The sequence below is a fragment of the Dendrobates tinctorius genome, unplaced genomic scaffold, assembly GCF_039654945.1.
Source record: "Dendrobates tinctorius isolate UK_male_01 unplaced genomic scaffold, ASM3965494v1 ptg000126l, whole genome shotgun sequence".
In the NCBI taxonomy this organism is placed as follows: domain Eukaryota; kingdom Metazoa; phylum Chordata; class Amphibia; order Anura; family Dendrobatidae; genus Dendrobates; species Dendrobates tinctorius.
The window spans coordinates 10,895,434-10,967,522 of record NW_027361794.1 but is presented as its reverse complement, the minus strand read 5'-3'; the positions used below and the strand labels follow the sequence as shown (position 1 = coordinate 10,967,522).

General features: G+C 44.0%; 1 protein-coding gene across 1 annotated transcript; it reads right to left on the bottom strand.

The window, feature by feature from the left end:
• Window positions 1–14,777: 14,777 nt before the first annotated feature.
• On the bottom strand, window positions 14,778–50,806 carry LOC141047276 (uncharacterized). The gene is made up of 10 exons (XM_073542302.1): window positions 50,661–50,806; window positions 50,352–50,531; window positions 50,146–50,269; window positions 49,965–50,062; window positions 42,524–42,673; window positions 42,215–42,394; window positions 42,007–42,130; window positions 41,826–41,923; window positions 41,532–41,622; window positions 14,778–16,588 (listed from the first exon to the last, which is right to left on the bottom strand). The coding sequence occupies exons 1-10, from the start codon at window positions 50,736–50,738 to the stop codon at window positions 14,979–14,981; spliced, it is 2,733 nt and encodes a 910-aa protein (XP_073398403.1). The 5' UTR covers window positions 50,739–50,806; the 3' UTR covers window positions 14,778–14,978.
• Window positions 50,807–72,089: the final 21,283 nt, after the last annotated feature.

The window sequence follows — 72,089 nt, the reverse complement described above, 5'->3', positions numbered from 1 at the left end:
GATATACGCGTTTCTAACATACAATGCGACACCCCCTCCTCGTTTATCAAGTCTGTTTCTTGCAAATAAGTTGTATCCTTCTAGTCTTGTATTCCAATCATGTGTATTGTCCCACCAAGTTTCAGTGATTCCAATGACATCATATTTCTTTTCCTGTGTTAGTAGTTCCAATTCTCCTTGTTTGTTGCCCATGCTTTGTGCATTAGTATAGAAACATTTCAGTTTGTGATTGGTTTCTCTTTCTCCAATATTTTTATTAATTAGATTCTTTCGTCTTTGTTCTTCCTTTCCACTTCTAATAGCAGAGTTCTCAATAGCATTTGTCAGGTGTATGGCTTTTTCTGGTCTTTTGCTTCCCTTCCCATGTTGTTCTAGTTTAAAGCTCTCCTTACAAGTGTAGCAAGGCGACTTCCAAATACATGCTTACCAGTCTTCGTAAGGTGCACCCCATCTCTAGCAAGTAGTCCATCGTATAAGTAGTTCACTCCGTGATCCAGAAATCCAAATCGTTGCTGACGGCACCATCGACGTAGCCAGTTGTTCACCTGCAGAATCTTATTCCACCTCCTTGTTCCATGGCCATCCACTGGGAGGATGGAAGAGAAGACCACCTGCGCTCCCAGTTCTTTCACTTTCTTGCCTAAGTCTTCAAAGTCTCTGCAGATGGTTTCCAGGTCGTTTCTTGCAGTGTCATTTGTCCCCACATGTAGTAGCAGGAATGGGTAGTCATCTGTAGGTCTGAAGAGTCCTGATATCCTGTCAGACACATCTTTAATTTTTGCACCTGGAAGACAACACATTTCTCTTGAAGTTATATCCGGTCTGCAGATAGCGGCCTCAGTTCCTCTCAACAGGGAATCCCCCATGACCACCACTCTCCGTTTCTTCTTCACAACATTTTTCTTTCTCCATCCAGGAGGACTCTGAAGGCGTACAAGGTTGCTGCTTGTTGGCAAAGTCTTATCCTGATGTATTTCTTCATTGTTTTCCTGCGTGAGAGCCTGGTACTGGTTTCTGAGCAGTATGGGTGCTGACTGCCTCCTGATCCTCCTGCTTCTCTGGGTCACATGTCTCCATTCCTCTGTTTCTTCAGGTGCACTTCGAATTTCTTCTCTTTCTGTAACATGAAGAGATAATTCTGCTCTGTCCAAGAACTCTTCACCTTCCTTAATGATCTTCAACGTAGCTAACCTCTCTTCGAGATTTTGCAACTTTTCCTCCAACAGGGACACAAGCTTGCATTTGTGGCATGTGAAGTTTGGCTTTTCCACTGGTAAGTCTGTGAACATGTAGCAAGAAATGCAGCTCACCAAATGGCTCCTGGCCTCTTCCATCTTGAGATTTCTTAAAAACGATGAAAGATGAGCCCAAATTCGGTTTTTCCGATTTCCTCTTTTCAGCTGCAACGGCCAAAACCCAGTGATTGTTGAGCTCGCGGAGACTCTTCACTTATCCCAGAAGGCACTGGGAATATGCAAATGATCTCCTCAAGAACTCTTCACCTTCCTTAATGATCTTCAACGTAGCTAACCTCTCTTCGAGATTTTGCAACTTTTCCTCCAACAGGGACACAAGCTTGCATTTGTGGCATGTGAAGTTTGGCTTTTCCACTGGTAAGTCTGTGAACATGTAGCAAGAAATGCAGCTCACCAAATGGCTCCTGGCCTCTTCCATCTTGAGATTTCTTAAAAACGATGAAAGATGAGCCCAAATTCGGTTTTTCCGATTTCCTCTTTTCAGCTGCAACGGCCAAAACCCAGTGATTGTTGAGCTCGCGGAGACTCTTCACTTATCCCAGAAGGCACTGGGAATATGCAAATGATCTCCTCAAGACTCTTCCCCTGGTTTTCCGATTTCCTCTTTTCAGCTGCAACGGCCAAAACCCAGTGATTGTTGAGCTCGCGGAGACTCTTCACTTATCCCAGAAGGCACTGGGAATATGCAAATGATCTCCTCAAGACTCTTCCCCTGGTTTTCCGATTTCCTCTTTTCAGCTGCAACGGCCAAAACCCAGTGATTGTTGAGCTCGCGGAGACTCTTCACTTATCCCAGAAGGCACTGGGAATATGCAAATGATCTCCTCAAGACTCTTCCCCTGGTTTTCCGATTTCCTCTTTTCAGCTGCAACGGCCAAAACCCAGTGATTGTTGAGCTCGCGGAGACTCTTCACTTATCCCAGAAGGCACTGGGAATATGCAAATGATCTCCTCAAGACTCTTCCCCTGGTTTTCCGATTTCCTCTTTTCAGCTGCAACGGCCAAAACCCAGTGATTGTTGAGCTCGCGGAGACTCTTCACTTATCCCAGAAGGCACTGGGAATATGCAAATGATCTCCTCAAGACTCTTCCCCTGGTTTTCCGATTTCCTCTTTTCAGCTGCAACGGCCAAAACCCAGTGATTGTTGAGCTCGCGGAGACTCTTCACTTATCCCAGAAGGCACTGGGAATATGCAAATGATCTCCTCAAGATTCTTCACCACCAATTGTGGAATATGATGAGAAATCAAACAATTATTACATAGTGAAGGTCATACAGCAAATATCAATATAAAATATATGTTTTGGCCAATATAAACCACACCCATGAATGACGCCCACAGGTGTCACTTATAATGTACATTTCACAAAGTGGCCATGTTAGGAGTTTGTTTGTGGGGCCTACTACTTGATTGCTTGTAATAATACATATCCAAAGTGTATGGTGGCCTTTATTTCCAGGTAAACAAAGACATGTATGGCAGTTACGATTATGGCCATTGTCTTAGGCCTGTTTCACACTTCCGTTTTTTCAAATCCGTCAAAATCCGTTGGTTTCCGTAAAAAAACGGATCCGCCATTTTTTGCAGGATCCGTTTTTTTTGTCCCATAGACTTCCATTAGTGGTTACCGCGGATCCGTCAAAAAAACGGATCCGTTTTTTTAAAAACGGATCCGTTTGCATCAGTTTCCGTCAAAAAAACGGAAACGGATCCGTTTGGCGGACACAAAAACTGAAGTGTGAAACAGGCCTAAGCTAGTGAACTGTAACAGTACACAATAGAATATTAACCCCTTAAACCCCAAGGGTGGTTTGCACGTTAATGACCAGAATATAAAAAGCATTTTAGGCACTCTTTTAAGCCCTAATCACTTATGGATCACACCTTTGCCATTTCCAAAGCCTTTAATTAATGCCTTAACCCTTCATTTGGTCATCAAAACCTTTGGGTGTGATACATATTCACACGGACAGCACACGGATGACACATGGATGTGCCACATGCACACACGGACATCTCCAGTATCGTTTCTTCACCTACCGGAATAATCTGAACGTGTGAGACTACCCTTAGTGCGCATGCGTGGGAAATATCTTTTAGATGTTAGATCTTTTTGATTGGCTAAGCGGCTAGTGACAGGAAGATTGTGCGCAGTCACATCCCAAACACGCCGACTATCGTGTGAATTCAAAGAAAATAGCGATGATGGCAATGCACACCGGGGTGAGTGATAAGATATTAATGCGATGCACATGATATCAGTTATGCAGTCACTTTGCACTTTATAGCACAGGCACTTTTGCGATATGACTAGACAGCATGTATTGTATGAAAATGTGAAAATATTCATTTGTAAAATGATCTTTTATGATTATTATGTTAATTGTACCTCGTTACCATGCACCTATTTATATTAACCCCACTTGCCACCGCTACAGGGCAAGTGGGAAGAACCCGACAGAGTTCCAGAATAGGCGCATTTAATAGATGCGCCTTTTCTGGGCGGCTTCAGACTGCTGTTTTTAGGCTGGGGGGCAAGATCAATGGCCCCATACCAGCCTGAGAATAGCAGCCCGCACCTGTATAGTTTTGCTGGGTTGGTTAAAAAAATAAGGGGACCCCACGTCAGTTTTGTTTCATTCTTCCCTGCTCGCACTGTTGCCGGCAGAGCAGGGAAGAATGACAGCCGCATTCAGCACAAGCAGGGGACCAGCGCTTACTGTAGCGTTACTTCCTCTGCAGCCGTCCATGTAGTACTGATACAGCATACGGGCGGCACACGGTTGCCACACATGTGCCAAGTGTGCACACGGACACGGATATCTCCAGTACCGGAAATATCTGGAGGTGTGAAACCGCCCTTAAGTACACCGTCTACCCAAGATATAAAACGCAAGTATGAAAGCAACATGAAACATTTGGTGACTTTGGAATTACATTTAAATAATTGTAAAAATATTTTAAAAAATAATAAAAAATCTAAATTTTTATTCTATCAAATAAATATTTGAATGAAAAAAAATCTAAACAATAAAAGTACACATATTTGGTATCCCCGTCTGTAATGACCCGCCCTATAAAACTGTACCACTAGTTAACCCCTTTAGTGAGCCCCATTTAAAAAAAACCAAGGCAAAAAACAATGCTTTATCATCATACTGCCGAACAAAAAGTGGAATAACACACGATCAAAAAGACGGATATAAATAAACATAGTACCGCTGAAAACGTGATCTTGTCCCGCAAAAAAAAAGCCGACATACAGCTCCATCACTGGAAAAATAAAAAAATTATAGCTCTCAGAATAAAATGATGCAAAAATAATTATTTCTTACTGTATATAAGTTTTTTTTTGTATAAAAGCGCCAAAACATAAAAAATATAAATAAGGTATTGCTGTGATCATACTGACCCGAAGAATAAAACCCCTTTATCAATCTTGCCACACGCGGAATGGTATAAACGCCCCCCCAAAAGAAATTCATGAATTGCTGGATTTTGTTTATTCTGCCTTCCGAAAATCAAAATAAAAAGCGATCAAAAAATGTCATGTGCACGGAAATGATACCAATAAAAACGTCAACTCGTCCCACAAAAAACAAGACCTCACATGACTCTATGGGCCAAAATATGGAAAAATTATAGCTCTCAAAATGTGGTGATGCAAAAACTATTTTTGCAATAAAAAGCGTCTTTTAGTGTGTGACAGCAGCCAAATATAAAAACCCTGCTATAACGTCTCTTTCACATGTCTTGATATTTCCGGTACCCGAGATGTCAGTGTCTGTGTCTGTAATACTTGCAACAAACGTGTGGCATGCGTGGGCCCCATCAGTACCACAAGGACGGGCGCCAGGGAAGAAGCCTAACAGTAAGTCAGGGCAGGGGAGAATGATGAGTCTTGTTCATCACCTGGCGCCGGGGAGCAGCGCTTACTGTAACGCTTCTTCCCCGGCACCAATGCGTGTCACATGGATGACATCCATGTGTGTTATGCATATGCACGTCTGCTGGATATTTTGTGGCCCGTGCTGACATTAAAAAAACAGACATGTCAGCATGTTTTGCCCACGGACACACGGTCTGTGGAAACACACTGACATTGGGACAGACCCATTCACTTGAATGGCAAATAGCACTCCGTTCCTCCCAAGTCTCTCTGCATGACTGCCCAATTGTATACAAATTTGTGACACACCTATGGTGTCAATATGATCACTGCACCCTTAGATGAGTTTATTGAGAGGTGTAATTCATAAAATGGGGTCAATTATTGCGGATTCTGCTGTTTTAGCACCTCATGGGTTCTCCAAGTGGGTCATGGCACCTGCAAACCATAACAGTAAAATCTGGCGCTCCTTCGTTCTGAGCTCTGCCATGTGCACAAACAGTGGTTTACCTCCATATATTGGGTATCAGCGTAATCATGACAAATTGCAGAATAACTCTTGGGGTCCAATTTCTACTGTTATTCTTGAGAAAATAAAAAATTGGGGGCAAAAATTTCATTTTTGTGGAAAAAAACTTCTGTGAAGCACTTGGGGGCTTAAAGCGATCACCACACATCTACAGAAGTTCCTTGGTGGGTCTAGTTTCCAAAATGGGGTCACTTTGGGGGGGGGTTCACTGTGTAGGCACATCAGGCGTCCGATCTCAATTCCAGCCAATTTTGCGCTGAAAAAGTCAAACGGCGCTCCTTCCCTTCCAAGCTCTGCCATGCGCCCAAACAGTGGTTCCCCCCACATATGGGATATCAGCATACTCAGGACAAATTGCACAAACCTTTTGGTGTCCAATTACTCCTGTTACCCTTGAGAAAATAAAAAAAATTTGGATCTGAAGTAATTTTTTTGTGAAAAAAGTTAAACAATAATCATTTTTTTAAACATTCCAACAATTCCTGTGAAGCACCAGAAGGGTTAATAAACTTTTTGAATGTGGTTTTGAGCACATTGAGGGGTGCAATTTTTAGAATGGTGTCACTTTTGGGTATCTTCTATCATATAGACCCCTCAAAGGGACTTAAAATGTGATGCGGTCCGTAAAAATAATGGTGTTGTAAAAATGAGAAATCGCTGTTTAAATTTTAACCCTTATAATTTCCTAAGAAAACAAATTTGGTTCCAAAAGTATACATGTGGGAAAAGTTACTTATTAAATATTTTGTGTAACATACAGTGCCTTGCAAAAGTATTTCGCCCCCTGGAACTTTTCAACCTTTTCCCACATATCATGCTTCAAACATAAACATAAAGATACCAAAATGTAAATTTTTGGTGAAGAATCAACAACAAATGGGACACAATTGTGAAGTTGAATGAAATTTATTGATTATTTTAAATATTTGTGGAAATTCAAAAACTGAAAAGTGTGGCGTGCAATATTATTCGGCCCCTTTACTTTCAGTGCAGCAAACTCACTCCAGAAGTTCCTTGTGGATCTCTGAATGATCCAATGTTGTCCTAAATGACTAATGATAAATATAATCCACCTGTGTGTAACCAAGTCTCCGTATAAATGCAATTGCTCTGTGATAGTGTCAGGGTTCTGTTTGATGCACAGAGAGCATCATGAAGACCAAGGAACACAACAGGCAGGTCCGTGACACTGTTGTGGCGAAGATTAAAGCCGGATTTGGATACAAAATGATTTCCAAAACTTTAACCATCCCAAGGAGCACTGTGCAAGCAATCATATTGAAATGGAAGGAGTATCATACCACTGCAAATCTACCAAGACCCGGTCGTCCCTCTAAACTTTCATCTCAAACAAGGAGAAGACTGGTCAGAGATGCAGCCAAGAGGCCCATGATCACTCTGGATGAACTGCAGAGATCTACAGCTGAGGGGGAACAGTCTGTCCATAGGACAACAATCAGTCGTACACTGCACAAATCTGGTCTTTATAGAAGAGTGGCAATAAGAAAGCCATTTCTCAAAGATATCTAAATAAAGTGTTGTATAAAGTTTGCAACAAGCCACCTGGGAGACACACCAAACATGTGAAAGAAGGTGCTCTGGTCAGATGAAACCAAAATCGAACTTTTTGGCAACAATGCCAAACGATATGTTTTGCGTAAAGGCAACACAGCTCATCACCCTGAACACACCATCCCCACTGTCAAACATGGTGGTGGCAGCATCATGGTTTGGGCCTGCTTTTCTTCAGCAGGGACAGGGAAGATAGTTAAAATTGATGGGAAAATGAATGGCGCCAAATACAGGACCATTCTTGAAGAAAACCTGTTGGAGTCTGCAAAAGACCTGAGACTGGTACGGAGATTTGTCTTCCAACAAGACAATGATCCCAAACATAAAGCAAAATCTACAATGGAATGGTTCACAAATAAACATATCAAGGTGTTAGAATGGCCAAATCAAAGTCCAGACCTGAATCCAATCGAGAATCTGTGGAAAGAGCTGAAAACTGCTGTTCACAAACGATCTCCATCAAACCTCACTGAGCTAGAGCTGTTTGCCAAGGAACAATGGGCAAGAATTTCAGTCTCTCGATGTACAAAACTGATAGAGACATACCCCAAGCGACTTGCAGCTATAATCGCAGCAAAAGGTGGTGCAACAAAGTATTAAGTTAAAGGGGCCGAATAATATTGCACGCCCCACTTTGCAGTTTTTGAATTTCCACAAAAATTTCAAATAACCAATACATTTCGTACAACTTCACAATTGTGTCCCACTTGTTGTTGATTCATCACCAAAAATTTACATTTGATATATTTATGTTTGAAGCATGATATGTGGGAAAAGGTTGAAAAGTTCCAGGGGGCCGAATACTTTCGCAATGTACCGTATCTGAGATTTAAGGGCATGAAATTTCAAAGTTGGAAAATTGCAAAATTTTCGCCAAATTTCCATTTTTTCACAAATAAATGTAAGTCATATCAAATAAATTTTACCACTATCATGATGAAAAATATGTCACGAGAAAAAATTGTCAGAATTACAGGGATCCATGGAATCATTCCAGAGTTACCTCATAAAGGGACAGTGGTCAGAATTGTAAAAAATTGGCCTGGTCATTAACATGCAAACCACCCTTGGTGTAAAGGGGTTAATGGCTAACTGAAAAGATGGTAACAAATTGCAAGCTTTCGAGACTACTCAATTCTCTTCATCAGGCATTGCATTGACTTATACAAAATCTGAATCAACACAGCACAGAAATAATGCAATAGATAAGACAAGTGATGTGAAGCAGAACAATCATTATGGGAGAGTGATAAGCAGTTGTGGTCATAAATATTGGAACAGTTCATAGATTAGGAGTGTGAAAGTTTTATTGTCCTCTGATAGTGATCTGGTTCTGTGTTGTGATGACCCCACAAGATCTGAGGAGCAAATTCCTTAATTGATGTAAAAAGATATGAAGCCATGTGACACATTCATTCCTACACTGAGTGTGTCAAAGGTTGTCATGAGTTTATACTCCCAGATCCTTCTGTCTCTCTGAGATTTGAAGTTACCTTTTTAATACAAGCAATTTCATGTCCATGATGCTGTGATCAGGGCTACAAAAATGTTTGCCACAGGTAGGCCCATTCTTTTTTCTTATTGTGTAATGGTGAGAATTCATCATTGTTCTAAGCTTTTGCCCTGTCTCCCGCACGTACTGACCACAAGTTGGACATTTGGTACAAATAATTAAGTACACCACACTTACATACCTTACACCACACTTAATTATTTGTGGAGCTACATTTGCCTAAATTTTTATATCTACACATGGTTTACACAAATTATATTTTCTTGTCTTAACTATATACTATTTAACATTGTAATCTGTGTATTTTTGTAATTATGTGTATATATACATGAGTGATTAGCACTTCTGTCTCTGTAAATAATCACCTTGAACCATTTTCCGACATCGGGAGTAAATGTACACCGATGTCGGACTCACTCACTTTGATGTGGGCTCAGACGCTGAGCCCACATATTTTCCAGTACGTCAGCTGTTTTGAACAGCTGACATGTGCCCCCAATAGCGGCATTGACTGTGCACCTCCGGCAAGCATGCTGGAAATCTCGGGCATCAGTGACCCTGTCACGTGAGCGTGAGTCACCGATGGATTGGCATGACAACCAGAGGTCTCCAGCAGACCTCTATGGTTGTCACTGCCGGATTGCTATGAGCGTTGCCCGGTAGCGAAAACCGCATGGACCAGGGATCGTCCCGCTGAACTCTCGCTCTCCTTTTAACATGGTCAAAACGCTACTCAGACAACACAGGGTGAGGGTAAAACATTGTAGCAATGCTTTATTGAACCAAAAAACAGGCAGATAACACATAGAGCAGTACCAGCAAAATACTCAAGATGGTGCACATTACAGAGTCTCACCCTTCCGCTGACTGGCTGGGATAATAGCAGCCATGACTTCAGATCTTCCAGGGTCACTAGCCCACCTGTGGCACGCACACAGAGAGGAGGTAACGACAAGTGTAGGAAGATGACAGTCCATTCAGTCTATACAAAGGCCAGATGATCTGATGATCACAACCTGGCTTCATATTCCAGGGTTGGTTACTCCACCTGTGGCGCGCACAAAGAGACGGGGTAACAAGTGTAGTAAGATGACAGTCCATTGAGTCCATAAAAGGTGCAAGGCCAGTTGATCCGAGGATCACAACCTGGCTTCATCTTCCAGGGTTGACTACTCCACCTGTGGCACATACATAGAAAGGAGGTAAAAAGTGTAGGATGATGACAGTCCATTGAGTCCATACAAGGTCCAAGGTCAGTTGATCCGAGGATCACAACCTGACTTCTCCAAACATATCCATGGTTAACGATGGTCAATCAAGATCTGTATTATTCCAACCGAGGCTGAAAACCCCATAGATTGTTTCCTATAGAATAATAGATCTGTGTCTCTCGTAATGGAGCCATGATGTAAAATGGCTGCTGTTCTTTCTCATGTCCTTTTGGGATGTATGGATGTCTTGGCAGAATCTCTCTGGCTGTTTCTCTCTCACAGTCTCTTTATACAGAGAGGTAACCTATTTTTAGACTTAACAAGTGTCCCTCATTCAGTATTTACATAAAAGATAAGAATGGAGATGAGATCAAGTAGCATTACTTGATTATGTAAACTATTTGCATAGTTTTTGCCTTTCTGCTTTAGAGGTCAACAAACTGGCTCCATAATACAATGCATAATGAGCATATCAGTAGTGATTAAGGATAAGCGCACAATAAAAGTCAATATTACAGGCTTAAACAAACAAAAGGCTGTTTTTTTGACCAACCAGAAATCAACACTTAAAATTAAAAGCCAACATACAGATAACATTCTATTATTCTTTGTTTGCTAAACATAGTCATCTGGTTAATTAAGATACAATGCTGTATGTCTTCACAATGCCAAAAGTACAAAAAAAAAGTTTTTAAAAAGATAAAAAAAAAAATTAAAATTACCCCCCGTTTGCCTCATTCAAAATAAACAATAACAAATCAAAAATACACATTTGGGATCACTGCATTCAGAATCGCTCAATCAATATAAAAAAAATTAACCCGATTGCTAAACAGCGTAATGAGAAAAAAAGTGAATACGCCAGAATTACGTTTTTTTGGTCTCCGCAACATTACAATAAAATGCAATAACAGGTAATCAAACGATCGTATCTGCACCAAAATGGTATTCATTGAAAATGTCAGCTCGACACACAAAAAAATAAGCCCTCACCCAACCAGAGACCATGAAAAATTGAGACGCTACGGGAATCGAAAATGGTGCAATTCTTTTAGACTTTACCTAATAAAGATGTTATTTTTACTGATAAATGTTTGTTTTGGGTCGTTTTTTTCTGATGGTATTTAGCTTATTCTATAAAACTCCCATATAATATTCTCAATTTGAATTTAGTCTATAAAACTCCCATATAATATTCCATCCTTGAGCGCACGCTGCACACCATGTTTTTGTCAATAATATATATAGGTTTTCCCTGTCTTGTCTGAGTTATTTTTGATGGTCAACAAAATACGATTTTCCTGTAATTCATTTCTCACACTCTAGATATGATAATGACTTCTCTCTGTGGGATTTTTGATGTTTGAAAAGGTTGTCCACTAGTTGGAAAACCCCTTCTCATTCCTCATGTTTGGTCCTATTAAAATAAAAATACTTATACAAACCATCCATGCCGGCACCACTTCACCGGTGTCGGTACTTGCGTTCTTTGGTCTCTTTTGAGGTTTTTACGTTATGTGAGCCCTGTGCCCAATGAGCGCTGGTCTCACTGTCCCCACTTTCAGACAAAAAATAATTTTATTTCTATAGCGCCAACATATTCCGCAGCACTTTACATTATATAGGAGACTTCTACAGACAATAGACATTACAGCATACCAAAAAACACATAGATCAAAACCGATACCAAGAGGAATGAGAGCTTTCAATCTATAAGAAAAAAGGGGAGACACGAAAGGTGGATGGTAACAATTGTTTTTATTGTTCGGACCAGCCATAGTGTAAGAAAGAATCGGGTGTTCGTGTTGCTACATGAACCAGTTAACAGTCTAAATATTTAGTAGTACAGACACAGAGGGCTATTAAATGCATAAATCTTGTGAGAACATGATGCGAGGAACCTGGTTATGGTAAAAAATTTTGAATGAGCCACACAGGGATATTTAGGTTAATGTGTTGAGGCGGTAGGCCAGTCTGAACAAATGCATTTTTAAGGCACGCTTAAAACTGTGGGGATTGGGGATTAATCGTATTAACCTGGGTAGTGCATTCCAAAGAATTGGCGCAGCACATGAAAAGTCTTTGAGACGGGAGTAAGAGGTTCTGATTGAGGATGTAAACCTCAGGTCATTAGCAGAACGGAGGCATGGGTAGGGTGGTAGGTTGAGACGAGGGAGATGTAGGGTGGTGCTGAGCCATGGAGTGCTTTGTGGATGAGGGTAATAAGTTTATACAGAATTCTGGAGTGGATGGGTAACCAGTGTGAGGACCGGCCCAAGGTAGAGGCATTGGTATAACGATTGGTGAGTAATATAATCCTAGCTACAGCATTCAGGACAGATTAGAGAGGTGAGAGTTTGGTTAGAGGGAGACCGATTAGTAGAGAGTTACAATAGTCCAGTATGAATAAGAGAAACAGTAAGAGTTCTTGCAGAGTCGAAAGTAAGAAAGGGTCGAATTCTAGAAATGTTTTTGAGGTGCAGATAACAAGAGTGAGCCAGTGATCGGATGTGGAGGGTGAATGAAAGCTCGGAATCAAGTATGACCCCAAGACAGTGGGCATGCTGCTGGAGAGTAATGGTGTACCACACGAAAATGGCAATGTCAGGCATGGGTAGGTCAGTAGAGGGAGGAAACACGAGATCAGTTTTTGACAGGTTCCGTTTCAGATAGAGGGAGGACATGATGTTAGAGACAGCGTTAAGACAATCACTGGTGTTTTCCAAAAAGGTAGGCGTGATAGCAGAAGTGTATAATTGGGTGTCATCAGCAAAGAGATGGTACTGGAACCCAAATCTACTGATTGCTTGACCAATAGGGGCAGTATACAAAGATAAGAAGACGGGGCTTAGAACTGATCCTTGAGGAACCCCAACAGGAAGGGGAAGATGAGAAGGAGCCAGCAAAAGATACAGTAAAGGAGCGGTCTGAGAGATAGGAGGAGAACCAAGAGAGAACGGTGTCCTTGAGGCCGATGGATTGGAGCATAGTGAGAAGGAGCTGATGATCCAGTGTCGAATGCTGCAGAGAGATCCAAGAGAATTAGCATGGAGTAGAGACCATTACATTTAGCTGTTAGAAGATCATTAGAGACTTTAGTGAGGGAAGTTTCAGTAGAGTGAAGAGAGCGGAAACCGGATTGTAGAGGGTCAAGGAGAGAGTTATCTGAGAGATATCGGATAAGTCAGGCGTGAACCAGGCATTCCAGGAGTTTAGAGATGGAGGGAAGATTAGAGGCAGGTCTATGTTAGCGGCACAGTTTTGGTCGAGGGATGGTTTTTTAAGTAATGGCTGTATGATGGCATGCTTAAATGAGGAAGGAAAGATACCAGAAGACAGAGAGAGAGGTTAAATATTTTTGTTAGGCGAGTGGTAACAGCAGGGGAAAGGGACTGGAGGAGATGTGATGGAATGGGGGGACTGGAGATTTGATGGAATGGGGTCACTGGTGCAAGTGGTAGGGCGAGCATCATGAGGTAGTCAGAAAGCAGCCACAGTCCTGACTTCCTGTTGATGTTCAATACATCTGAAAGAAGGAACAGTGAAGCTGCCGCTGATTGGGCGCAGGGCTTATGTGATGTAACAACCTCACATAAGCCCCGGGACAGTGAGTCTCGACACCACTAAAGCAGAGGCCAGAAGCTAGTATGAGTGTTTTTTATTTTAAATGAGGCCAAACATAAGGAAGGAGTTCACTGAGGGAAACAAAAAAATGTATATAATTATCCCTTGATTAGAAGATTCACTGACAAAAGGATAAGACTAAGCTTTATGAATTCCATATGTAAAACTATACCCATAAATCACACCCTGAAGGTCAGAAGGTGACTAATAGAAAAAACATATACCCCACATCTCAGTATATAGGGTGAGGTGACGTATACACACTCACTCTCCAAGCCTCTCATTTCTACGGGTTTCGTTGTCCTCACCAAAGGCGACTCATCAGGAGGCTATTTAATATTGACCTATATTCAAGCGACAAGAGACTAGACAAAGAAAACCCTAAAATCATGTATCATGTTATCTGAAACAGAAAACTAGTAACATATTGGCAGATCCCAGACTTCATACTATATACATAGTAAGTTTATAAGCCACTCCAGTGTCAGGAATAGATAGTATGTGAAAATACAGTATATACCGCTCAGGGAACACAACTTCCAGAGATCAAATCCATATTCATACTAAATAATTGCACAGATCTCCCAGACATTATGATTGCCCATATCCCTAGTTTTTATAATGATATTGCACTCATTCCCTGACGGACCACAGCATGGCCATTAGTTAGAAGCTGCTAATGATCTTTGCAGCAGGGTAAGGTTTCCCTGAGTGGTATAAATAGGGCAGTCTGAAAACTGAGTCTAGTCTAGGACAATTTGTCTGCACTACTAATTGACACCTGTTAAAATAACACAGTAGGGCAGTCCCTATAAGAAAAAAAAACTATAATTATACTGTATTTTCACATATTTTCTAATCCTGACTGACCGCCACTGGAGTGGATTATAAACTTACAAAGTATATAGTTCGAGGTCTGGGGCCTACCTATATATGGCTAGTTTTCTGACTGTTTTGGACATGATTTTACTTTTTTTGTCTCGTCTCGTTTGAATATAGGACAAAATTTAAAAAAAAGTCTCCCGATGAGTCACCTTTGGTGAGGATGAAGAAACCCGTAGAAATGAGAGGCTTGGAGAGTGAGTGTGTATACGTCACCTCACCCTATATAATGAAATTTGGGGTATATGTTTTTTCTATTAGTCACCTTCTGATTAACCTTCAAGGGGTGAATTATTTGTATAGTTTTAAATTTGGAATTAATAAACTTTAGCTTTATTTTTTTGTCAGCAAACATGAGGAATGACAAGAGACAAGTCATTTAAGAAGATCCAATTTTGGTTAAAACTATTCCAACATTACAAATATAGAAAAGGCTTTTGCCCTATGTGACATCACTGATATTTAACAACAGTTGATTTCCAAGTAAAATATTTCCCACATTAAGAAAATGAAAAAGGTTTCTCCCCTGTGTGACTGCTCTGATGTCTAACAAGAAGCTCTTTCCGGTTAAAACATTTCCCACATTCTGAACAGGAAAAAGGCTTCTCTCCTGTGTGACTCCTCTGATGTCTAACAAGAGCTGATTTCTGGATAAAACATTTCCCACATTCTGAACAGGAAAAAGGCTTCTCCCCTGTGTGAGTTCTCTGGTGGTTAACAAAATTTGATTTATGTGCAAAACATCTCCCACATTCTGAACAGTAAAAAGGCTTCTCCCCTGTATGAGTTCTTTGGTGAGAAACAAGATCTGATTTCTGGATAAAATATTTCCCACATTCTGAACAGGAAAAAAGCTTCTCCCCTGTGTGAGTTCTCTGGTGGTTAACAAAATGTGATTTATGTGCAAAACATCTACCACATGCTGAACAGGAAAAAGGTTTCTCCCCTGTGTGGATTCTCTGGTGCTTAACACAATCTGATTTATTGTTAAAACATTTCCCACATTCTGAACAGGGAAAAGGCTTCTCCCCTGTGTGAGTTCTCTGGTGCTTAACACAATCTGATTTATTGTTAAAACATTTCCCACATTCTGAACAGGAAAAAGGCTTCTCCCCTGTGTGGATTCTCTGGTGACTAACACAAACTGATTTATTGCTAAAACATTTCCCACATTCTGAACAGGAAAAAGGCTTCTCCCCTGTGTGAGTTCTCTGGTGATTAACAAAATCTGATTTATTGTTAAAACATTTCTCACATTCTGAACAGGAAAAAGGCTTCTCCACTGTGTGGATTCTCTGGTGCTTAACACAAGCTAATTTATTGTTAAAACATTTCCCACATTCTGAACATGAAAAAGGCTTCTCCCCTGTGTGAGTTCTCTGGTGGGTAACAAAATGTGATATATTGTTAAAACATTTCTCACATTCTGAACAGGAAAAAGGCTTCTCTACTGTGTGGATTCTCTGGTGCTTAACACAATTTGATTTATTGTTAAAACATTTCCCACATTCTGAACATGAAAAAGGCTTCTCCCCTGTGTGAGTTCTCTGGTGGGTAACAAAATGTGATTTATTGTTAAAACATTTCCCACATGCTGAACAGGAAAAAGGCTTCTCCCCTGTGTGGATTCTCTGGTGAATAACAAGAGCATTTTTCCAGTTAAAACATTTCTCACATTCTGAACATGAAAAAGGCTTCTCCCCTGTGTGAGTTCTCTGGTGACTAACAAAATGTGATTTACGTGCAAAACATTTACCACATTCTGAACAGGAAAAAGGCTTCTCCCCTGTGTGGATTCTCTGGTGAATAACAAGAGCATTTTTCCAGTTAAAACATTTCCCACATTCTGAACATGAAAAAGGCTTCTTTGCTTTTGGAGCAGATTGTTTTTTAATGCCTCTTTTGTGACTTTGATTTTCCTTAGTAGTCGGTAATGAATCAGAAGATGGCAACAGTTTCATAGGATCAGATGACAGATCTTTACTGTGAATGGATGATGGTATATCTGGAGTAATAGCAATCACTTCATTTGTATCTTGTATGATCTCAAGATCATCAGATTTAAAAACTGAAGATGTCAGCTGTTCCTCTGATCTCCTGGTACAGTCATCTGCTAAGATAAAAAAATTATTTTTTTAAAAAATATCCTTGAGTTTTATATTTTTGAACATTTCTACTTAAACTGTCCATAAAAATAGCAAGCTAGGTAAAAAAACATTAATTATTTTCCAAGACAATGACAGTTCACAGTCTAATAGAAAACTTTGTTGGATGAACCAGTAGTGCGTGGTGTGCAACTGTTTGTTCATTCTGCCTACCAAATATCGAATAAAAAGAAACCAATCAATGTTATGTAGGCAAAAATAATACCAATTCTCATGTCACAAAAAACAAGTCCCCACTCAGGTCCATCATCTGTCAATGGAAAAACAGAGGTTACCACACTATTAGTGGCTCAAAGGCTATTGAAATACAAACAGGGTTTCTATAAACCAATCCAGCAAAATCCGCTCTCACTTGAGTCTTGCAGTGTGCTCAAACAACATTTAGGATCCATGTATTTAGCAATATTATAGTGAGAAGAATCCACTTAATTTATGGTGTGTGTCTCCTGGAGCACAATCTGGGCACTATGTGATGGGTTATAAAATGGCAAATGTGTGATTTTCATTCTCCAACATCCACTGCGTGTTAATTTCCGGAAACTGGCTGTGCAGTCAAAATATTCACTCCTCCTACACTCGTGATCAAAATTGTTGGTACCCCTCGGTTAATGACAGAAAAACCCACAATGGCCACACAAATAACTTGAATCTGACACAATAATAATTAAAAAATCTATGAAAATGAACAAATGAAAGTCACACATTGCTTTTCAACCATGCTTGCACAGAATTTAAAAAACATAAAACTCATTCATAAAATAGGCCTGGACAGAAATGATGGTATCCTTAACTTAATATTTTGGTGCACAACTTTTTGAGGCAATAACTGCAATTAAATGATTCCTGTAACTGTCAATGAGACTTCTGCACCTCTCGAGAGGTATTTTTGCCCACTCCTCAAGAGAAAACTGCTCCAGTTGTCTTTTGTTTGAAGGTTCCCTTTTCCAGATGGCATGTTTCAGCTCTTTCCAAAGATGCTCAGTAGCTTTTTGGTCAGTGCTTATAGAAGGCCACTTCAGAATCGTCCAATGTTTTCCTCTTAGCCATTCTTGAGTGTTTTTAGCTGTGTGTTTTGGGTCATTATCCTGTTGCAAGACCCATGACCTGCAACTGAGACCAAGCTTTCCGACACTGGCCAGCACATTTCTCTTTAGAATCCCTTGATAGTCTTGAGAATTCATTGTACCCTGCACAGATTCTAGACATCCTGTGCCAGATGCAGCAAAGCAGCCCCAGAACATCAGAGCCTAATCCATGTTTCACAGTAGGGACAATGTTCTTTTCTTGATATGCTTCATTTTTCCATCTGTGAACATAGAGCCTTGCCAAAAGTTTTTTTTTTATCAAATAGATTTTTATTAAACAGAATTCAAAATACAGAATATATAGTAAATCTTCCACAAACAATAGATTTACAAATTGAACATCCCTGTTCCCCCCTCCCCTCCCCCCCATGTAGACAGCATATATAACTGGTTTATCCACAACACCAGCATTGTAAAATATAGCACCTTTCCATCAGTTAACTGTACCGTATTGTAACCAGGGATTCCACAACCTCTCATAGGTTTTAGAATTGCCTCTTTTAACATATATCTTTTCCTCCAGCTGGATGATACAAGACACCTGTTTCACAAACTCTCTCCCAGAAGGTGGTTCTTTCCTGATCCAGTTCCTCACAATCAGCTTCCTTGCTACATATAGTAGTCTGGCTATAGCAAGCTTTGCACTATTAACTATTTCAATTTCCTCCACATATCCCAGTATGCAGACCAGTGGTTTTTTGGGTATAACACTTCCGTAAGCCCCTTCTATTCTGTTAATGACATTAAACCAGAACGCAGATAGCCTGGGACAAGTCCACATCATATGAAGGATTCCGGCATCAGACCCCCCACATCTTGGACATTCAGAGTTGTCCCTCAGCCCCATTTTAAACATCAGAAGGGGGGTACGGCACACACGATGGATCACATAAAGATGGGACAACCTAGCTGGTTCACTCATAGTGAGTTTGGGGACATATTCTAGGACGCTGTCCCATACCTCGTCAGTCATCACCCCAATCTCTCCCTCCCATTTGGATCTTGCTTTAAGTGGGAACCCCATTAAATGTGTACGCAATATATCTTTGTAGGTGTTAGAAATTACCCCTTTCGTAAGTCCAGCACCACCACATATACAGTCCAACACTATGTCAGATTGTATCTGCAGGTTTCTGGAAAGTTTTTGAGCCGTAATGGCATGCCGTACCTGACAGTAGTGGTATCATTCAGAATCCGGCAACTGAAACTCACTGTGTAATTGTAAAAACGGTCTCAGCTCCCCGTTATCCATAATTTGAGACATTAATGTCAGCCCCCTAAGTTTCCAGCCTTCCAGTCTCCCAAGTTTCCGAATCTCTGGGAGGTTACTATTATCCCATATAACTGTGAATCTAGTCAACCCGGTCACCCCTCTCACCCTCTTTAGTCTGTTCCACAGGTCTTGCAAGAGTCGCAGAGTGGGACACCCATCTCCCCATTACACCCATCTTCCCATCCTCTAGGCCAAGTATCAACGGGCTTCTATATAGTACGTATTCCAGCACTCCTCTGATGACGCCTGCCTTCTCTTGATTAGACCACCCTCTGAGATGTTGACTTTGGGCAGCTAAAAAATACAGTTCCGGATTTGGTAGTGCCAGTCCCCCCTCATCCTTTGGTCTTTGCAAGGTTTCAAGCCTTATTCTAGGTTGTTTCTTACCCCATACCAAGGCCCTAAACAGTGAATTCACCACTCCGAACCTTTTCCGCGGTATCCAGATTGGGGAGTTGTGTAATATATATAAAAGCTTGGGCATTAAAACCATTTTAAGTAGATTAATCCTTCCCACCACCGACAAGTGTAATTTGTTCCAAGTATCCACTTTAGTTCTTAGAATTGCCAGTAGGGCTACTAGATTAGTTTTAAGGTACTCAGTCACCGGTAGGGAAACCTGTATCCCCAAATATTTAAACATTTCCACACATTGTAGTTTGTTGGCCCCTATGTCTTCCTGAGTCCAAACCACCTACTTGTCCACTTTAAATAGGCTTGATTTAGACCAATTTATGGTCAGTCCTGAGATCTCACCGAACCTCTAAATGGTCAGGACAGCATGATCCAATGAAGCCAAGGGGTCCCCTAGGAATAATAAAAGGTCATCCACATACATGGCCACCTTTTCCTCCAAATGGCCATATGGAAACCCCTTTATTGCCTTGTTGCGTCTAATAGCAGCCGCCAATGGCTCTATCGCAATAGCGAACAGGAGCGGCGACAGTGGATAGCCTTGCCTCGTTCCTCTATGCAGCTGTATTCCCATGGACATTACCCCATTAATCTTAACTCTAGCTGTGGGTTGAGTATACAATAGCTGAATCCACGCTGTAAATTGAGGACCAAAGCCCATACTATGCAGCACTCTCCACAGGTTTTGACCATTCTACAGAGTCAAAGGCTTTATGGGCATCAAGTGAGGCTATCACCCTCCCACCTGGGTTATCGACTGGCAACTGCAGATTGAGATATAGTCTCCGTATATTGGCTGCTGTTGATCTGTTGGGCATAAAACCAGATTGATCCATATGGATCAATGTATCAACAACACCAGTTAGTCGGTTCGCCAGCACTTTAGCCAGTATTTTCACATCAGCTGTCAGCAAGGATATTGGGCTGTATGAATCTGGAATTCCTGGATTTTTACCGTCCTTAGGAATCACCACTATCACCGCCTCCCGCATAGACGCAGGCAAAATCCCTTCTTTCATAGCCTCCTCAAACACTATTAATAGCTTGGGTAGCAGAATTTCTTCTAGGTGTTTGTATATTTCCGCAGGAAGACCGTCTGCTCCCGGGGCACTCTCATTAGTCATGCCATGCAGAGCCATCTCCAACTCCACTACTGTGATAGGAGACTCCAACTTATCCCTATCTTCCATAGATAGTGTCGGAAGCAGTCCCGCTCCTAGAAATGCCTCCGCCCCTTCCCCTCCCATTCTACTCGATGAATAGAGGTTCTGGTAAAAACCTGCGAAGACCACCAGAATTTCGGGCGTCTCAGTAACCCTTGTCCCCTTTGCAGTATCCATACTATGTATAAATGAGCTGCCTCTCTGGGCTGCAGCTATAATCGACAATAGATGACCAACTTTTTCCCCTTCTTCGTAGAATCTAATCTTCTGAAAAGCCTGCTTCTTATTTGCTTTATCTAGTAGTAACCTATTGACCCTTTCATGTGCCTGCCTAAGTGTCAGTTGAGTGTCAGGTGTAGCGTGCTGTGCCATTTCTATTTCCGCCCTAGTTAGGGCTTCCAGACTATGCACCTCATCTCGCTTAGTTTGTGTCTTTCTCCTACATATATCCCTGTATAGAATTCCCTGGAGATATGCCTTCATGGCGTCCCATACCACCAGAGGATGAGCACTATCATCATTATGGACAAAGAATTCCCCAATCTCGCGCATGATGCCCTGCATATTTATATGTTGTATCCAGGCCGGATGTAACTTCTACTCTCCCCTTATCCCCCCCTCTCAAACGCTCCCGTTTAATGGACACAAGGATGGGACTGTGGTCCGAGATCACACTCGGTAAGTACTGCACATCCCCCACCATTGCATTCATCAACTCATTAGCTAATGCCATGTCGATGCGAGATAGGGTATTATAAGAAGCTGAATAGCAGGAGAAGCACTGTTTCCCGTCATTTCTTACCCTCCAAATGTCCATCAAACCCATTTCCCGAACTAAATTGCCAAATGGGGTTATAGTGTCACTCAATACTCCCAACGGCCTCCTATTCCTGTCCAAATAAGAGTCTATTACATTAATATAGTAACCCACTATCAAAAGAGGCAATACTCCCCCTCTTCCTGAGAATTCCCAAGTCTCCCTCAGCTTAGTACTCGAGTAGGGGGGTGGAATATAAATAGCGGCAATGCACATAAGGTGGCCAAATAATTTACATTTGATGAATACACACTGCCCATCCGGGTCAATATGCACCTCTATTTCCTCATATTGTATTGAAGTATGAATTAGCACAGCTACCCCCCTTGCGTAGCTAGAAAAAGTAGAGTGATAGGCCCTCTGTATCCATCACCTATTCTAGAGTCTCGTTGTGTCCGGTAAAAGATGAGTCTCCAGGAGGCATACCACCGATGGGCCCTGGTCTTGTATATATTTGAATATAGCTGCCCTCTTAGTTTTGTCAGATAAACCCCTAACATTCCAACTTAGTACCTTAATTTTCCCCCCCTCCAGTGTTAATAACTGGAATTATTAATCGGTGTAGTTTTGCCCCTTGCTGTCTGAACCCATCCCTCCTCCCTCACCCTCCCCTTCACCCATCCCCCCCTCCTGTCCCCTCCTCTTCTCCCCCTTCCTAGTGCATATACTCTCAAAGAGAGCTGGGTAATCTGGTCCCTGGCCCCCCTCTCCTCCCGCCTCCCCCACCACTATGCTTCTACATTCATCTAATTGCATACGTAGAGCAACTATCTTCCCAGCTCCCCCCCAGTCCTGTTGTGCAGGACAGAAGATCCCATTGTATAACATCATCAATAATATAATAAAACATATAAACAATTCAAATTTTGGAAACTATAACAATAGACACCCCCGCTGTGCCCAACATTGGGCAACCACCAAATCTCAATCATTTCGCCCGGCCAAAGCCTCAATCTCAACCATATGCCAGTGGATCTAAAGAAGATCATATTCAGGAGATCAAGAGGCGTATAATAAAAGGGCCAAAGAACCGATGGCAAAAAAAAAAAGAAAAAAAAACCAGAAAGGAAAACCAGGAACAAGGCCGAAGCCTACCAAAAATCAGTTCTTCGACAGGAAAAAAAACGGTTAAGAATTCCTTGCGAGCCACTGAAAGATGTAATATGTCCTCAGCCGACCATGTCAGGCATAGTCCTCTTGACTAATCAATCAATTCCAGCTCATGTCTTCCCCCGGAGTTTATGCGCATTAATGCCAATCCATTGGTTAGCTTCTATCGGATCGATGAAAAATTGAACTTTATCAAGCGCCACCACCCTTAGTTTAGCCGGGAAAATCATGGAGTACTGCACTCCCAGCTCTCTAAGACGCTTCTTCACTCCTCCAAATTGCATACGCTGTTTTTGGACTGCAATAGAAAAGTTTGGGTAGATAGCTACTTTTTCACCATTCATGGCAAGATCCCCCATCTCTCTCGCCCTCTTTAGAATTATGTCTCTATCCCTATAATGGAGAAGCTTAGCAAGCATAGTGCGTGGTCCCCTACCCGGTGGTTGTGGCTGCATGGGAACTCTGTGTGCACGCTCCACGGCAAAAAACTTGGTCAGAGTATCTGTGACAAATTTCTCCCTGAGCCTCTCTTCCATAAATTCTGTGGGGTTTCTCCCTTCGGATTTTTCTGGGAGGCCAACAATCCTTATATTATTACGTCTAGAGCAATTCTCTAGATCATCATTTTTGCCCACTACTTCAGAGATTTGCTGAGCGAATCTTTTTTCTGCTTTCTGGAGTTTTAGTGATGTGGTCCTCTGCTTGCCCCACTCTCTTTTCTACCTCTTCTGTTCTGGTATCAGCTTTTTTCATATCTTTTTTTAAACCAGCCACTTCAGCTTGAATTCCCAGAACCTGCTGTGTCAGCGTGGTTAAGGCATTCTTACAGAAGGAGACAGTGGCAAATATGTCCTTCAGTGTGGGATTCTCATGATCCTCCGCCTTGCCAAAAGTTACATTTTTGTCTCATCTGTCCATAGGACATTCTCCCAGAAGCTTTGTGGCTTGTCAACATGTAGTTTGACAAATTCCAGTCTGGCTTTTTATGATTTTTTTCTTCAACAATGGTGTCCTCCTTGGTCGTCTCCCAAGTCCACATTGGTTCATACAACGAAGGATGGTGCGATCTGACACTGATGTTCCTTGATCTTGAAGTTACCCTTTAATCTGTTTAGAAGTTTTTCTGTGCTCTTTTGTTACCATTCGAATTATCCATCTCTTTGTTTTGTCATCAATTTTCCTCCTGCGGCCATGTCCAGGGAGGTTGGCTACAGTCACATGGATATTAAATATCTGAATAATATGTGCAACTGTAGTCACAGGAACATCAAGCTGCTGGGAGATGGTCTAATAACTTATCTTTAATATGTTTGTCTGTAATTTTCTTTCTAATCTCCTGAGACACCTCTTTCCTTCGCTTCCTCTGGTCCATGTTGAGTGTGATACACACCCTGCCACCAAACAGCACAGTGAGTATCTGTAGCCCTCTATACAGGCCACTCACTGATTCCAAGATTGTAGACACCTGTGATGCTAATCAGTGGACATACCTTAATTTAACATGTCCCTTTTGTCAAATTATTTTAGGGGTACCATCATTTCTGTCCAGGCCTATTTCATGAGTTTTATTTTCTTAACAATTCTGTGGAAGCATGGTTGAAAAGCAATGTCTGACTTTCATTTGTTCGTTTTCAAAGATTCTTTATTTGTTACTTTTGTCAGATTCAAGTTATTTCTGTGACCATTGTGGGTTTTTCTGTCACTAAACGAGGGGTACCAACAATTTTGACCACGTGTATAGATTATAACCCTCAGTGAATTAATTTATAAAATGGAATCGCTTTATGGGGATTTCGACTATTCTGGTCTTCTATCATTTAGTTATATTAGGGCTTCTGCATATAGTGTGTCCAATCTCATCTGGGATCTGATCCGGCTGTACAGCTGGAGTAATCTGCTCCCTACTTCAGCCAATTGGAAAGTACCACACCCTACTAAAGCTCAAAGGATATGGCCGGAATCTGCCAGTTACACCGTTGTTCTCCTCTGGTTCAGTCCTCTGTGCTCAGCTCGCGGCTTGTGTATTTGTTTCCTGTTGTGACCCCGGCCCGTTCACTGACCACTCTTGTCTCTTCTCCTTCTGTATTCTGTCCTTCTGGTTCTGACCCAGGTACCTGACTCTTCTTCTTGCTATCTAATACCACATAATAGCAGGTAACACCATGGTCCAAGCCTAGGGGTACGAGTGTAAGTCCAGATCCATGTAAGTTTGTTAAAGTGCGATGAGCAAGGCAATCCTTGGGATATGGAAAGCAGAGAAGAAAGTGCCAAGCATATTCATGGCGAACGTCTTTTGAGCTGTCAGGTGACCCAATACATTGTGTCTGCAAACTATTCCAGCTAGATCTGCATTCAAATAGCTATATGGCGCTCCTTCCCTTCTGAATACTGCCATGTGCCCAGACAGTAGTGTACAATCGTATATAGAGTATTGTGCGAAGTTGGAAAATAATTTGTAAGATCCAATTGTTTTCTATTATCCTTTGTGAATAATTCCAAAGTTGTCACCACATAAAGTGACACGTCAGATTTTAAAAATGGGGCCTGATTAGGAACACAAAACTCGCTGCGGGAAGAGGTTAAATTGAGTATTTTGGACACTACTGTAGTCAAAAACTGTGAGTATAGACAATAGCACATCTACGGAAATGATCAAACTCAACAGTCTTCATCAGTAATAAATGAGTAACTAGTGGTGAAACCTCTCTGGGGTCAGATGAGTTTCAATTAGAAATATTACACATTTAAAGAGAACTGTGTATAATAGCGCAGAGCTGAGATGTCTTAAAGGGAACCTGTCAGCAGGATTGTGCACAGTAACCTACAGACGTTGTCAGGTAGGCACCATTATACCGATTACAATGATACTTTGGTTTTTGAAATCCATCTTGTGGTTAATGTTCAATCTGTATTTGTAGTTTTCAGTTAATGAGATTCTCATGCTCCGAGGCATGGCTGTGGGTGGGGCTTATGTGGTGCTCTGATTACATATGCATCTCTATTGGCTTATAACAGGTCACTGATCCCGCAGTGACCTGCCCCCCATTTTTTCAAAATGCATATAATAGCATTGATATTATTGTTGATAATGCCTATAATATTGTGGCTATTGTGAGGCTTAAAAAAAAAAAAAAAAAATTACATCCAGTAAAATGTCACCAGCAATGGCAGCACCTGCCCTGCACAGTAGAATCTATAAGTAAGAGATACTACTGGAGAGGGGCCGCCAGTGTCATTTTGCGGGATTAAATTTTTTTTAAGCCTCACAATAGACACAATATTATAGGCGTAAGCAGAGCAGCACATAGAACCCCACCCCAAAGCAAGAGAATCTCATTAACTGAAAACTGCTGATAAAGATTAAACAACAACCACAAGATGGATTTCATCACCAGGTATCAATGTAATCAGTATACAAACGTGGTCAAAATTGATCCCTAACTCACATACTGTGACGACTCCTGGAGTGGACCCTCTGGGTCGTGGCACCTCTGGGTCGTGGCACCAACCCTCCCAGGGCGAGCTGACCTAGTAAGGACCACCCCCCCTATACAGGGAGTGTCAGGGGCAAGCCCAAGGGGGTAAGGTACCATGACTGTTGGCACCAGGTGGCCGTGTCACAGGAGACATGAGCGAGTGTGTCTTCAGAAACGTGCAAAGCATGGACCCAGGGACACGCAGGGTACAGGGCGAGTGTACGGAGGCACAGAGAGTACAGGAAAATACGAGGCGTGTACACGAGAGTGCGCTAGATACAGGATAGTGCAAGGCGGGTACACAAGAGCACGTATGGCGTGCACAGACAGGCACTCCCGGGTGCGAGCAAAGAAGGGCGCATGCAAAGGAGCACGTCAGAGTACAGAGTTAGACAGAACGTGCCCAGAGAAGTATGTCAGAGTGCAAGGCTAGGCAGAAGGTGTGCCAGGAGGCACAACAGAGTACCGGAACAGAGCATGTGCCAGGAGGCACAACAGAGTACGAGTCAGAGTACAGGGACAAAGCATGTGCCAGGAGGCACAACAGAGTGCGAGTCAGAATACAGGGACAGAGCATGTGCCAGGAGGCACAACAGAGTGCGAGTCAGAATACAGGGACAGAGCATGTGCCAGGAGGCACAACAGAGTGCGAGTCAGAATACAGGGACAGAGCATGTGCCAGGAGGCACAACAGAGTGCGAGTCAGAATACAGGGACAGAGCATGTGCCAAGAGACACAACAGAGCACAAGGCAGAGGACCCGAATACAGTGCACAGCCAGGTGAGGACAAAGTAGACCAAGCCAGAAACACAACAATAATCAGGCACCTCCCATTGGAATAGGTAGCCTGATATAGCACATGATCACTAGGACTTCGGGGTCAAGTCATCCAATACCATAGAGAGGACAGGAACGGAGGCAGAGCTGAGAAGAGCGCACATGCGCACAAAGAAAATGGTGCAAGCATGGAACTAAGTATGAGAGGTGCACGTGCGCACCCGACAGGACCCTCGGAGCAGCCGCGGCTCCAGAGGAGGTGACGTCGGGACCGAGGTCCCTCCCCCAGGTGAGAGTGGTGTGACAGGCGGTGTGACACATACCCAAAGTGTTAAATTTCGGATCTGGGACACAAAGGGGTCCTAGATAACTATATCTAAATGCTAATAATGAAGATACCGCCGGCACTCTGAATCAAGATTTATTTCAAAAAACAAAACAAGATTGTTGTAGGCAATTGACCACAAAAAATGCAGACACGTATAGCTCAATAGAGACACGTTTAAGCTCAACATTTCACCTTAGTTTGAATCTTTTTTCAAGATATGTCTGTATCTGTGTAAAGATAACATAACAGAAAATGATTCAAAAAGAATATGGTTAAACAGAATAGGGTTCAGTATACATGATTACAATCCAGATGGAAGAAAAAAAAGAAGGGGGGGGGGGGAATACATATTAAAAAAAAAAAATTCTTTATATATCATATCAGAATAAATGAAATTATTTGAATATATTTATCTATATATCTATATCTATCTATATCTAACTGACAGACATCAACACAACATTCACAGCTGGATCAAAACAGTTATAGGAGAAAAAAGGAGGGACATACCTACTGTATGTAGTATTAGCTGTCAAACGTTAAGGACATTCTCCTCAACCAAGCGAACCACGTCCTTCTCGGCCAGAAGGGGGCTATTAATATTACCCTTGCTTTGTCCTCCCGAATCTTCCTCAGAACTGATGGAATTAGGGCTATTGGTGGAAACGCATAAGCAAGGGGAAAGTGCCAGGGGATCATGAGAGCGTCCAGGGTTACTGGATTCCCGGAGGGGTCTATGGAACAGAAGGTTTTCACCTTCCGATTTGTCCTGTTGGCGAATAGGTCTATATCGGGTTTCCCCCACAGTACCATGATCTGGTTGAAAATTTCCTGGTTCAACTCCCACTCGTCCTGTCTCAGCTGTGTGCGACTTAGAAAGTCCGCTGTGACATTGTCTGCCCCTTTTATGTGAAGTGCTGTCAGTGAGCCTAGGTTTCCTTCTGCAAACTGGAGAATTGATCTTGTCACTGCCATTAGGACGCGGGATCTTGTACCCCTCTGATGGGTTAAGTAAGTCACTACCATGTGGTTGTCTGAAAACACCCTTACGTGGTGGGTTCTGAGGGATTCCACAAAGTACAGGAGGGCGAGCTTTACCGCTAGCAGCTCCTTCATGTTCGAGGAGGCTGCCTTTTCGTCCTCTGTCCAGACCCCCTGAGTTACCTGATTGTCCAAGTGAGCCCCCCACTCCCTGGGACTTGTGTCTGTAGTAAGGACTTGAGATACCGGTATTACCCAAGGGACCCCCCTGGATAGGTTAGATGATTCCATCCACCACTGTAGTGAATGAGCTGTTTCGGGTGAGATGTATAACCGCCCTTCTAAATCTCCGTGAAGGGAAATTTCTGCTGCTAGTGCTTCCCACTGGAGATCCCTTGTATGAGCTTGAGCCCACTGCACGGCTGTCATACAGGCAGTCATTGACCCGAGCAGGGACATGGCCTTCCTCAGTGTTGTTACTGTGTGAGTAATTGCTCCTGTTGCTATTTGTTTCATGTGTAGTATTTTCCCTTCCGGGAGTCGACACTTTTGCCTGAGGGAATCTATGGTTATGCCCAAATACTCTTGTACTTGGCTCGGGACCATCCGGGATTTTGGCATATTTAGCAGCCAATCTAGGCCGGTCAGAGAATTCATAGTCCTGCTCAAATGGTCCCTGCAGTGAGACCGGGAGTTGCCCATTACTAGAAAATCGTCCAAGTATGGGACTATAAGGACGTCCTGCTCTCTTAGATGTGCCATGACCTCTGCTATGATTTTTGTGAACGCTCTCGGAGCGATGGCCAGCCCGAATGGGAGAGCTTTGAATTGGTAGTGCTTTATCTCTCCCCCCATAGTTACTGCTATCCTGAGAAATTGGCAATAGTCCACGTGTATGGGGACGTGGTAGTACGCGTCTTTTAGGTCGAGTACAGACATGTAACAGGACGGAAACTGCATTTTCACTGCAGATTTTATGGTTTCCATTTTGAATGGGTGGATTATCAGGCACTTTAACTTTTTCAGGTTTATTATTGTCCTGAATGTCCCATCTGGCTTCCTCCTCAAGGGGAATAGAAGCCTTCTCCTCTTTCTTGGCGAGGGACCTCTTGCAATACTGATTTCTCCACCAGGGTCTGAATCTTCTGTTGAATCGCAGCTTGTTCTTCCGCCGACTGCCTCTGTGGGGTCACTACGAAAGAGGGTTTGGGTGAGGTGTGGAAATTTAATTTGAGGCATGTTTTTATGATGTTTAAGATCCATTGACTGTTTGATATGTTTTCCCAGGTTGGGAAGAAGAGGGCCAATCTTCCTCCTACCTGGGAGACACCTTCATTGGGGTGGCTTTTTGTCTGCTGGTTTCCCAAACATGAACCCCTTTCCTTTGCCTCTTCTATCTTCCCACTTATCCTGGGAGATTTTAGGTGGCTTCCTCTGGATAAATTTCCTGCTCCGAAAACGCTTGAAGGGGAAATTTGATGGTTTAGGGAAAGACTTCTTTTTATCCCCCGCTTTGTCAAGTATATCATCTAGCGTAGGTCCAAAAAGGAATTCACCTTCACAGGGAATGGAGCAAAGTTTTGTTTTTGTTTGCAGGTCTCCCATCCAGCATTTGAGCCATAGGGCCCTTCTAGCTGCGCTCGAGAATGAGGCTGCCCTGGCTGTTAGCCTGATTGAATCTGCGGATGCGTCCGCTAAAAAGGCCGCCGCTCCTCTCATCAATGGGACGGAGTCTAGAATTGCGCCTCTCTGAGTTTTGTTTTTAGCTGGTCCTCCAACTGATCCAACCACACCATAAGGGATCTAGCTGTGCAAGTGGCGGCTATAGCGGGTTTCAGCCCTCCTCCGGCTGCCTCCCAGGAACCCTTCAGGAATGTATCCGCATTTTTGTCCATGGCATCTTTCAGTGTCCCCATGTCTTCAAAAGACAGAGAGATTTTTTTTGAGGCTTTCGCAATGGCTACGTCCACCTTTGGCGCTTTCTCCCAAAATGAACAGCTTGGGTCTTCGAAGGGATATTTTCTTTTGGGGGCTAGGAGGCCTTTTATCTCCGGTCTTTTCCACTCCCTCTGTATTAGCGCCTGAATTTTATCGTTCATAGGGAATGATCTCCTTTTCTTCTGCTCTAACCCACTGAACATGGCATCCTGAATGGTCCTTTTGGGCCTGGTGTCTACTAGTCCCATAGTGATTGCCTTTATTAAATTATCCGTTTCCTCTATAGGGAAACAGCTGCGACCTCCCTCGGCAGAGGACGAGGAGTCGGATGACAGGCTGTCTGTCTGATGCAGAAGATTCGCTCTCCCTATCCCTGTGATCTGACTCGGGATCCCTGCTTTTAGGCTTTCTATGCTTTTTACTTTCTCCCTGGAGGGATTTGAGGGTGTTCTCTACTTGATGTTTAATTAGGTTTTTAAGGTCAGAGGCGAAACCTGGGGATTCCTTGCATATAGTGTGCTCAATGCAGGATTGGCAGAGCCTTTTCCCCCACCCTGCAGGAAGCTCCTCTTTACAAAGTGGGAAAATCTTGTGGTTGGCCTTTTGTGTGCACTTCTTCCCCTATAAGAGGAGGACAGGCCCTAGTTATAGCATGTACATTCACGTAGCTCACTTACCCACCGGACCGAAAAATCCCCGTGGGATCCTTCTTGCGGTGCCTTTGCGGCGATTGCTGCTGTGGTCCTGCATCAGAGGACACGACCAGCAGCTGCTGCCCTTCCTGTGGCTCAGAACTCATGTCCCCAGGAACAGGCGGCGTGCTTCCTGCACCCTTTAACCGAGCGGCCGACGTTTTTCTTTTTCTTTCTGGGCGCTCAGCGCCGGCTCCCAGAGACGCCTTGCGCTGCCCCACGTGACCAGGCGGCGCTCCGTCCAGCGCGTGCGCACTGCCGCCGTCCCCGGCTCCCAGCGATGCCTTGCGCCAAGGCTGGCGCGCCTTTGCTTGTGCTGCTGGCGCACCCCACACCCGTTGGCCCCCGGTACCTGCCCCGGCCGCTATACTGGTTCTGGCTCCGTTTGAGGGGAGATGCTATCTTCAGGAGAGGCGGTCTTCTGCCGCCTCTCCTCCCGCAAACCCTGGAGGCCCGCTGACCCCAGCGCTGGTGCCTCGGGTAACCGCCCCAGCTGGGACAGGGGGCTCCCGCTGTCGTCCTCCAGACTGGTCGGCCCCGGCATCCCGTGACGATTGGTAAGTCTGTAGGTTCCCTATGGGGACAGGAAACCAACTTCTGCCTCCACAAAAATTGGAATAAAAAGCGATCAAAAAAGGTTATATGCCCGAAAATGGTACCATTAAAAATGTCAGCTCATCCCACAAAAAACAAGCCTGCACATGACCCTGTCGGCCAAATATGGAAAAATTATAGATCATTAAATTTCATTTTTGTGTAAAAAAATATGATATTTTTTATTTTCACGGCTCTGCGTTCTAAACTTCTGTGAAGCACTTGAGGGTTCAAAGTGGTCACCACACATCTAGATAAGCTCCTGGGGGGGAGGGGGCTAGTTTCCAAAATGAGGTCACTTGTGGGGGGTTTACACAGTTTAGGCACATCAGGGGCTCTGCAAACGCAACATGACGCCCGCAGACAATTCTATCAAAGTCTGCATTCCAAAATGGTGCTCCTTCCCTTCCGAGCTCTGCCATGCGCCCAAACAGTGGATCCACCTCACAGTTCCTGCACATTTTATCGAGCATAGACATACTATTGCCCAATTGAAGTATCAAATCATTTATCATGTTCCACCAGCCAGAAGAGGAGATGATCGAGGAAAAAAGTTAAAAGAAAGTGAATCCTTTTGGATTCACTCCCTTCAGACCCTCAGTCCCTTAGGCCTCAATAGGGAATATGAGGTTGTATGTTGAATGTGGTTCCCCCCTTCCCCTCCTTTTTGTTCTATTATTCATCTATACAATTATAGTCCTACATTTGATTCATAACTTGATTCATAACTTTTCTTATTATTCATGACTTTGAGGCATGACTTACTGTACATATCATTAATTTAACCTGGTGGCACTTTTATTTTTTAATTTTTATCATTTTTTATTAGTTTCTATTCATTTTTTAGTACTTTTTTCCTTACAAACGTTATAATTGATGTTTTATTAGATCATCTTGTCAATATGTTGCATTAATCCGTGTCATTAGTATATTTATCACTAATCCACCTTTTTCTAAACAGAATATGGGCACAGATCCACTCTAATGGGAATCTCCGATGGTGTCCTGAGCGCATGCGCAGTCCCACTACATTGCACTCTGTCTTTTTTGGCTCTGACACTTATTGACGGGCGCATGCGCACTTCGTTCTTCAACTCACAGCCCACAGCCCGGAAGTGCTCCCTACGTCACACGCACTGTGCACAATAAAAAACCCTGGTCTCTCGAACCATGCACATGCGGTACACGGACCCAGATCCCCGGAGACCTTCACCAATACAGGTATAATCACATATTTTATTCATTCTAGTAATTGGGGCATTTTGTGCTCGAGTCAGTAACGGTCATGGCACTTTACATCAAGCACGCTTCTTTTTTCTGTGTCTGTGTTCGTCCTACATGGATTATTGATTGATTGCCATGTTTGGTTGATTTTCAGTTGGAACATTACCCTTTACATTTGATGTCCTTATGTAAAGTATGTATTTTTCACATTACAGTCATATGTTAAAGTTTGGGCAGCCCTATTAATGTTAACCTTTTTTCTTTATAACAATTTGGGTTTTTGCAACAGCTGTTTCAGTTTCATATATCTAATAACTGATGGACTCAGTTATATTTCTGGATTCAAATGAGGTTTATTGTACTAACAGAAAATGTGCAATCTGCATTTTAACAAAATTTGACCGGTGCAAAAGTATGGGCACCTCAACATAAAAGTGAGATTAATATTTCGTAGATCCTCCTTTTGCAAAAATAACAGCCTCTAGTCGCTTCCTGTAGCTATTAATGAGTTCCTGGATCCTGGATGAAGGTATTTGTGACCATTCCTGTTTACAAAACAATTCCAGTTCAGTTAAGTTTGATGGTCGCCGAGCATTGACAGCCCGCTTCAAATCATCCCACAGATATTCAATGATATTCAGGTCTGGGGACTGGGATGGCCATTCCAGAACATTGTAATTGTTCCTCTGCATGAAAGCCTGAGTTGATTTGGAGCGGTGTTTTGGATCATTGTCTTCCTGAAATATCCATCCCCTGCGTAACTTCAACTTCGTCACTGATTCTTGCACATTATTGTCAAGAATCTGCTGATACTGAGTTGAATCCATGCGACCCTCAACTTTAACAAGATTCCCGGTGCCAGCATTGGTCACACAGCCCCAAAGCATGATGGAACCTCCACCAAATTTTACTGCAGGTAGCAAGTGTTTTTCTTGGAATGCTGTGTTTTTTAGCCTCCATGCATAACGCCTTTTTGTATGACCAAACAACTGAATCTTTGTTTCATCAGTCCACAGGACCTTCTTCCAAAATGTAACTGGCTTGTCCAAATGTGCTTTTGCATACCTCAGGCGACTCTGTTTGTGGCGTGCTTGCAGAAACGGCTTCTTTCGCATCACTCTCCCATACAGCTTCTCCTTGTGCAAAGTGCGCTGTATTGTTGACCGATGCACAGTGACACCATCTGCAGCAAGATGATGCTGCAGGTCTTTGGAGGTGGTCTGTGGATTGTCCTTGACTGTTCTCACCATTCTTATTCTCTGCCTTTCTGATATTTTTCTTGGCCTGCCACTTCTGGGCTTTACAAGAACTGTACCTGTGTAATTTCATTTCCTTACTATGTTCCTCACAGTGGAAACTGACAGGTTAAATCTCTGAGACAACTTTTTGTATCCTTCCCCTGAAAAGCTATGTTGAATAATCTTTGTTTTCAGATCATTTGAGAGTTGTTTTGAGGAGCCCATGATGCCACTCTTCATAGGAGAATCAAATAGGTGAACTACTTGCAAGTGGCCACCTTAAATACCTTTTCTCATGATTTGATACACCTGGCTATGAAGTTCAAAGCTCAATGAGGCTACAAAACCAATTTAGTGCTTCAGGAAGTCAGTAAAAAGTAGTTAGGAGTGTTCAAATCAAGAAAATGATAAGGGTGCCCATACTTTTGCACCGGTCAAATTTTGTTTAAATGCAGATTGCACATTTTCTGTTAGCACAATAAACCTCATTTGAATCCAGAAATATAACTGAGTCCATCAGTTATTAGATATATGAAACTGAAATAGCTGTTGCAAAAACCAAAATTGTTATAAAGAAAAAAGGTTAACATTAATAGGGGTGCCCAAACTTTAACATATGACTGTATATAGGCATGTCCCTCCTTTTTTCTCATATAACTTTTTTGATCCAGTTGTCAATGTTATGTGTTGATGTCTGTCAGTTAGAGATATATATATTGGATCAAATAATTTCATTTATTCTGATGTATGTGATATAAATAAAAATTATATATGTATTCCCTCCCCTTTTTCTTCCATCTGGATTGTAATCATGTATATTGAACCCTATTCTTTTTGAATCATTTTCTGTTAGGTTATCTTTTCACAGAAACAGACAGATCTTGAAAAAGGCTTCAAACTTGTTAGGGTCGGTGGAACGCACCAAATATAAATAATAGAAGGTGCGTTCGCCGCCCGGGGTCCACCGTGCGGTAGATGATAAGACCGCTGCTGGACAATGGCAGATACACCACAAGGTGAAGTACTGCACTCGGGTTAACATCACCCGAACGCTAAGAGCGGCTCTGTTCAGACACAGAGTCGCTTTACAGAAAGCAATACAAAGGCGCTGGCCCTGTCAGCCTCAAAGGATAACCAGTGGGTGGCGTTGCAACCGCAACCGCCTCAGGACGCTGCTACCGCAGCGCGGCAATAACTCCAGCCGCTAGACGACGGCGCCGGAAGACCGGTCACCGTCGGACGCTAGTGTGCAGTGTAGGAAGCACAGTGGCGTTTGGTTTGCCAGTAATGGGAGCTGACTATCACCAACACTCTGTCACCATTCATATTATCAGAGGGAAGGGGTGTCTTAATAAGTCAGTCACCAGAACATGCATCCATCACCATTCACACTCAGCATAATATGCTACACTAGCGCATGGCCGAGCCGCCATGCGGGCTTTTTATAGCCATGCGCTTCCGGGACCTTCCAGTAGCCTGGACGGAACTAATCAGATCCGACGCAGGACCTGAGCACATGACCTCTGCTCTCCAGTTAGAGGTCAAGTTGCGGGCATGCCCAGTAACACGGCACGAGGACTTAGCCTCTGGAGCAGTTCCCTGCTGAGCAGGTTGTGCTACCATTGCTGCACCAGAGGTGGCAGCAACATCCAGGCTCACAGAACAAGTCTGAGCAGCACGCCTGGCTGGCCGTGATTGCTGAGCAGGGCCCTGAGCGGTCGGAGCGGAATGGGAGACCGCTGAATGTACGGCTCTGGACCCCTGCCGTGCAGAGCCAGAAATCCGACGCCTAACATGGCCCCCCCTCTGCGCTTAAAGGCCACGACCAGGAGCGGTGCGTGGATGTTTTCCACCGGCTCCCAGGTTCGAGCCTCAGGCCCATGACCCTTCCAATCCACTAAATAAAATTTTTTGCCACGGACAAACCTGCGCCCTACGATGGCATTAACCTCAAACTCGTCAGACGATAAGTCTGACGACCCGGCCGATGACTCAGAAAACCGGGCCATGAGAACTGGTTTGAGGGACACATGAAACACATCCGAAATGGCTAAATGTGGAGGAAGAGCCAGGCGATAGACCACCGAGCTAATTCGCTCGAGGACCTTGAAAGGTCCAATGTAACGCGTCGCGAAATTGGGGGATTCGACCCGCAGTTTGATATTTCGGGTGGAGAGCCACACCATGTCGCCAGGGGAGAAGCTTGGAGCGGGTCGCTGATGCGTGTCGGCGGACGCCCTCATCCTTTCCTTAGAAGCACGGATAGCATCGTGAGTGCGATCCCAAATGTCCCGGGCCTCCACTGCCCAGTCTGCCACCCTGGAGTCAGTGGAGGACACTGGCTTCGGGACAGGGACGCGTGGATGTTGGCCGTAGTTTAGGATAAAGCGTGTCTGACCAGTGGAATCAGCCACCGCATTGTTTAGGGCAAATTCGGCCCATGGTAGCAAGGATGCCCAGTCATCCTGCCTGGCAGAAACAAAATGCCGTAGGTAGGTGACCAAGGTCTGATTGGCTCTCTCGACCAATCCGTTCGTCTTAGGATGGTAAGCGGAGGACAGATTTAGCTCGATGCTGAGTAAGCTGCAGAGCTCCCTCCAAAACCGAGACGCGAACTGGGGACCTCGATCACTAACGATTTTGTTCGGCATGCCATGTAGGCGGAATACGTGCTTGATGACCACGAGCGGACGGCAACCGTGCGAGTGGCACCAAATGCACCATTTTGGAAAAATGGTCGGTGACCACCCAGATGACCGTAGTGCCACCAGACTTGGGCAGGCCAACCACGAAATCCATGCCAACCATCTCCCACGGTCTATCCGCCACTGGCAGGGGATACAGCAGCCCCGCCGACCTCTGTCTAGAGGGTCTGTTCCAAGCACACGAGATGCATGCTTGCACGTATTCCTTAACATCTCGAGCCATATGTGGCCACCAATATGACCTTGCCAGGAGTTCGGTGGTCCGTTTATTACCAAAATGACCACCCACCCTGGAGGCGTGTGCCCAGACTAGGACCTCCGGCCGTAGCTGAGGAGGCACCAAGGTCTTGCCTGGTGGCACTGACTCGAGAGCCACTGGAGCCATGGTCGTAAAACTCTCCGGCGGGAGGATTAACCAAGGCTCAGCCTCCACTTCCTCCGCCGAAACCACCGAGCATGAGAGAGCATCCGCACGGACATTCTTCTCTCCTGATAGGTAATGCAAGGTGAAGCGGAAGTGGGAGAAAAAGAGCGACCACCTGGACTGACGAGAGTTCAGGCGTTGTGCCGTCTGTAGGTAGACCAGGTTTTTATGGTCCGTATAGACCTGGAAGGGAAATCGCTCTCCCTCCAGGAGATGTCTCCACTCTGAAAAGGCCAACTTCATGTCTAGCAGCTCCCTGTCCCCGATGGAGTAATTCTTCTCCACCGATGCAAACGTCTTTGAGAAGAAGAAGCAGGGATGCTTCCGACCTCGAGTATCCTTTTGGAAAAGGACTGCTCCTGCCCCAACAGAAGAGGCATCTACCTCCAGTATAAATGGTTTGTTCACATCGGGACGATGTAAAATGGGAGCGCCAGCAAAATGAGATTTTATAGCCGAGAAGGCCTTGGAGACCTGTTCGGTCCAAACATTAGGGTTAGTTCCTTTCTTCGTGAGAGCAACCAAAGGAGCAACCAGTATGGAAAAGTGAGGTATAAACTGGCGGTAATAATTGACGAACCCTAAAAAGCGCTGCACCGCTTTGAGTGAATGAGGTTCTTGCTAATCCATTACCGCTTGCAGTTTGGCAGGATCCATAGCCAACCCCTGGGCCGAGATGATGTAGCCCAGGAACGGCAAGGACTCCTGCTCAAACTGGCACTTTTCAAGCTTGGCGAAAAGGGAATTCGCCCGTAGACGGTCGAAGACCCTGCAGACGTCTCTTCGGTGAGTGGCCAAATCTGGCGAAAAGATGAGAATGTCATCCAGATAGACCACCAACGAGGTAGAGAGCATGTCACGGAAGACATCGTTGACGAAATCCTGGAAGACAGCAGGCGCATTACAAAGGCCGAAGGGCATGACAAGATATTCATAGTGGCCATCCCTTGTATTAAAGGCTGTCTTCCACTCGTCTCCTTCGCGAATGCGGATCAGGTTGTATGCCCCCCGTTGATCTGGTTTCGTAAAGATCCGGGCCCCTTGCAACCTGTCAAACAGTTCAGAGATCAGCGGAAGAGGGTATTTATTTTTTACAGTTATGGCATTGAGACCTCTGTAGTCAATGCAGGGACGTAACTCTCCGCTCTTCTTCTGAACGAAGAAGAACCCTGCACCAGCCGGCGACACCGATTTTCTAATAAAACCCCTAGCCAAGTTCTCCCGGATATTTTGTGACATAGCTTCTGTCTCAGGGAGTGAAAGTGGATACACACAGCCTCTAGGAGGTTCTGTGCCTGGCATGAGGTCTATCGGGCAATCGTATGGACGGTGCGGAGGGAGCGTCAGATTTTTTGGAGAAGGCGTCCGCGTACTGGTGGTAGGGTTTAGGTAGCTCGGAGAGATCCGCAAGCACTTCAGTGGAGGACACTTGAAGACTGCCCCTCAGACACCTTCCCTCACAGTCCATGCTCCAGGCGAGAATCTTGCCTGTCGCCCACTCGATATGAGGGGAGTGGCAATGGAGCCAGGGAACCCCGAGAAGCACCTGATCGATGCCATCGGGCAAGATGAGCAGGGACAGAGTCTCACGATTAGAGGGTGAGATAAAGAGCCCAAGTGGAGCTGTCTGATGGGTCACCTTAGAGGGTAACGGTGCTCCGTTAACCACCCTGATGGTCAGAGGCTGTGGTAATAGTACCAGGGGAATGGCGTGCTTCTGGGCGAAGGTAAAAGACATAAAGTTCCCCTCGGCCCCGGAATCCACGGTAACCTCTGCCTCCCAGGTGGAGGACCCACTGTCTAAGTTGCCCCGGAATACCGGTTTGGGTGAGAAGGGTTTCATATTGGACTGCCCACCACCTACGGCCATCGGACGTGGACGTTTTTTCGCCCACAAAGGACACGTGCTAGCCGGATGACCAAACTGTCGGCACCGATAGCAACGTACAGAGCTTCGCATCGGCCGTGGCTTTGAGCCGGTGCGAGACACCACCATAGGTTTGGAGGGTAAAAGCTCCTGTGCGGGGTATGTTAGCGGCTCGGTGAATGTGGGAGCCAAATGAACCTTACGTCTGGATTGTGCCCGTTCCATCTCGCGCTCCATAAACCGGAGGTCAATGCGGGTGGAGACGGCAATGAATTCCTCCAGACTTGCGGGAACCTCTCTGGTAGCTAGAGCGTCTTTAACGTGCTCAGCTAACCCTCTCCAAAACACCGGGACTAAAGCTTTGTCCGGCCACCCTAACTCGGAAGCCAATGTCCGGAACCGGACGGCGTAATGGCTTACCGAGAGTGAGCCCTATGTTAGGGATAGCAATAGCAGGGAGGTGTCGTGCGAGATCCGTGGCCCCAAAAAGACCTGCTTCAGGGCAGTGAGGAACTGAGCAGCACCCTGAACCACAGGATCATCGCGTTCCCACAACGGTGTAGCCCACTGTAATGCCCGGCCAGACAAGAGTGACACAATAAAGCCACTTTAGCCCGCTCTGTAGTAAACCGTGCAGCAGTAACTCGAGCTGAATTGAGCACTGACTCACGAATCCCCTACAGGTGGCGCTGTCACCCGAAAACTTGTCGGGAAGCGGGAGGCGAGTAACTGTCGGCGTGGGCAAAAGTGCGGGCACACGTGAGACAGCCTCAGTGACTGTGAGCGGCAGCTAGCGCAGTATTTGCAGCAGAGTTGGCGCTCTCAATAGCCGCCAACCTGCTCTCCAGCTGCCGAATATAGCGCTGCAACTGCTGCACGTCTGCCATTACCAGCCAGACCCTTGCGCTAGTGTAATGTTAGGGTCGGCGGAACGCACCAGATATAAATAATAGAAGGTGCGTTCGCCGCCCGGGGTCCACCGTGCGGTAGATGATAAGACCGCTGCTGGACAATGGCAGATACACCACAAGGTGAAGTACTGCACTCGGGTTAACATCACCCGAACGCTAAGAGCGGCTCTGTTCAGACACAGAGTCGCTTTACAAAAAGCAATACAAAGGCGCTGGCCCTGTTAGCCTCACAGGATAACCAGCGGGTGGCGTTGCAACCGCAACCGCCACAGGACGCTGCTACCGCAGCGCGGCAATAACTACAGCCGCTAGACGACGGCGCCGGAAGACCGGTCACCGTCGGACGCTAGTGTGCAGTGTAGGAAGCACAGTGACGCTTGGTTCGCCAGTAATGGGAGCTGACTATCACCAACACTGTCGCCATTCGTATTATCAGAGGGAAGGGGTGTCTTAATAAGTCAGTCACCAGAACATGCATCCATCACCATTCACACTCAGCATAATATGCTACACTAGCGCATGGCCGAGCCGCCATGCGGGCTTTTTATAGCCATGCGCTTCCGGGACCTTCCAGTACCCTGGAAGGAACCAATCAGATCCGACGCAAGACCTGAGCACGTGACCTCTGCTCTCCAGTTAGAGGTCAAGCTGCGGGCATGCCAGTAACACGGCACGAGGACTTAGCCTCTGGAGCGGTTCCCTGCTGAGCAGGTTGCGCTACCATTGCTGCACCAGAGGTGGCAGCAACATCCAGGCTCACAGAACAAGTCTGAGCAGCACACCTGGCTCGCCGTGATTGCTGAGCAGGGCCCTGAGCGGTCGGAGCGGAATGGGAGACCGCTGAATGTACGGCTCTGGACCCCTGCTGTGCCGAGCCAGAAATCCGTCACCTAACAAAACTAACCCGAAACATTGAGCTAAACGTGTCTGTATTGAGCAATATGTGTCTGCATTCTTTTGGGTCAATTGCCTAGGAGGTATCTTCATTATTTGTATTTTTTTCTCCTGAGCACCCCTTCTTCAATTTATATCCAAATGCTGTGATTCTCTGTATTTTGGTACAATACACAAGCAGTCAGATGGTATTCATTAATATTTGTGTTCATGTACAGTATGTAAACAGTAGTAAGCAATTAATATCTACGATGAATGTTAATGTGAACCGTTTTGTAGTTGGTTTGTAATGACGTATGTTTTTTTGGTGTTTGACTGTTTAAAAAAACAAAATCAAAATGTGAATATATCTTGATATATTGAGAACTTAACACTAAACCGGAGTTACATTAATTTATGGTGGACCATTGGAGCTACTGTGTGTCCTGACCAAAAGAGTAGAGAAAGTATCAGTACTCCTCAATTCAGGAGAGATTGTGCAGTAAAAGCAAATTATGGCCAGATAGACGGGACCTGGTCTTGTAGGGACCATATGAGCACATTCAGCAGCACAGAAGGGAGAGAATTTAGATTCATCCAATAAGATATCAGGGTTCTAAGAAACCAACAGCATCATTACCCTCTTCTTTCTCGCAGAGGCAAATCATTATATTTTTCTTCAAATGATTTTCTAACTTATCAGCACATTCTATGTACGCTGTCATTTGACTTTGTAGTTTACAGACCTGGGCAGGTAACGGTCAGCGTCTTCTAATCCCAGGGGGTTGGTGGATCTTCTAGGTGGTAAGTTCTATAGAAAAGGGCTTTCAATGCCCAAAGTTATTAGAACAGTTTTGGGAGGAGGAGAATGTTGTGGTCTTGAGACCAAATGGTGATCACATGATTTTGATACAGCCGGACTACACCACCGATAAAGCAGCCACAGCAGATGACAGAAGAATCTGTGACTTCTCTGTATTTAGCGGTTACTACTCACCTGGGAGGTCATATGTAGGAATCTCTTCTTTCCACCGCTCATCACCCCTCACATATGTCTCTGTAGTATTAATATGGGTCAGATCTTCACCCTGAAACAGAAAAAAAAAGTAAAAAGTCACAGAGAGATTGAGAAGTTACATCTATGATCAGCTCTAATCCTGCCATCTCCACCGTTCTCATTACACAAGTACAAAACAAATAATACTGGTGGATAAAACAAGACTGAGCACAAGACCTTCACAGCCGTCTACACATCATAGGGAAGATCTCATAACACCTTCTCTCCATCTACCTGATGATCCTGAGGAACACTGGGATCTTCTTGTTTACAGTCCTGTGGAAGAAGAGGACGGGGACATCTCTCTGGTGTTGTCCTCTTACTGGATAGAGCTGGAGGAAACACATACAGAGACTGAATTCATTCTTTACATGCAGATAATTATAGGCTGTGTGTATTTAGTCCTGTCTATTACCTGGTGATGTGAGGGACTGGGGAACCTCCATCATGACGTCCTTGTACAGATCTTTGTGTCCTTCTAAATACTCCCACTCCTCAATGGAGAAATAGACGGCGACATCCTGACACCTTATAGGAACCTGACACATACAATGATACCGTCATCCCCCCCGATCCCTTCATAGCGTTACTGTATAATGTCCCAGCATTCCCAGCAGTGTCACCTCTCCAATCAGCAGCTCAATCATCTTGTAGGCGAGTTCTAGGATCTTCTGGTCATTGATGTCCTCATGTATCAGGGAGTGAGGTGGAAGCCCTGTGATTGGGCTCAGGGTTCTTCCCCCTCCCTCAGACACAGGGTCCTGACAGCGCTCACTAGAGGTCTTCTTCACTACTGTGTAATCCTGGTTATGGAGAGACACATTAATAAATCTCACTACAGACATTTCCAGAGCCCTCACCTCTCCAGTTCTGTCCATCTGTTATTCCCATAGATAAGAATGATGTAATGTGACGTCATCAGAATCTCTCACCTCTCCAGTAAGCCGGAAGAGGATCTCTAGGGTAAGGTCTAATATTCTCTCCACCATCTTGTCTCTGTCCATATCCATCTTTAATGGGTAAATCAGGAAAATTCTCTCGTATAGAAGATCGTCACTGATAGGATCCGATATTATAGAGACCTGAATGAGAAGATGAGTCGATGTAACATCATAAAAATCCTGTGTAATAATACAATTACTGGAGATAATAAGGGAAACATAAGAGGAGATTTATTATTTTACAGTATTTAGTTTCCTTCTTTCCATCTAATAATAAAACCTATGTATTTAGGCCACAGACAACAAGCAGTTTCTTCCTCGGAGTCGGCAGCTGAATACGTTCCTCATAGACTCATCTTCCATAACGCTAATTCTCGTCTCATTTACCGACACTGGAATCGGCATTAGCAATACTGCAGGAGATATTCATTACACGAGACGTGAGAAATAACTACTTCATGATGAGGACGACATCTTCATTTTCTACTACGGCTCTAGGAACACATTTGGCCAGAGTCCGTCCCTGACTCCATCACCACCGGCCGTCTATATGAAGGTCTCCCGTCTTCCCCGCACTATAATCTTCTATCATGTTAGATCTCAGGTCTGATTCACACACAGAAGTTTGAGGCTTTTATAAAAGATTTTTTATTTCCACAAACACCGTGGACAGAAATGATCTGATCCTAAAGTCTCCATGTACAGTGTTTTTGGGGTTTATTTCTGGCTTTAGAATTTCCTACATTACAATGAAAACACCAGGAAAAAAAAAGAACACTAAAATGTAAAAATGTATGACCGCGCTCAAGGGTACAGAAAATAGCCAAAAAATTAACTAAAATAGCATGCAAAAATACAGGGAAAAAAGTCCGCTGTACGATATAAGCTAGTAGTCAATAACCAGTGGTATACGGAGCAGTAGAATAGTTAGAAATAAATGTACCTGCTTAATTACATAAAATGCAAGTAGACCGCATACTCAAAAAAGCGATGGTAAAAACAATGAAAATGGTGGAAAGAAGTCTGACCTGTGTGAAAAAACAGCCATCTTAACAAACAAGAACTGCCTCAAACGTCTTACAAGTAGTCAGTTTGAGCCATATAGCTCATAGCTTGAACAATCTGGTTGTGCTTATGACTCACCGATATGTAGAAAGTGAATAGAGCGCCAACGCTGGCTGTAGTGAGGGAGACGGCAATGGCACACCATGTGGAGTGGGGGAGGGGAGGCGTCCTAATGTATCAGGTCACAAGCCACAGCCTCTGGTAGCTGACTCGGGCAAAAGACACCCCCTTGTCTGAGCCTCTGGGTTTTATACCCTTGCCCAAAACTAAGAGTTTTCCCACCAGATGACCTCATGGGGTGGGCGGAGCTATGGAATGTACTCCCCTTTTCACAAGGATTGAAAACTTACTAACACCTTATTAATTCCTCATCTTGGCCTGGAAACCTTGCAGGGTGACGGCGCGACTATCGTTGATCTTGTTCTGGGATTAGCTTTTTTTTCTCCACACATGGAGAGGCTGTGTATTTGGGATGGGTAGAAATCAGTTTCTCAGCTCCTTCTGGACACTGAAGTTCCAAACCCACTGGTTGGGAGCTCTACCGATGCAGATGTCAGAAATGTAATTGCTCTGCTTCTATGGATAATAACCGGTGCTAGGATATTGAAGTTTGCAGGAACAAAGATTCCCCAAGACCATGTGCTTTTGCACATGGCTAAGTGGGCTGCTCACAACACATTCTCAAGGGAGGGGGGAAATGGAGGTAGATAGAATTACACAAGCAGGTGGACTTTACACAGACCTAATGGGGGGAAGGCAGCGCATGTGTCAGTAAATGTCATGGAAGGTTCTGGAAGTGTGTTTAGGATATGAGCATATTCCTATTATCGTGACAAGGGGTGATATGTAACCCCCAGGATGCACACGGAGTCCTATAAGACCCGCTGGAGTGCCTTGTAGTCACAACAGGACGCCTCTGAGTCACAAAGCAAAATAAAAGTAAGCATGGACCTGGTCAAGCTATTTGACCAAAGACCAAAGAATTGTTCAGGAAAACCAGTTATGGGCATTTATTTTTTAAACGGACTACAGGAAGGTTGCAGGGCGGTCCGTTTCTTCCAGGCCAGGTCTTGCAAGTGGCCCATGGCTACAGTTTCCAGGTTAAAACCCCTGTAGCAAGGGTTTGGGTGTGCCAGTTTGGAGTTGCAACTTGCAGAGTAGTAAGTTCTGCAGAATTTCAGTCTTTGTGAGTTAACAGAGCCAGCAGAGCGAACTCCTGGCACCCCGCAGCCTCAGGATGATTCAGGACCTGGTTTCTCAGGGTATCTTTGATGGAACCGAGTGATCTTTTGCGCAACACAGATGTTAGCAATGGGTTTCCAAGAATCCTCCTCAGGTGGATATCTCAGCCATCTTATAAGATACTGAAGTTGGTTTGTGTGGATCCTGGAATCAATGATTTCCTCCACCAAGAATTGCTCCTACCCATCTACCAGTATGGGTCATGGATGGGGCACAATGTGTCCCTGAAAGCTATTAAGAGAGACAAGCTTCAATAGAGAGACATGAAATACTGGGTGTACCTTCACAGTCCTTGGCAGTTTTAGACGGCAAGCCACAGAACTCATGATACCGCTGATCTTGAAAGGACCTATGAACTTCTGTCCCAGTTTCTGTGAAGGAACGTTCAGTCTTAGATTCTTAGTGGATAACCACACTGAGTCTCCTACCTTGAACATGAGTGCCGGCTTCCGGAATCTATCAGCCGATCTCTTGTAACATTCCTGAGCTGAAGTTAAAGATTCCTTAAGGACTTCTAGATTCACCCTCATAGCAATCAACCTCTCCTCCACTGCCGGAACATCCATCGGAGATCTAGGAAAGATGCTTGGGTGATAACCTATATTAGCGAAGAAAGGCGTTACCATAGTGGAAGCATTCTGAGAATTATTGTAAAAGAATTCCGCTAAAGGAAATAGTTCAAACCAGTTATCCTGAAGATGGCAGACGTAGCATCATAGATATTGCTCCAAAGTCTGATTGGTTTGCTCGGTCTGACCATTCGTCTGAGGGTCATGTGCGGAAGAAAGACGAACATTAATATTAAGCGCAGAACAAAACCCCTTCAAGAATCTTGAAGAGAATTGTACTCCACGTTCAGAGATAACTTCGTCTGGGACCCCATGCAGCCGTAAAATATTCTGTATTACTAAGTTCACATTCTCCTTATCCGAGGAGAGGCCGGCACAAGGAACAAAATGAGCAGCCTTAGTCAGAAAATCAACCACCACTAGGATTGTATTCATGCTACCAGAAGTAGGATCCACGATGAAGTCCTTAGAGATTGAGCCCCACGGACGAGATGGAACAGGTAGTGGTTGAAGAAGACCCGAAGGAGAAGCATGAGGAGTCTTATAACAAGCATATACCTCGCAAGAGAGAAAACATAGTCCTTAGTATCCTTCAAGCAAGTTGGCCACCAGAAAAATCGGCTCAGGAATTCTTATGTCTTCTGTACCCACCTATGACCAGCCAACTTAGAGACATGTACCAACTTGAGGATCTGCAGACTTCCAGCTCAGGAATGTAGATACATCGGTCACGAAACCACAAACCTCCCTTAAGGACAAGATTGAGATCACAGGCGGCTTAGCAAGAAATACATCATTATCATAGGCCTCCTTGATCTCTGTCCACAGGTTCGGATCATGGATTACTCCGATGAAGTTGTCATCCGATAAAATGGTCTTGGGCAGTGACCCAGGTAAGGAATCCGCAAAATTGATTCGGGACAAAGCATCAGCCTTTCCATTACGTGGAACTGGATGGTACAAAATAAAATTAAATTGGTAAATAATTAAATTCCACTGAGTCTGTCGTGGAGACAGACATTTAGCAGATCTTTATAATTCTAAATTGCGATGATCGGTCAGCATTACTATCTATTGTGCGGCCCCTTGCAGATGGTGTCTCCATTCCTTAAAGGCTGCAATAATCGCTAGAGGTTCCTTATCTCCCACGTCGTAGTTCCTCTCTGCTGGGGTAAGTCTACGAGAAAAAGCGCAAGGGTGTAACATATCCTTCGCTCACATTCTCAGAGAGAGAATGGCTCCCAACGCCCAATCAGAAACGTCCACCTCCGCTATGAAAGGGAGTGCTGGGTCCAGATGAATCAAAAGCGGAGCTGAGGTGAAACAAGGTGGAAGAAGGACATACGAGGCCTTTGGCCAGATTTTCGTCAATATACTTCTTCAAAGCTTGGAGCTCAGAAGCCACCAACGGATATACATTACTGAAAGGAATAGCTGCCCCTGGAAACAATTCAATAGGACAATCATAAAGCCTATGTGGGGGAAGCTGATCTGCCTTCTTTTTATCACAGATGTCAGAGAATTCCTTATACACAGAAGGTGAAGTGAATAAGGAGGTTCTAAATCAAGGGACTTCGGAACAGTTTCCCTTAAAGCTGGATCACTCCTTGTTGGAAATGTAATCTCTTTGATCTCCCAGTTGATCGTTGGATTCTGTGAACGCAGCCAGGGAATGCCTAGAATCACAGGAAAATGAGAAGTGATTAATAAAAATGCTAAGAAAAATTATAGCGTAGTGAAGAAAGAGTGCCTCATCACTAAGTAGGCCTAGGAGTCCCTACGCTATTTGTTCAGTCGACTGTTTCGCTTGGTGACAGATCATTCATCCTTGGTATGGATGAGAAACCCAAAATATCAGGAAAATACATAAATATATATAAAAATACTCTAATAAATTACTCTAAAAATCAATATAATACAAAATTATATATATATAAAAAAAGGGTTAAATATCTAAAGGTCAAACTTATACGCCCAACCTAAAAACGAAAAAAGAGTGGAGACCACTCAAAGATAGTAAACCTAAAACCAGGAGATGGAATAAGACCACTAGCAAAAATATTATACATGTACACTACCGTTCAAAAGTTTAGGGTGACTTAGAAATTTCCTTATTTTTCAAAGAAAATCACAGTTTTTTCCAATGAAGCGAACATTAAATGATTCAGAAATGCACGCTATACATTGTTAATGTGGTAAATGACTATTCTAGCTGCAAACAGCTGGTTTGTAATGCAATATCTTGATAGATGTATAGTGGCCCATTTCTAACAACCATCACTCCAGTGTTCTTATGGTACTTTGTGTTTGCTAACAATATAAGAAGTATTTTAGCACAGCTGAAAACAGTTTGGCTGATTAGAGAAGCTATAAACCTGACCTTCCTTTGAGCTAGTTGAGAATCTGGAGCATCATATTTGTTGGTTGCATTAAACTCTCAAAATGGCAAGAAAAAAAGAACTTTCACGAGAAACTCAACATTTTATTCTTGTTCTTAGAAATGAAGGCTATTCCATGCGAGAAATTGCCAAGAAACTGAAGATTTCCTACAACGGTGCGTACTACTCCCTTCAGAGGAGAGCACAAACAGGCTCTAACCAGAGTAGAAAGAGAAGTGGGAGGCCCCGCTGCCCAACTGAGCAACAAGACAAGTGCAATAGAGTCTGTAGTTTGAGAAATCAACGCCTCACAGGTCCTCAACTGGCAGTTTTATTAAATAGAACACGCAAAACACCAGTGTCAACGTCTACAGTGAAGAGGCGACTCCGGGATGCTGGCCTTCAGGGCAGAGAGGCAAAGAAAAAGCCATATTTGAGACTGGCTAATAAAAGGAAAAGATTAATATGGGCAAAAGAATTCGGACATTGGACAGAGGAAGATTGGAAAAAAGCGTTATGGACAGACGAATCCAAGTTTGAGGTGTTTGGATCACACAGAAGAACATTTGTGAGACGCAAAACAACTGAAAAGATGCTGGAAGAGTGCCTGACACCATCTGTCAAGCATGGTGGAGGTAATCTGATGGCCTGGGGTTGCTTTGGTGCTGGTAAAGTGGGTGATTTGTACAAGGTAAAAGGGATTTTGAAAAAGGAAGGCTATCACTCCATTTTGCAAGGCCATGCCATACCCTGAGGACAGCGCTTGATTGGAGCCATTTTCATCCTACAACAGGTCAATGACCCAAAGCACACCTCCAAATTATGCAAGAACTATTTAGGGAAGAAGCAGGCAGTTGGTATTCTATCTGTAATGGAGTGGCCAGCGCAGTCACCAGATCTCAACCCCATTGAGCTGTTGTGGGAGCAGCTTGACCGTATGGTACGCAAAAAGTGCAGATCAAGCCAAACCAACTTGTGGGAGGAGCTTCTGGAAGCATGGGGTGAAATGTCTCCAGATTACCTCAGCAAATTAACTGCTAGAATGCCAAAGGTCTGCAATGCTGTAATTGCTGCAAAGGGAGCATTCTTTGACGAAAGCAAAGTCTGAAGGAGAAAATTATTATTTCAAATAAAAATCTTTTTTTTCAAACCTTGTCAATGTCTGGAATAGATTGTAAATTCATTCTGCAGCTTATTTGATTAATAAAAGTATGAGTTTTCATGGAAAACACAAAATTGTCTGGGTGACCGCAAACTTTTGAATGGTAGTGTATCTATTGATGAATAAATATATAAAAAATTTCAAGACAGGGAAATTCAGTTTAATAATGCCTTTATTGAAAATCTTGGCAACAAAAAAGTGCTTAAAAAAGGTGCACCACACAATAAAAAAAAAAGAAGTGAAAATTAAATCATAAAATAAATCCGGGACGATAACAAAATCAACCTGGGTTAAAACATATATAAATAAATCACATTATATCCACATTAATAAATTGTTTCACCCTAAATAAATATCTTCAGATTAATTTACATGCTGATTAGGCTATAAACAAATTTAGGTTATAAAATAAATAATACTCCAAACCAATAAATATGAGTCAAATAATTCAATTAATAATAATTAAAATTATTGACAATGAGAGCATATAAATAATAATAATTAATACACCACAATTGATATACCATAAATAAATGCTATTGCTCTGTCCCAGCAGCTTGAATCAAGTAATCAGCCTGTAAGGCATACAATTAGGGCTCAAATATCAGTGAACATAAGCAGCATGGATTGATACCTAATCACGATGACGGTCCCGGAAAGGTAATCGCGGCACCGTACTAGTACTGCTCTGGGAACAATTGCACCTCTCGCAGAGCAGTACTAGTACAGCGCATGGCAGGAAGGGGTTAAAGGATTTGGGAATGTTTATCTTGCAAAAAGAAGGCTAATAAGAGACTAAATAACTGTCTACAAATATTTGAATGGATGTCACAGTGTAGAGGGATCATCCTTATTCCTATTTGCACATGGAAACACCAGAAGCAATGGAAGATAACAAACTATGATTCTAAGTATAAAACATATAATACTGGTGGACAAAACAAGACTGAGCACAAGACCTTCACAGCCGTCTACACATCATAGGGGAGATCTCATGACACCTTCTCTCCATCTACCTGATGATCCTGAGGAACATTGGGATCTTCTTGTTTACAGTCCTGTGGAAGAAGAGGACGGGGACATCTCTCTGGTGTTTTCATCTTATTGGATAGATCTGGAGGAAACACATACAGGGACTGAATTCATTCTTTACATACAGATAATTATAGGCCGTGTGTATTTAGTCCTGTCTATTACCTGGTGATGTGAGGGGCTGGGGAACCTCCATCATGACGTCCTTGTACAGATCTTTGTGTCCTTCTAAATACTCCCACTCCTCCATGGAGAAATAGACAGCAACATCCTGACACCTTATAGGAACCTGACACATACAATGATACCGTCATCCCCCAATCCCTTCATAGTGTTACTGTATAATGTCCCAGCATTCCCAGTGGTGTCACCTCTCTAGTCAGCAGCTCAATCATCTTGTAGGTGAGTTCTAGGATCTTCTGGTCATTGATGTCCTCATGTATCAGGGGGTGAGGTGGAGGCCCCGTGATTGGGCTCAGGGGTCTTCCCCATCCCTCAAACACAGGGTCCTGACAGCGCTCACTAGAGGTCTTCTTCACTACTGTGTAATCCTGGTAATGGAGAGACACATTAATAAATCTCACTACAGACATTCCCAGAGTCCTCACCTCTCCAGTTCTGTCCATCTGTTATTCCCATAGATAAGAATGATGTAATGTGACGTCATCAGAATCTCTCACCTCTCCAGTAAGCCGGAAGAGGATCTCTAGGGTGAGGTGTAATATCCTCTCCGCCATCTTGTCTCTGTCCATATCCATCCTTGATGGGTAAATCAGTAAAATTCTCTCATATAGAAGATCTTCACTGAGAGGATCCGATATTGTAGAGACCTGAATGAGAAGATGAGCCGATGTAACATCATAAAAATCCTGTGTAATAATACAATTACTGGAGATAATAAGGGAAACATAAGAGGAGATTTATTATTCTACAGTATTTAGTTTCCTACTTTACATCTACTAATAAAACCTATGTATTTAGGCCACAGACAACAAGCAGTTTCTCCCTCGGAGTCGGCAGCTGAATACGTTCCTCATAGACTCATCTTCCATAACGCTAATTCTCCTCTCATTTACCGACACTGGAATCGGCATTAGCAATACTGCAGGAGATATTCATTACACGGGACAGGAGAAATAACTACTTCATGATGAGGACGACATCTTCATCTTCTACTACGGCTCTAGAAACATATTTGGCCAGAGTCCGTCACTGACTCCATCCCCACCGGCCGTCTATATGAAGGTTCCCTTCTTCCCCACACTCAGGGCCGGCGTTAGCGCAGAGGCCTCCCCTCCCCCGACTCGCCCCCCCGCCAGCGATGCATTCAACTTTCACGCCGGTACAGTTCAAAGCAATGATGGAGGAGAGAGTGTCAGCTGTCGCTCCCTCTCCCATCATTCCCCTCTGCCTCTGACACTGCGGGTGTGCAATGACGTCACTTCATCGCGTACCCGCTGTGTGCCGGGCAGACTGCCGCCGCTGAGACCGGAGCCCAGCTTGGAGCAGTGCGGGGCACCAGGAGAGGTGAGGATTGTGTTTTTTTTTGTTTTTTTTTAAACATATCAGAGAGTACTTGACTGAGGGGCCATTCTCGGGGGGGGGGTACATTATATTCTATGGGGAGGTGAGCTATGTTATATTCTATGGGGGGTACATTGTATTATATGGGAAGGTGGGCTGTTATATTGTATGGGGAGGTGGGCTGTGTTATATTTTATGGATGGTACATTATATTCTATGGGAAGGTGGGCTGTTATATTATATGGGGGGCTGCATTATACTCTGTGAGGGGGCTACCATATATTCTATGGAAGGGCTGCATTATAATATATGAGGGGGGCTGCATTATATTCTATGGGGGGGTTACATTATATTGTATGGTGGGGCTGCATTATACTCAGGGGGCTACATTATATTCTGTGGAGTGGCTGCATTATACTCTGTGGGGTGGCAGCATTACACCATGTTGCAAATTATTATGCAAATTGTTTTTAAGTGTCATAGCATTTATTTTTTTTTAATGAAACATATTGATGGTATTGCGTCTCAGGGTTCTCTGGATCACTGAAATCAATCTCGGATACCTGTGATAATTAGTTTGCCACGTGAGCCCAATAAAAGGAAAACTGGATGTTCCACACTATTGAGCAGGCAACAGTTTTCAAGTAACATGGGAAAGAAAAAGGATCTCTCTGCTGCCGAAATGCAAATAGTGAAATGACAAGGGGTCAAGGGATGAAAACATTAGATATTTCCTCAACCCTATAGAGAACCTTTGGAGTATCATCAAGCAAAAGATCTGTGAGGGTGGGAGGCAATTCACATCAAAACAGCAGCTCTGGGAGGCTATTCTGACTTCATGCAAAGAAATCCAAGCAGTAACTCTCCAAAAACTCACAAGTTCAATGGATGCAAGAATTGTGAAGGTGATATCAAAGAAGGGTTCCTATGTTAATATGTAACTTGGCCTGTTAGGATGTTTTGGCGTTAAATAGCTTTTTTGTTCAGTGAATGTGACCTCCTAATGCTGCAAATTCCACAAATGAGCATTTTCAGTTCTTTAAAACATATCAAATGTTTAGAAATTCTACTGTGCCTAATAATTTGGAATAGTGCATATTGAGTTTTTATTCATTTTGGAGATTATACTGTTATCATTGGGAGGTTTCCTCAATAAAATTTGATGTATACTCTAACGGGTGATGACTTTTATTACACTGACTGTCATTTGCACCGACCACTTAGGAAAATCAGAGAAAAATGTCATTTTCATAATAAATTGGAACATGATGTAGACTGTGTGTGGGGGCTGCGTTATACTGTATCGAGAACTATGGGGATTACATTATAGTATATGAAGAACTATGGGGTGCATAATACAGGATGGGCCATTTATATAGATAAACCTAAATAAAATAGGAATGGTTGGTGATATCAATTTCCTGTTTGTGGCACATTAGTATATGGGAGGGGGAAAACTTTTCAACATGGGTGGAGACCATGGCGGCTATTTTGAAGTCGGCCATTTTGGATTCCAACTTTATAAATGGCCCACCCTGTTCTATGGGAAGTGAATTGTATTACATGGATGACTATGGCGGTGCATTATACTATATGGAGAACTATGAGGAGTGTATTATACTATATGGAGGACTGAGAAGTGTATTTTAATATATTGTAAGGTAGCGCTGTTATTCAAGTAGGGGATACTCGCTTAGCAGCTACAAAACCAGATCCGGCACGGGTTTTCCATAAACAATCATAGTCCATGCGGATTATTTAGCATCATAAACCCACAGCAGTAGCATAAAGTTCATCACATCAGCATAGCGTCCATGACAGAGTTCAGCTCTGTAATTTCTGTGGTCACACAGGTTATGCATACACAGGCTCTTCAGCCTCAGTTATCTCACCCACGTCAGGGTTTCCTCATAGTTCCTTCATCACGCAGCAGACATCCATTCCCTCCAGGGAATCAACAGGCACGTGCAGCCATTCAACACAGCGTTCCTTGCTGTCATGAAGACAGCCCCATCTCTCTCAGACGGGACCTTCCAAAACGGACCAACCGGGTCCCTGCATTCACCTCATGTAACCTACCCTGGCCACCATATATGGTTCGTAGCCACGCCCACCGGGTCACATGGCTAGGACCTCACCACAGGTCCTTGAACCATTCACACATACTTTACAATAGCGTTCTTAACCACACCCGTGGGTTGATTTGTAGGTAACTGGTCTCGCCCGACTCTCCAGCTACCTAGAGACTTCCCAACACATTGAAACAGCACCTCAGCAGTATCACTGTTGATCAACACACACATAAGTCTCCATCTCAAGGCCACCCACCTTGAGATACATAACGGTTATTCAGTATTCTGCCATTCATCCCTTCTCCTCGGACATCCACACAGCGCCCCCTAGCGGCCACAGTGGTCACTACACCACAATATTGAGAAAGACAAAAAGAATGATAATAGCGGCACTAGTATATGTGGGCTGAATCGGCTGCAAGTACCAAAAGACCCCTACCACAATGGAGTTATTAATTGAGTTAAACAAAAGAGTACTCGCGCTATAAATCAGACACCAAAAACATTACTGATCAATTGTGACTATGACAAGTACATGCAATAATTCTGAAGAAACCTTGTAAATCTGGACAAGATGAAGTAAATATCTTCCAAAAAATATGATAAGCTAAAGAATAAAAACAGGTATTTAGGAGGTAGGTGAAAGATGATTTATATTATTTTGCATTCATAAAAATGTAATAAATATTTATTTATAAACATGCCAAAACAATGGCAGTAAGACAGTGCCCTTCGATTTATGCAAATATGCAAAAGGAATATGATACCAGTAGAGGCAGTGAAGGCAGTGCCCAAGTATTGTGCAAATATGCAAAGATTAACAGTAAGTAAAAAATCTAATATATAAAGCTGAAGTGTGTGTATGTATGTATGTATGTATGTGTGTGTATGTCCGGGATTTGCATCCGCACCGTCGCAGCTACAGCCACAAAATTTGGCACAGTCACACGTCTGGACCCCGAGAGTGTCCTAGGCTATGTTGTGAGGCGAAATTTTAACCCCGCGCATTCCAATTCACCAAACAATTTTGCCCCATCTACATAATGTGGATAAAGTGTGCGCGCATCAAGCCCCGCCCTTCATTATGATGTCACAATGGTTGCCATGGCAATGCTGATTCCTCATAGGTTGCAATGGGGACGTTTATGTCATAACGGTTGCCATGGTGATGATGATGTCATAATGGGTATATGGGCACGGGACTATGGGATGGAGGATGTGTGATGAGTATATGGGCATGGGACTATGAGATGAAGGATGTGTGATGGGTATATGGGCACTCGACTATGGGATGGAGGATATTTTATGATGGGTATATGGGCACGGGTCTATGGGATGGTGGATATGTATGATGGGTATATGGGCACTCGACTATGGGATGGAGGATATGCATGACAGGTATATGGGCACGGGACTATGGGATGACGGATATGTATGATGGATATATGGGCACGGGACTATGGGATGGAGGATGTATGATGGGTATATGGGCTCTCGACTATGGGATGGCGAATATGTATGATGGGTATATGGGCATGGGACTATGGGATGGAGGATGTGTGATGGGTATATGGGCACTCGACTATGGGATGGAGGATATGTATGATGGGTATATGAGCATGGGCCTATGGGATGGTGGATATGTATGATGGGTATATGGGCATGGGACTATGGGATTGAGGATGTGTGATGGGTATACGGGCACTCGACTATGGGATGGAGGATATGTATGATGGGTATATGGGCACTCGACTATGGGATGGCGAATATGTATGATGGGTATATGGGCATGGGACTATGGGATAGAGGATGTGTGATGGGTATATGGGCACTCGACTATGGGATGGAGGATATGTATGATGGGTATATGGGCACGGGCCTATGGGATGGTGGATATGTATGATAGGTATATGGGCACTCGACTATGGGATGGAGAATGTGTGATGAGTATATGGGCATTGGACTATGGGATGGAGGATATGTATGACAGGTATATGGGCACGGGACTATGGGATGGCGAATATGTATGATGGGTATATGGGCACGGGACAATGGGATGGAGGATGTGTGATGGGTATATGGGCACTCGACTATGGGATGGAGGATATGTATGATGGGTATATGGGCACGGGCCTAAGGGATGGTGGATATGCATGATGGGTATATGGGCACGGGACTCTGGGATGGTGGATATGTATGATGGGTATATGGGCACGGGACTATGGGATGGAGGATAATTATAATTTGTAATAACTAACCACAGTTAGTTACTATGCCTGGGCAGCGCCGGGCTCTTCAGCTAGTCTAATATATAAAGCTCAAGTGTGTGTATGTATGTGTGTGTGTGAATGTCCGGGATTGGCATCTGCACCGTCGCAGCTACAGCCACAAAATTTGGCAGAGTCACACGTCTGGACCCCGAGAGTGTCCTAAGCTATATTGTGAGGCGAAATTTTAACCCCGCGCGTTCCAATTCACCAAACAATTTTGCCCCTATCTACATAATGGGGAAAAAGTGTGTGTATCAAGCCCCGCCCCTCATTATGATGTCATAATGATTGCCATGGCGACGCTGATATCATAGGTTGCAAGCCCCGCCGCTCATTATGATGTCATAATGGTTGACTATGGGATGGAGGATGTGTGATGGGTATATGGGCACTGGACTATGGGATGGAGGATATGTATGACAGGCATATGGGCACGGGACTATGGGATGGAGGATGTGTGATGGGTACATGGGCACTCGACTATGGGATGGCGAATATGTATGATGGGTATATGGGCATTGGACTATGGGATGGAGAATATGTATGATGGGTATATGGGCACGGGCCTATGGGATGGAGGATGTGTGATGGGTATATGGGCACTCGACTATGGGATGGAGGATATGTATGATGGGTATATGGGCACTGGACTATGGGATGGTGGATATGTATGATGGGTATATGGGCACGGGCCTATGGGATCCTGGATATGTATTATGGGTATATGGGCACGGGACAATGGGATGGAGGATAATTATAATTTGTTATAACTAACCACAGTTAGTTACTATGCCCGGGCAGCGCCGGGCTCTTCAGCTAGTATATATATATATATGTAAACGATATTACATAGTGTATTACATATTTACAATTTATTACAGTTTTTTGTGTTCTAAAGTTGTATTCCAATAAATATATATTATGTTCTATCTAAATATCTTGATTATTGTATCATAAAAATGATTAAATGTCTGATGTTCACATTGTACTACAATAAATGTTTCACTTAAATATAAGCAATATACAGTACAGACCATAAGTTTGGACACACCTTCTCATTCAAAGAGTTTTCTTTATTTTCATGACTATAAAAATTGTAGATTCACTCTGAAGGCATCAAAACTATGAATTAACACATGTGGAATTATATAATTAACAAAAAAGTGTGAAACAACTGAAAATATGTCTTATATTCTAGGTTCTTCAAAGTAGCCACCTTTTGCTTTGATTACTGCTTTGCACACTCTTGGCATTCTCTTGATGAGCTTCAAGAGGTAGTCACTGTAAATGGTCTTCCAACAGGCTTGAAGGAGTTCCCAGAGATGCTTAGCACTTGTTGGCCCTTTTGCCTTCACTCTGCGGTTCAGCTCATCCCAAACCATCTCGATTGGGTTCAGGTCTGGTGACCGTGGAGGCCAGGTCATCAGGCGTAGCCCCCCATCACTCTTCTTCTTGGTCAAATAGCCCTTACACAGCCTGGAGGTGTGTTTGGGGTCATTGTCCTGTTGAAAAATAAATGATGGTCCAACTAAGCGCAAACCGGATGGAATAGCATACCGCTGCAAGATGCTGTGGTAGCCATGCTGGTTCAGTATGCCTTCAATTTTGAATAAATCCCCAACAGTGTCACCAGCAAAGCACCCCCACACCATCACACCTCCTCCTTCATGCTTCACGGTGTGAACCAGGCATGTAGAGTCCATCCGTTCACCTTTTCTGCATCGCACAAAGACACGGTGGTTGGAACCAAAGATCTCAAATTTGGACTCATCAGACCAAAGCACAGATTTCCACTGGTCTAATGTCCATTCCTTGTGTTCTTTAGCCCAAACAAGTCTCTTCTACTTGTTGCCTGTCCTTAGCAGTGGTTTCCTAGCAGCAATTTTATCATGAAGGCCTGCTGCACAAGGTCTCCTCTTAACAGTTGTTGTAGAGGTGTCTGCTGCTAGAACTCTGTGTGGTGTTGACCTAGTCTCTAATCTGAGCTGCTGTTAACCTGCAATTTCTGAGGCTGGTGACTCGGATGAGCTTATCCTTCGCAGCAGAGGTGACTCTTGGTCTTCCTTTCCAGGGGCGGTCCTCATGTGAGCCAGTTTCTTTGTAGCGCTTGATGGTTTTTGCCACTGCACTTGGGGACACTTTCAAAGTTTCCCAATTTTTCGGACTGACTGACATTCATTTCTTAAAGTAATGATGGCCACTCATTTTTCTTTACTTAGCTGCTTTTTTCTTGCCATAATACAAATTCTAACAGTCTATTCAGTAGGATTATCAGCTGTGTAACCACCAGACTTCTGCACAACACAACTGATGGTCCCAACCCCATTTATAAGGCAGGAAATCCCACTTATTAAACCTGACAGGGCACACCTGTGAAGTGAAAACCATTTCTGGTGACTATCTCTTGAAGCTCATCAAGAGAATGCCAAGAGTGTGCAAAGCAGTAATCAAAGCAAAAGGTGGCTACTTTGAAGAACCTAGAATATAAGACATATTTCAGTTGTTTCACACTTTTTTGTTAATTATATTATTCCACATGTGTTAATTCATAGTTTTGATGCCTTCAGAGTGAATCTACAATTTTCACAGTCATGAAAATAAAGAAAACTCTTTGAATGAGATGTGTCCAAACTTTTGGTCTGTACTGTATGTGGGAGTCGGAGTTGTGGAGTCAGAATCGGTGTAAGGGAAATTGAGGAATCGGAGTTGCAGGTTTGGCTTACCGACTCCACAGCCCTGGTTTCATGCCCATGAGACTTGGCCTAAGAAATGCCCATCCAAAATATGTTGCCAAAGATGCACGTGTCTGTATAAAGGGCAAAGTGCAACATGTTCGTGAGATGCTGAATTAGAGAAAGCAGATCAGTGTCAGAGGAAAACCAAACAAATGGATGCTAGTGAAAATCTAAGTTGAAAGAGGAGTGCACTGTCCATAACTATAAATACACCCATGGCACAAGCTTCTTCATCTTCACCCATACATATTACCAATAATATCCAAATGTGCCAGTCAAAAATTATTTGTCCTAGTGTAACAAACACTGTTAAAGGAATGCCACTAAACATACATAACCACGACCCTTGGAAACACCAGATTTCCTCTTTACAAGATATGGACGATGATGGTACTGATGCAGACTTTGAAATTTACCACATCCACACCAAGAAGATGAAGATCACAGCTGCAAAAAAATGCCGTGAATTTCTGGAAAATCATTTCATGATGATGCATACACAGCTCTCATGTCTACTCAGAATAAGATGATGTATTCTGATTTGTCCATGTCCACTTTTTGAAAGCGAGCAGAAAAGGATGATATAGCGGGAAGACGTGTGATTTTGGTCAGTATGTAGGTGATGTCAGGTACAGATAGGTAGATCTGTGTGTCATCGGCATAGTGATGATATTGCAAACCGTGCCATTACATCAGCTGTCGCAGGCCGAAGGTGTAGAAGGAGAAGAGTAGGGGTCCTAGAACTGAGCCTTGGGGAACACCGAAAGACAGGTGTCGAGGTGAGGAGATGGTGTGGGAGAGGGAGACAATGAGTGTCCACCTAACAGTCTTGTTATTTTTTAAAGACTCTGCTGATAACCCCAAAAAGGTCATTTGCACCACCGGTAATGCGCGCATTAGCAGGGGGAGCAAAACTCCCAGCCTTACCACCAACAGCATGATCAGGCACATGGCAGCAAAGCACCCGACTTTGTTGGTTCAACACCAGGCTCCATGAACAGTGCCTGCGGATGATACCACTGATTCTTCTGCTGTTGTGCGTGCAAGCCAATCCCCTGTCCATGGTGCATGCAAAGATGCCTCCTGCCCTACATCTGTAGTTGCGCACAAACTCAACTAGCACCATTAACAATGATGTCCACGCCCTTGTCCCAACGCAGCGTTCAGTTGTCCATACCGCAGTACTTGGAACGCAAGCGGAAATAAGCAGCCAACGCCACAGTTCTAAATTCACACCTTTCTTATCTGCTTGCATTCAAAATGTTGCATTTTAGGCTCGTGGCAGAAGGAAGCTTTCCGCAACCTGATGGCAGTGACCGTCACAAGGTACTCGGTCCCCACCCGCCACAATCTCTCCATGTCTGTCGTCATGACATTACACAAGCCAGCACGTGTCCCACATTACCCGGGCCCTCAACAATGCTTTTACAGGGAAAGTGCACCTAACCACGGACACGTGGAGAAGTACTTGTGGGCAGGACAGTATATCTCGCTGACGGCACACTCGAGTTAGCATAGATGAAGTCATGACCCAGTTGGACATTGGGAGACCATGTCACAGATGTATGGAGAAGACAGGTTGTGGAAGGCTTTGTATGTCATAGTTAGGGGTTTTGATTGAACTGTAGCCTATGGGCAATAGGAAGGCAGTGAAGGGCCTGGCAGAGAGCAGAGGCAGGGGAATAAAGGAGGGACAGTTGGATTACTCTGGCAGCAGAGTTTAGGATAGATTTGAGTGGTGTATGAGTGCTAGAGGGGAGGCCAGAGAGTAGAAGGTTGCAATAGTCGAGGTGGGAGATCATGAGGGCATGTACAAACATTTTTGAGTTGTAGTGGGCAGGAGGAGGCAAGGGCTTGGATAAGTAGCAGTCCATGTGGTCAGGGACAGTACATCTCACTGAAGGCACACTGGGTTAACACAGTGGAAGTCGGGACCCACTCCAACCTTGGTATGGTGCACGTCCTCCCAACCCAGAGTATTGCGGGCCCTACGTCAATCTGGGTTGCCCCCCAGTCTACAGCTCCTGCACCTCCTACTCCTTCGCCTCCTCTTCAGCCTCTATCTCCAAAAGTAGCATATCAGTCACAAGCTGGAAGCACTGCAGCACTGCCTCATCAAAGCGGCAACAGGATGTGCTGAAGCTAATATGCCTAGGTGACAAACCGCACGATGAAGAGTTGTGGACAGCTCTGAAAGAACAGGCCGATCTGTGGCTGACACCGCTGAACCCACCAGCCAGGCATAGTTGTGTGTGACAATGGCTGGAACCTGGTAGCTGCTATGTGGCGAGGCGAGCTCACACACGTGCTATGCCTGGCTCATGACCTTAACCTCATTGGTCAACATTTTCTGAAAAGTGACACGGAGCTGCCAGATCTGCTAGGAAAAGTACAACGCTCGGCGAACCTATTTTAGAAAGTCAGCTACTGCTTCATCCGCCCTGGCCGTGCTTCAGCAGAGCTTGCAGCTTCTGGCTCACCGACTGTGTGATGTCCCCAGGCAGAGGAACTCTACACTGCAGATGTTGGAAAGGATTTGTGAGCAGAAGAGGGCAGTTGGTGACTAGTCTACCAGCATCAACAAGGTTGTCTGTATTCAGTTCTGACTTCACAAATGAGATCTCAGGAGTGGACATGGATGTCTGACATGTGTAGCATCCTCCAAAACTTTGAGGAATCCACCAAGAGGGTGAGCGTCAATAACACCATAATTAATGTCTCCATCCTGCTTATCTGTGTTCTAATTTGAATATTAAAAGTTATTATAGAGTGAAAACATTTACAGTTTAACAGTTTCAAACACAACAGTCCTAAAAAATAACAATAATTTAATCCAAACAAAACAATCCTGATTGTGACAATTTACCCTAAAATGAGGAGGGAGAGCTTAAAAATACAGGGGTGTATTTACAAGAAGGTATTTACTATGATGTTGGTACTATGATCTTACTGAGGTTCTTTGTAAGTGTTGTAGGCCTGAGGACAAGGAGGAGGAGGACAGCATGGTCAGTCGTCCCCTTGGTGATGACACGGAAGTGTTGCCTGTTAGCAGTCTCGGACGCATTGGGCTGACTTTATGTTGCGCTTTGTTTCCCATGTCGCTCGCATTATCAAAATTTTCATTGACACTTATTACTGGTTGGTGACACTTCTAGACCCACGCTACAAGGAGAACATTCAATCTCTTCTTCTAGAAGCAGAGAGGAGTACAAAAATGTTGCTGTAGTAGAGGGCCCTTGTAGAATTACTGATAAAATTCCCATGTGAGAACGCTGGCAGCAGATGTCAGAGTTTGTTGTACAACCAAGGCGTCCAAGCGAGAGAGACAGAAGTACAATCCTGCTCAGGTAGGGGAACAATGGCAAAGTTCTGGGAGTTTTCTCCGACTCTCCCATCATGCCGACACAGAGGCAAGGGGTGCTGGCACAAGAAGTGCAATGTTTGGGAAGATGGTGAGGGAGTACCTTGCAGATCGTACAAACGTCCTCCGGGATTCCTCTGTGCCTTTTAATTATTTGGTATCCAAGCTGGACACGTGGCATGAACTGGCTCTCTACGCCTTGGAGGTCCTGACCTGCACTGCTGCTAGCATTCTGTCAGAGAGGGTTTTTAGTGCCGCTGGTGGAATTATAACAGATAAGCGCATCAGACTGTCAACTGACAATGCTGACAGGCTGACTTTTATTAAAATGAACAAGGCCTGGATTGGGACAGACTTCTGTACACCACTGAATAAAAACAGCAAAACATAACCTCAAATGCATTGTCTTTTTTGTGGAGGTTTATTCTCATGCACCTCTTGACAACCACACATGGGTATCCACTTCCTGATTTGGTCTGTTTAGTGTTATCCTCCTCCTTATCCTCATCATCCACAACCAGTAGAACGCCAGGGTGAACGTATTCAGTGATGCAAAAGTTCCTCAATTTTTGGCAAGGGTGTTTATGATGCCCGTTACTAATTTGAAACCAAAACAAATGTTACTCCCCCAGGGGGAACAGTGATAGAAATGAGATGTACGTATATTCTTCCCATTTATTGTTAGAATTTCCAGTTTTACTATCTCTGGACCATCCTCTTAGGACCTAGTCTATACCTGTACAATAGAAAAGTATTGAAATTCTATTATATTTGAATTTATATCCCTGTCTTTGAGCTGTTCCTAGGGACAAAAATATTTCGCTGGACACATTCTGGCTTCATATCTCTGAACCTGTGTTGACCCCTCCCTTTTATTTTTTTTCATAGGTGGATTCACATTTTTTGTTTGATTTCAGTATGATTTATCATTATGTCTCCTCATTCTCTGCCACTAGATGACCAGGGTTAACGTGTTCTGTGCTGCTACAGGCAGTCCAATTTTTGGCAAGGGTGTCCATGATGCCCATAGTATATTTTTTTAAAATGTACCCCCCCCCACGGGGAAATGTTTGTCAGCTCAGGCGCTGCGTGTATATAACGAGAGTGACAGACTGCCCAAAAAAGGGAATTTAGGCCTAAAATGCCTCACTTTATAGCACGGATGTATGAGGCGTGTCAGAGACCCCACTCTAAAATGTGGCCTGTTTTTTTTAAAAAAATGCAACATAGTGCTGTACACCGTGTGCAGAATTATTAGGCAAGTTTTATTTGAGAGGATTCTTTTTATTATTGAATAACAACTATGTCCTCAATCAACCCAAAAGACTCATAGATATCAAAGCTTAATATTTTTGGAAGTTGGAGTGGGTTTTTTTTTAGATTTGGCTATCTTAGGAGGATATCTGTTTGTGCAGGTAACTATTACAGTGCATAATTATTAGGCAACTTAAGATGAACCAAATATATACCCATCTCACTTCTTTATTTTCACCAGGTAAACCAATAGAGCAACAAAAAATTTAGAAATAACATTTCTGACATTCAAAAACAAAACAAAAAAAAATAGTGACCAATCTATAGCCATCTTTCTTTACGATGACACTCAAAAGCCTTCCATAAATAGATTCTGTCAGTTGATTGATCTGTTTACGATCGACATTGCGTGCCGCAGCCACCACAGCCTCCCAGATACTGTTCGGAGAGGTGTAATGTTTTCACTCCCTGTAAATCTCACATTTTATGAAGGACCACAGGTTCTCTATGGGGTTCAGATCAGGTGAACAAGGGGGCCATGTCATTATTTTTTCTTCTTTTGGACCTTTACTGGCCATCCACGCTGTGGAGTATTTGGATACATGTGATGGAGCATTGTCCTGCATGAAAATCATGTTTTTCTTGAACGATACAGACTTCTTCCTGTACCACTGCTTGAAGAAGATGTCTTCCAGAAACTGGCAGTAGGTCTGGGAGTTGAGCTTCACTACATTCTCAACCTGAAAAGGCCCCACAAGTTCATCTTTGATGATACCAGCCCATACCAGTACCCCACCTCCACCTTGTGGTGTCTGAGTCGGAATGAAGCTCTCTGCCCTTTACTGATCCAGCCTTGGGCCCATCCATCTGGCCAATCAAGAGTCGCTGTCATTTCATCAGTCCATAAAACCTTAGAAAAATCAGTCTTAAGATATTTCATGGCCCAGTCTTGACGTTTTATCTTATGTTTTTTGTTGAAAGGTGGTCGTTTTCCAGTCTTCCTTAGCTTAGCCATGTCCCTGGGTATGGCACACCTTGAGCTTTTTGATACTCCAGTAACGTTGCAGCTCTGAAATATGGCAAAACTGGTGGCAAATGGCATCTTGGCAGCTTCACGCTTGATTTTCCTCAATTCATGCGCAGTTATTTTGCGCCTTTTTTTTATCAACACGCTTCTTGCGACCCTGTTGGATAATTGCCATGAAACGCTTGATTGTTTGGTGATCACGCTCCAAAAGTTTCGCAATTTCAAGACTGCTGCATCCCTCTGCAAGACATCTCACAATTTTCGAATTTTCAGAGTCCGTCAAATCTTTCTTCGGACCCATTTTGCCAAAGGAAAGGAAGTTGCCTAATAATTAAGCACACCTTATATAGGGTGTTCATGTCATTAGACCACAACCCTACTCATTACAGAGATGCAAAACACCTGATTTACATAATTGGCAGCTGGCTTTCATGTCTATACAGCTTGAAGTAGGACAATATGTATAAAAAGAATGATGTGATCAAAATACTCATTTGCCTAATAATTCTGCACCCAGTGTATATAAGTACTGTTTCACCCAGGACAAAATAAGAAAACGGCCATAAACTGGAAAAACTTTGAGGACACACAGATATGAGCCGGCACAGAGATACCACACCAAAAAATATGTGGCCTGTATTCCAAATTACACCTGGGGCTAGCTATATACCGCTAATATATCCTACAGGTTGTAGCAACAGCACCAGAAGACAGGAAGGGAATGGACCCTCTTGATGTATGCAATGATCTATATACACAAATACAGTGCCTGCAGGCCTTGCACTGATGTGTATAGAGCGACGTACACTATCCTGCCTGCCTAACACTGGAACCTATATACTCCGGAATTAGTCCTTAGAAGGACTGTTGGTTTAGGTGGATGTATTTAGGATGGTAGACCCCACACTAACTAAGAAATGCCCAATTCTGACCCTATCAAGGCAGCCGCTCTCCCTACACTCTCTTAATCCGGAGCTGAATGTGCCGAGCAGGGCAGCGTCCGGTCTCTTATACCCCTGATGATGCTGTGTGGCCAGCCAATCACTGCACTACCACAACAAAGATGGCTGCAATGTTTCATAGCCTGGCAGACAATCCCTGCAGCGTGATTGGGTCTCTAAAGTCTGCCAAAAATACTGGGTGGAGACCCGCCGAGTAATCCTGGAAATGCTCGGCGCTCGCCGAGTACACCGATTACAGTGATACTCGGGCGAGTAACAAGTAGTGGCGAGCACGTTCACTCATTACTAGTGATAAGCCATAAGTGTACTATATAGTACCACAGACTGGGATATAGATTATTCAGTTAGCCACAAACCTTCTCACACAAATACATATCTTTGGGACAAATTACCCCGTAAACTGGGTCATAGAAAAATATTGGTTAACCACAAAAATACCACCATCAAGAGAAAACAATTTGCTTGAATAGTATAGCCAGAATCCACATTTAATATAGCTTTCCCTTATATATTAAGCATAATAAGAAATATAATAAAGTGCAGCTGTGCTTCAAAGTTGCAAATGATGCCTTATCATAATCATGTTGCGTTAAACAACCTCAGCGATCATACATAATGAAAAGCATGCTAAAGACTCAGTCTCTTTCATATAACAAAATAACAGACAACTCCGTGATTCAAAATAAAAAAAAAGCATGCCACAAAAACCATAATGGGTCACTTATGTGAATAAAGATAACGTTTGTCCCAATAACATCGTCCCTATGCATTTTGCCCCCTCCTAGTATAAGGGCGCATCAGGGGACCACAGATAGGAGCACACCATAATGGCATAATAGTGGATGTGGATAAAAACGGGAGATGGTGTATTTCTAGGGAAGATTTACCATAGTAATTCTAAATATGAGTGCATCCCACCGTGCTTTATAAGCCTAACCCCCTTGATCTCAACAACAGAGGTGTGCACATTCGGGTATATACGATCTCCCCTGAAGTTCCGGATAATGGAAGGCACGCCAGCTTATTATCTATGCCTCCTACTCACTTAAGCAATAACCTTGCATGGAAGCGTACATCTCTTCCGGGTTTTGGAACGCAAAAGCGTCTCACAATTGCTGACATGCGTCTTGGCTCCCTTCCATTTGCTGATGCACACGTAGCATACACAGCCACTTCTGAAGCAGTGGAACGTGACTGTTTTCCCTGGTGTATGACATTCAAATTGTTAGGCTGAGTTCACACGTGGCGTTTTTTTCGCGTTTCCGCGGCGGTTTTAATCGCGCGATTTTGCCGTGAAAAAGCGAAAAATAAGCATCCCATGCATTCCTATGGGATTCTGCAATACTGTGCTAATGCTGCGGTTTTTACCGCGGCGGAATCGCTTCGCGGTAAAAACCGCAGCATGCTCATTAATTTGCGGAATCGCGGCGATCCCGCACCCATAGGAATGCATTGTTCCGCTTACTTCCCGCATGTGGCTGTGCTCACCATGCGGAAAGTAAGCAGAACAATTGCAGATGGTACCCACGGTCCGGAGGAGAGGAGACTGTCCTCCGGGCTTTGGGTACCATATCCCTGTAAAAAAAAGAATTTCAAAATAAAAAATATTGTTATTCTCACCCTCCGACGTCACGCGCAGTCTTCCCGCTTCTCATCACGCATCCGTTCCCAGTAATCCTTTGCGAAAATGCCCGCGATGGCGTCTGTTCTCGCGGGATCGCGAAGTCTCGCGGTCATTCGCGCGACGTCATCGCGAATTACCGCGAGACATCGCGATCCCGCGAGAACGGACGTCATCGCGGGCATTTTCGCAAAGGATTAGCTGCGCGGGACGTCGGAGGGTAAGAATAACACCATTTCTTATTTTTTTTTTACATTCTATCTTTTACTACTGAGGCCGCATAGGCGGCCTCAGTAGTAAAAAGTTGGTCACACTCGTCAAACACTATGTTTGACGAGTGTGACCAACCTGTCAATCAGTTCTCCAAGCGATGCTACAGATCGCTTGGAAAACGCTAGCATTTTGCAAGCTAAATACGCTTGCAAAATGCTAGTTTTTCCGCGGGAAAATCGCGGGAATTTAAAATGCGATTTTCCCGCGGACTGGAATTCCGGAATTCTCGCGGTAATTTCCACGAGAGTTCCGGTACGTGTGCACTTAGTCTTATGGAAATATATATGTAATTCATCTAGATCTCACTTGCCTGCTATAGGCTATATACTTATGTACTCTCATATACACTCTATATATTCAGATATGCGCACTTAGAGATATAATCATAGCTGTCTTGAACTTTATAATCAGTGACTGGAGCTGACCTAACCCCATGAAGTCTGTCTGGACAACCAACGTGATAGCATTGTCTTGTGACTTGAGAAATATCTAGCAGACATAGGGAATGAGGAAGTAAGGCCAGATGTGACAGTCGATCCCAGAACATGCTGACACTGCAGAACAATAGGCCGTAAATTATACTGCTAGAATCAGCTTTTTTGGGTAAACTCTTCCATATATGTTCATGTATTCAAACTGACCAATTAAACTAGAAGTTCAGCCTTTATGTTAATCAGATAACCTCCCTTTCCTACATGTATCCATAAATATAGGTATGCTTAATAAAGCTACAGAGCATTGAAAGAATCGATTGCTGTCTCTGTGTACAGTTCTTTTCTTCCAGTTGAGCGCTCAATAAGACTCTGTCTAATTTGGGTAGGCCACAGTACGCACAGGGGTAAATCTACCCATATAAATTTCTACAACAAGTGGCGCCCAATGTGGGGCTGTGGACGAAAACGCACGGGGATCCTGCTGACCGGAGAGGACAGAGGTGCCGGCCAAGGCCTTGGCTCATGGGAACGGAGATTTGCGCAACTCCATAAGTAAGGTAAGAAAATCTAGTTATCTTACCTGAATGTTCCCTGTGCCCAGTCCAGGTCAGCAACTCTAGCCGGTCAGTGTGGTCACCTAACCCCCAGGTATTGTAAAAAAAGTCCACGCTCTTATCTAAACCCTGGGATAAGCTAAGTGTCTGCTGTGGTTCTGTGTGTCTAAGATCCGGGTGAGAGAGCTGGTGGAAACTGTGACTGTTTGTTCTTGTGGTTGCTGGGGAACCGATAACAGGGGAGTTTGACCCACTCAGATAGGTCCTCACAAATACACCTGGACACAGGGGGAGGACAGGAGAAGCCTTGCCCAGGGACAGGTGGTGGGGCCTTACGGAGTTATCACAAGGCGAATCTCACATCAAGCTATCACAACAAATAACCATGCACAGGAAGGGACAACAGCGCCCACGCCAGGCCACGCGGTGGTGTTAGCTTAGGGGAGATATTGCAAGCCAAACCACTTGACAGGTTGCCACCAACACATGGTCACAGGGAAGGACAGGAGAAGCCGGCCCAGGTATCAGGTGGTGGCAACATTGTGCGAGTTAGCACACTACTGATACCGACGAGCCAGGCAGGACGTCTGGTACAGCGTGTTAACATTCCCGGGTCACCAGCGCACTGCATCCAGTGTGGTTGGCAGTTATCGGTTACCAGCAGCTGTTTGACATACGTGTCACAGAAGGTCTTTCGATCTCTCTCCCCGGACGTCTATATGTGAATTCATTGCAGGTTTCCACGAAGATTTGAAGCAGAAAAAGTTTTCTCTCCCTTTTGTCTTGTACACTTCCTCTTTTGCCTACAGGGTGTGCCACTGATATATATTTTTCATATTGTCATATTTGTACTCTGCTTTTCCCAATTTTATGTTTTATCTTGCATTTTTGGTAGAAGCTTTTGTTTCTGCAGTGTGAGAAGGTTTGGGAAAGCTGAGTCTTTGGGTTTTTTCTCCCCTTTCATTGTTCTCAGAAGATTTCACTGAGAGACGCAGGCAGAAAAAAAAGGGAAGTGTGTGTGTGTGTATCCTGCATCATTTCTGCATTAACCCTTTTATTGTTGGAAGTGTACTTGTACTGATTTTTGAATTTTCGGAGTGGTTTTCTAAGTGTTATCAATTTTTGATTTTGTTTTCCTTTTAAAAATCTTTTACTCTCTGATCATTTTTCACTCTTTCTTTTGTTTTTCCATTTTTAAGTTTTGTTATGAGTCTTTTTGGTTTTCACTACTCATAGAGATTTTTTCCTTTTCTTTTATTTTGTTACAAAGAAAATCATTTTTCCCTTTTTATCTCTTTTTAGTTTTCTTCCACTTTTTGTGACATTTTATCAGTTTTTTTAGGTTTTAGTTTTCACTTCTTTCTTTCAGTTTTTGTTAAAAAGAGAATTTTTACCTGCGTTGGGTTATTCCTGTGTTCTCTTGTCAATTTTGATTTTCCTTCTTTGTTTCCAATACTTTTGGAGTTTTTTCACTAAATATTCTTGTTTTGTTTTTCCTTCCCTTTTAAGCAGGTTAAAAGGGGTTGCAAAGTTTTTAAAGTTTTAATCACTTTTTCTCCAGTCTTTAGAACAGACATAGTATGTGGTTTTGCAAGAACAGTTTTTTTTCTCTTTAAGCTGTAGCATGACATGATGTATTGAAAAGAAAAGGGAAGTAGCTAGTAATTGCCGTCTGCATTTCTTAAAGTAACAGAGGATTTTACAGCTTAGAAGGTGCTAACAGATAGTGTGAACAGGAAAGGATTTTTTTTTTACGTGTAGAAAAAGTGTTTTCAGCGGCATTCTAATTTGTGCCGTCTGAGAAGGACCACAGGTCTAAGAATGCCTTCTGTGACGGCAGAGGGGGGAAGCAGTTCGCTCCCCCCACCATCTCCTCTCTCCCTACTCTTCCCTCTATCTCTGCTATTCTCATTCCCACCTCCCCTCTCTCTCATCTATTTCTCCTCCTATACCTCATCCTCCCTCGTCATCTCTCTCTCCCCTCTCTTCATTTCCGCCTATCTCTCCTCCTTCTCTCTCTCTATCATCTCTCCTCCCTCTCCATCTTCATCACCAACGCCAACCTCTCATCCCTCTCCTCTTCCCTCCTCGTCTTCACCATCTCCTCCTCTTTTGTCACCTCCTCACTCTCCTCCACTATCTCTCACTTCTCCTCCTATTCCAAATCTTTCCTCCACCCTTCCCTCTCTTTCTTTTCTTCACCCACCTCTCAGTTGATCGTCACCCGCTGGCCCAGTGCAAGATCCAGACAATGGGGTGTCCATATATCCACAGGGCACTCTCTCTAAAGAGACAGTTATGACACCGGGAGAAGAAAGTGAATCACTCCCCACATACAACAACACAGGTGCCCTCCCAATACAACAGCTAGCAGAAGGGAGGTGTGTGCCATCAGACACTGCACCTGCTAAGTCTGAGACTGAAGATCTTATGTGCCACACGGAGCTGCAGTCTCGGGGGGGGGGGGGGGGAGTACCCACACACAGAAAGACAATCACACAATGGCACAGTTCCCCCTCTGATGAATATGAAGGAGGGACAGACATGCTGCATAGTACTAGGAGAAACTCACAGACACCAAATAGGCAGGGGGCAGATAGAGCCAGAACTCTTACACTATGTGCCTTTCACCCCTAGTCAGGTGTTCAGTATTCTAAGAAATCTGCCAGACCCAGATATGGACCCCATGCCATTTTACCGAAGAATGCAGCAGAGCCAGCAGACATATGCTGCAACCTGGAGTGATCTCTGGTCCATAATGGAGGTAAAAGCAGGTGAAACACTCTGGACAATCATGAAGGAACACTTCAAGCTCCCATCAGAATTAGATGTGCATTCCTGGGAATCAGGATCAAAGCTAACTGAACAGCTCAGAGAGTGGGCCAAGGCCAGACAAGCACTCAGCCTGCATAACATGAGCCAAGCCGAGACAGAGTCTGTAGACGAGTTTCATGGTAGAGTGAGGCAAATATTCCAAGTTTTAGGCTTCACCATTCATGATCAGATACACGGACAAATGTTGGCACAGGCCTTTGTGCATGGACTAAGAGAACCAATCAAGAAACTGCTGATAGTGGCCAGGCCTGAGTACAGGACAATGGCAGTAGATGCCCTGCTTGCAGTAGCCAGAAGAATTGAGTCCCTCCCAGGAGTGCGGAGGACAGGCCCTCCCGTGGTGGCCACTGACGTGGAGGAGTAACCACCCTGCAGAGACAGGAGACCTGTCAGGTGTTTCAACTGTGGTGACCTTGGCCATTTCCGGAACCAGTGCACAGCACCCCGGCAACCCAGGTCATCCCGCAGAGGAATAGGCCAAGAAAGAAACACAGAAGACAATGAAGAACCCTGTCCATAGGACAGAGGCAAAACCTGGTCCGCCAGACGTCACGCCCCTGACATGTGAACCCCATCAGCGGACCTAATACCTCAAATCACTGGGGGCTGTCACATCTTTCCTTGTGGACACGGGTGCAGTCAGAAGTGAAAATCCCCGACCTCACCAGTCTATCAGAGCACTGTGTGTCTTGTATGGGGACTGCAGGTCAAAACAGACGTCCCCCAGCTTGCAAGCCCCTGAGCATATGGACACAGCCAGGACACTCCATCTTGTTCCAGTTTATGGTGGAGACCTGCCCACCACACCTGATGAGAGCAGACATACTGCAGGAACTGAAGGTGACCAAAGTGTCCCATGAAGATGTGACCTTGACCTCTTCTCCACCCCAGCCCCAAGAAGAATCAATCATGCCCATGCTGGTGGCAGAGGTGCTGGACATAGCACCCGGAAGCCTATGGTCCAAGGGACACTTCAAGTTGCGCCAGTACGGGTGTCACTCACATCTGGAACCCCGGACGCTCAGAAGGCCCAGCATCCGCTGCTCATCACCCAGAGCCAAACTGCCTCTGACCAACTGGAGGCCTAAGTGGAACTGCGGTTCAAAAAGCGGCCTAAGAACTTTGGCATGGGCCAGGAAAACTCTCAACCCAGAGGGACCACACCCGCTTCGTGAAATGGCTGCACT

What these genes read in the sequence shown, in the direction of transcription:
- LOC141047276 (XM_073542302.1), bottom strand. Translation starts at nt 50,738, where the DNA reads ATGGATATGGACAGAGACAAGATGGCGGAGAGGATATTACACCTCACC. An exon ending in TCTTCCGGCTTACTGGAGAG is followed by an intron (nt 42,395 to 42,523) that starts GTGAGAGATTCT and finishes CTCCATAACCAG; the next exon opens with GATTACACAGTAGTGAAGAA. An exon ending in TTGAGCTGCTGATTGGAGAG is followed by an intron (nt 42,131 to 42,214) that starts GTGACACTGCTG and finishes TGTATGTGTCAG; the next exon opens with GTTCCTATAAGGTGTCAGGA.